Below are 72,089 nucleotides of genomic sequence, written 5' to 3' on the forward strand. Positions count from 1 at the left end.
AGACTAAATTAAAAATTTCACATTGCCAGTGATACAAGTACATTCAATTACATCTGGTAATCTGATGAATCAAATTATGATAATTAAAAGAAGTTACCTGACTTCCTATGTAGTCACAAGGAGACTGTATCTGCTGTGGAAATTTATTTTGATTTGGGGACCCTACCTTTAGGCTGAGATTAGAAAGCCTTAGGCCCTCAGGGTCTCTCCCCCTCCTCCTCAGATTCAGCTGAGGAGAAAAAGCCCTGTGGGCTATACAAGAGGCCAGGTCAGACAGCTGGGGGAAAAAAAAAGCCCCCAGCTCCCTCCGACCTGAGCGGAGCTACCTGAAGGATACCGGATGGCCTGTGCTGAGGCATAAGGCTCGAGAGCACCCCCCCCCACACACACACACCAGCTGCAGCTCTGGCTGGGGGATTAGCTTGGTCTGTGGGGGCGAAGGAAGCCCCGAGATTTGAGTGGAGAGAAGAAAAGGTATATATAGACCTGGGAGTGAGATAGAAAAAGGAAGGAAGGAGACTAGAGGGAGACGGACTAGATAGAGAGACAAGAGGAAGGAGAGAACGGCTGACTAGAGCAAGGGAGGAGACTTGAAGGACTGATTGGACGGACTAGAAAAAAAGAAAAGGAGCAAGGACAGAAGAGAAAGAAGGGGGGCTGACTAGAAGAGGACAGACTAGAGGAGACTCGAGGACGGACTAGAAGAGAGGCTGACTGGAGGGAAGCCCGGACAAGGACAGAGGAGAGTTCGGTTCGGAAAAGGAGAGACCGGGCTGACAAGGTTACAGGCCTTAATACAAACCAGAGAAAGTGTAACGTGCCCTGAGGCCGGAGGCGGCTAAGGCCCTTATTGTATTCAAGAAGTTCAAGGCGCAGCAGGTTCGAAAGAGACCACAGGAAAGCAGTCAGGTTGTACACTTTATTTCCCTGTATTCCTAGTTTGAAATAGTATCTCATAAATAAACTCTGCTTTGATTATTTGATTGAGGGGCTTCTTAATCTTTAGTCTATCAGTTTGGGAGCAGTGTGGTGGAACTTTATAAACGGCCCATATTAAATTAACGAAGTCAGCCAAATTGTCAAAAGTCCCCAGATTAGTCCTCCAGTCAGCTTCAGCCCCCAAAATTAGGCTAGTCATTTAAAAATATTTCAACACTGCAGTCTCTCTCAATCTTTAAACTCTTTCCCATTAACCTGCAAGCATATTCAGGTGCTATACCATCCCAGAAAAGTCTTCCTTCAATCTGGCTGCCTTCCCAAGATGCTATTCTATCTTCCTCTTCTTATTTACTGCCAAATTCCTCTAAAGAATTATCTATACTCATGGCATCCAGAGAAACTCTAGTAGTCTATCTTCTATACCCATTAGTCATTTTTCAGTCATTCCTGACTTTTTATTACCCCATTTGGGGTTTTCTTAACAAAGATACTGGAGAGGTTTGCCATTTCCCTCTCCAGCTCACTTTACAGATGAGGAAGTTGAAGCAAACGGGGTCACTTGCCCAGGATCACATAGTATCTGTGGTCAGATTTGAACTCAGGTCTTCCTGACTCCAGGCCCAACACTCTATCCACTGCACCACCTAGCTACCCCCTACACCCAACACTCTATCGAAATTATGCTTTCTAAGGTCAACTAATACAATTACTAAATCCAATGGCTTTTTTCTGAGTCTCCATCTGCCCTGACTTCTCTTTACCAGTTAGCACTGTTGACCTGCATCATTGACTTCCTAGTTAGGCTTTCTTCACTTTTCTTCTATCAGTCTGATTTTTTTCTTCACCAGTTTTTCTGTATCCTCCCTTGCAGATTATCTCCCTTAAGATCTGTCTCCCTCAAAGTCACTTCTTGACCATGATCCTCCTCTCTTGTTTTTGTTTTGCAGGACAGTGAAGGTTAAGTGACTTGCCCAGTTACACAACTAGTAAGTGTCAAATATCTGAGGCCAGAATTGAATGCAGGTCCTCCCGAATCTAAGGCAGGTGCTTTATCCCCTGCACCACCTAACTGTCTCTCTACCCTCCTCTCTTTATTCTTTACATTCTCTCTCCTGGAGATCTCATTTATACCTGTTTCTTCAACCCAAGTGTCTCAATCCTGTATTTTCAACACCCTGCTAGATGTCTCTACCTGGATGTCCCACTACCACCTCAAACCTCACGCATCCCAAACTAGACTCATCATTTTCCTCTAAATCTATCTCTCACCCAAATTTCTCTATTTTTGTTGATGGCAATTACCATCCTCCCAGTCACCCAAGATAAATACTTGAGAATTGTCTTAAATTCTTCCTTCTTCACTCCAGTCAGTCACTAGGTTTTATTGTTTTTTTTCTTTCCAACATTTCTTGGGTCTATCTGTTCCTTTCTACTCACATCCCTGTCACCCAAATTAAGGCCATTATTGCCACCTACCTAGAGTATACCAATAACCTCATACCCAGGCTCCTGGACTCCAATTTTGCTTCCATTCATCCACATGCTAATCTTCCTAGAGTCTAGTTTTGTTTCCCAGACACTTTAAATGAATCCTCACAAACTATATGATTTTGCCTTTATCTCCATTCAAGTCTCTCCATTACCTACCTCAAAGTTATCTTTCCAAATTAAATCTCTAATACACCCCTCCATATAGTCTATTCCAGGCTAACCACCCTAAGATTCCCCATCTTTTCCTGTCTCTGGACTTTTGCTCATGAAATCTCTTCCTGATTATTCTCTCCCACCATTTCTGCCTATAAAATCCTACCCATTTTTCATGGCTCATCACAGATTCTATTTCCTCTATATTGTCTTACCTGATAATAATAATAATGATAATGCCTTTGTGTATCACTTCAAGGCTTTACATGCTTTCATCATGACAACTCATTGAGACAAATAATAATATAAATACTGTTATCCCCATATTAGAGAGAAATAAACTGAATTCAAGTGACTTGACCATGATCAAGAAGCTGATGTCTGAGCTTAGACCTCCACCCTGATTGAATTGTATCTCCTTACATTGAAACCCCCAAGGACTTTATGTCACCCATATAGTTCTTATCACATTCTACTTCATGTCATAGTTACATGTTTCCTGTACTTGATAATAGCTCACATTTCTATCCTGTTTAACATCTCATAAACCATTTTATTCACAACAATTCTGCGAGGCAGGTTTTGCCAAGGTTAATAATCCTATTTTAATTATTAGCGATCTGAGCCTCAGGGTAGGGAAATGACCTATTCAAGGTCACACAGATAGTAAATATCACTATTCGTATTTGAACCTATGTCTTAGAATACAAGCTCAATGGCTTTTTTTTCCTTTTATATTTTATTCCCAATGTCTAAAGCAATATGAAATGTTTTATTCACCTTATGATCCTATTATCTTTATATTTCTTTCAATGCCTAGTATAGGACCCTCCACCTCATAGGTACCTTGGGAATGTTTGTTGACTGAATGTTGGAGAACAGAATGAATTGGCAGAAAAGATACATTTAGGAAAATATAAGTCATGTGATTACTTTATCATTTATAAAATGCCTTATGTAATTTCCTTTGATTCTTTTGGGGGGGGGCAATAAGGGTTAAGTGACTTTCCCAGGGTCAAACAGCTAGTAAGTATCAAGTGTCTAATGCAGGATTTGAACTCAGGTCCTCCTGAATCCAGGGCAGGTGCTTTATCTACTGCACCACCTAGCTTCCCCCCTTCCTTTGATTCTTAAAAAAATGTAAACAACCCTGTAAAGGAGGTGGTACAGTTATACCTACTTGACAGATGAAAATAATGAAGGAAAGGGGGAAAACTTTATTAAGTGTCTACTTGATACCAGGCACCATAGTTTACAAATATTATCTCACTCGATCCACACAATAATCTTGAGAGGTAGGTGTTATTATTATCATCCCTATTTAATAGTTAAGGAAACTGAGGTAGAATTAAGTACTTTGTCTGAGGTCACATAGCTAGGAAGTGTCTAAGGATTTAAACTCAGGCCTTTCTATCTCTAGACCCCCCCCCCACACACACACACATTATGAGAGGGGGAGAGAGGGGGAGGAGAGGGACAGGAGAGGGACAGGAGAGGGACAGGAGAGGGACAGACAGACAGACTCAGAAATAAGTGACTTGACCAAGGTCACACATCCTAGTAAAGGGCAAAGCTGGGGCTATGGTGCAGGTGGATCTTCTGACTTCAAATCCAGTGTTTGTGCCTGTACATCATGCTGATGTTTGATACTTAGCTGCTTAGTACAACATCTCTACACAAGGTGAAATAAAGAAGTAGTGCAATGATCAAGACCCGGTAGAAACCTTATATCATATGAGGGATATTAGAGCTGCAAATGACCTTAGAGATGATCTATTCCAACCTCTTAATTTTACCAAGAAGGAAACTGAGGATCATAAAAGAAAAGCTGCTTGTTCAGGGTATCATCTTGAGTCAGTGGGAGAGCCATGACTGCAATCCAAGGCAAATCCTCCTGAGTCTTTGTGCCCATGCTTTTGAGCGGGACTACAGTTTTTCCCTGGCTATGGTTGAGATATTCTGCAACTCCAGATGCAGGATCCCAGAATTGATGTCGGCTGAGTGCTTATAAGTCCATTTTCCATTATTTGGAAAATTTAGGCAAAGTATATTAGATTGCCTTGACTGATTTGGATCATTGCTTAAATTCCTTATAACCCTTTGCATGTGATGTAACCTCATGATTTCTAGAAAATCATAGTGGGGATATAGGTGTTCTTACAGCAAGCTGGGCTCAAAATTGAAGAGAAGGGGAAGAATGGACTTCCATGAGGTTGGGGAATTATATGGCACTCTCAAAGATCCCAAGCTTCTCTGTGCCACCAAATCCCATCTTTTCTTTTCTTTTTAAATCTTCACCTTTTAATTTAATAGTATTTTATTTTTTCCAATTCCATGTAAAGACAATTTTCAACATTTATTTTTTGGAAAGATTGTGAGTTCCAATTTTTTTCCCTCCTTCCTCTCCCCCCATCCTCAAGATAGCAAGTAATCTGATATAGATTATACATCAAATCCCATCTTTTCAACATCAATGTTCTCCTAGTGATGGTATATGGCTTCCTATCATGGAATGTCACAATCTCACAAGAATTACCAAGGAACACAAAGGGCAGAAGATGCCACACACAATGGGCAGAAGCAGGTTGTTCTTAATAGTGGCTTGTGGGTGAGAAGCGGCATAAGAGTTGTCATCATAGGGGCAGCTAGGTGGCGCAGTGGATAGAGTGCCGGCCCCGGATTCAGGAGGACCTGAGTTCAAATACGGCCTCAGACACTTAACACTTACTAGCTGTGTGACCCTGGGCAAGTCACTTAACCCCAATTGCCTTTAAAAAAAAAAAGAGTTGTCATGGACATGTAGGATAGGAACAGAAATTGGGCTGGTCACATATCAAGAGTGAGGGATAACAGATGGACAGCAGAGGCTGTAATAGCATCCATAAAGGGGGCAGTATATCAGTCCATAAACAAGCATTTAATAAGTCATCACTGCATAGCTGACACTGAACCAAGCATTGAGGATAGCAAGAAAGGCAAAATTCCAGTCCTTCCTTGCCCTTAAGGAGCTCACATTCTAATGGGAAAGAAAGTCAACAAGCATTTATTAGGCACTTACTATGTGCTGGGCAATAAAGGGGGAGTCATTAGTGAGGGTGTAGAGCAGGGGAAGAAAGAGGAGAGTAGACCTTATTGAAGAATGTGGGGTTTGAGCTGAGTTTGTATTTGGGGGGTGGGGCAGTGAGGGTTAAGTGACTTGCCCAAGGTCACACAGCTAGTAAGTGCCAAGTGTCTGAGGCCGGATTTGAACTCAGGTCCTCCTATATCCAGGACTGGTGCTTTATCCACTGCACCAGCTAGCTGCCCCCTTGAGCTGAGTCTTAAAGAAATCTAGGGAAGCCAGAGTAGAGGTATAATTGAGGAAGGAGAGTGTTCTAGTCATGGGATGGCTCCAGTGAAAAATTGCTGAATTGGGAGATGGAATGCTTTGTGTGAACAATAGCAAAAAAGCAAGTGATGTAGAGTAGATGGAGGGGAATTAAGTATAAGAAAACTGGAAATGTAGGAAGGAACCAGTTTGCAAAGGGTTTTAAGTGCCAGAGGATTTTATATTTTATCTTGGTGTTAATAGGGAGCCACTGGAGTTTATTTAATGGGGGCATGTATGTGGGATATGATCAGACTTGCACATTTGAAACATCATTTTGGCTTTTGGGTGGAAGATGGGTTGGAGTTGGGAGAAACCTGAAGAAGGGAGATTAATCAACAGGCTATTGCAGCAGTCCAGGCTTAAAGTGATGAGGGCCTGCACTAGGATGAATGGAGAGATGGGGGTAAAGATGAGAGATGTTGTACAGGTCAAAACAATAAGACTTGGCAACAGGTTGGATATGTGGGATGTGGGGTGAGGGTAGTAAAGAGTCCAGGATGATATCCAGTGTGTGACTGGGAAGATGGTAGAATCCTTGACAGTAATGAAGAAGTCGGGTGGGTTTAGGGGGAAAGATAATGAGTTTTGTTTTGGACATGTTGAGTTTAAGATGCCTACAGAACATCCAATCACAGATGCCCAAAGAGCAGTTGATGATGAGAGACTGGAGCTCAGGAGAGATTAGGCCTGGATATATACATATGGCAATGGGTAGAGAGATAATTGAATAACTGGAAGCCAATGAGATCAGTTAATGAGATAGTATAGAGGAAGAAGAGAAGAGCATCCATAATAGGGCCTATGGGGACACTGATGGTTAGTGAGTGTGATCTGGATAAAGATCCAACCAAAGAGACTAAGAGTAGTCAGGCAGGTAGGAGGAAAACCTGGACAGAGCATTCAGGAGAAGGGGAGATAGCATCAGTGTTTCTGAAAGGACTAGAATGAGGAGTGAGAACAGGGACATTAGATTTGGTAATTAAGAGATTATTGGGGGGGGGCAGTTAGGTGGAGCAGTGGATAGAGCACCAGCCCTGGAATCAGGAGTACCTGAGTTCAAATCCAGCCTCAGACGCTTGACAATAGCTGTGTGACCCTGGGCAAGTCACTTAACCCCAATTGCCTCACCAAAAATACAACAACAAAAAAGAGACTATTGGGGGGGGGCAGCTAGGTGGTGCAGTGGATAAAGCATCAGCCCTGGATTCAGGAGGACCTGAGTTCAAATTCAATTTAACACTTAACACTTACTAGCTGTGTGACCCTGGGCAAGTCACTTAACCCTCATTGCCCCACCAAAGGAAAAAAAAAAGTGAATGAGAGGAAAAAAGGCAGAGGCAAAGAGTGTAGGCAGCTTCCTTAAGGAGTTTAGCAGAGATAGGGAGGATGCATAGGATGAAAACCAGTCTCTTGAACAAGTTTTCTACAGAAGATCTGTGAGGAAACAGATGAGAATCACACAGAAAAGAGGGGCACAAGATGCAAGGTAGAATAGTAGAAAGTGTACTAGACTTTAATAAGACCTAGGTTCAACCTCCAGACCCTCTCACTTATTAGCTTGACATCTAAGCAAATTTGGCTTAGAGCAAGTGTCAATAGCAATTGCTTCTGTTTTGGTTAGAAACTCTAAAGGTCTGCCTCTTCCAGATTGATCTTTTGTAAAGGCAAATAGGCCATCTTTTGCCTCATTTCTTACCTAGCCTTAAATCATTGAATTAGGGTTACCTCAGATACACTGAAACCTGAGAAAGACTTTAGTTTAAAAAGGCCAAGGTCTCCTACCACATCCTGGGCCATCTTCAGTCGTCCTGATAATATATCTTGCCACTGGACCCAGATGGTTCTAGAGGACAGTGAGGCTGGTGGTTTTGTACTACCCTGCCTCACTTAAATCCAATTCACTTGCAAGTCAACACATCACCCTACAGATGTCATTGGTCCTCTTTGAGAATGAAGAACGAGGGGGTAGCTGGGTAGCACAGTGGATAGAGTACTGGCCCTGGAGTCAGGAGGACCTGAGTTCAAATCCGACCTCAGACACTTAACACTTACTAGCTGTGTGATCCTGGGCAAGTCACTTAACCTCAATTGCCTCATTAAAAAAAAAAAAAATTAAAAAAAAAAGAATCTTTGTGTGAGAATGAAGGACAAACAACAAGGCAAGTTCGCCTCTTCTCTCAGGACCTACATTTCCTCATCTGTAATTCAGAGTATTGCCACTTGTATAACCCACTCCTTGGGCCCGTTGCGAGGAAATTCTGTTTTGGGAAATTGTGGATGAGTAAAGACATGGGAGAGAGTATTGTCTGTCTCAGTGTGAAGTAGAGGATCACATGCATTGAGGACATGAAGGGATCCATCAGAATGAGAAGCACAGGCTGTAACGATTGGAATGACGCCACCTGCTGGAGACTTACTGTAGAAGAGTTCTGCCCATAAAGCGAAGGTCTTTGAGGGCAAGACCGGGCATCAGGAAGTGACGCGGGTTAGTGGGAGGAGGAAGGAAGAGACTGGCGCTCGGTCTCAGGCTCTTGCCTCTGGACTCTGGTGGAGAGTGGAGCTAGAAATGTGCTCTCCCTTTAATAGATAGGAATCTAGGCCTTTCTCTCTCTTTACCAAAATTCTTATTCTCCTTAATAAATGCTTAAAAGTCTAACTCTTGCTAAAGCTTATAATTTATTGGCAACCACTCATTAGATATTTTAGACAGTTTAGCTAGAATTTTAGCCCTTAACAGATGGCGACCACGAAGAGGAAAGCTGAACCTCACTTCTGATCTTCCGGTTGGGTAAGAAATTTCTCCTACCCTTTAAACTGCTAAGTACTGGTGCACTGGCTGTGTTTTCCCTTTAAATTTTTTCGAATGGACCTTTTAAACTCCCTAATTACCCTATTTTTGATTTTAGTCTGTTTAACCAGACAAATGGGAGATAAGATCATGTTAATGCTTTGTTTTTGTGGATTTTCTATTTTTCTTTTTATTTTTGTTAGAAGAGCCAGCAACTTACTCACACAAGGAAATATCTCTCCCTCTCCCAACCATGCTTTTTCAGAGTAACCTGAAAAGATTCCCGCAGCTTTTCCCAGTTCTAACACTAATTGTTGCTCTAATTTTGCATGCCTGGAGGCAATGACCCACCCTCTAGAAGCTTTTAATCCCCTAGCACCTGGAGGCAAAGTGGGGGAAGAGGAATCCAGGCCTGAGTTCAAAATCAAGTCTGATTCAAATTGCGCTGGTCCCTCCCCTCCTCTCCAGACCCCACCCTCTACTCCCCCCATGGCCAAGCCCATAGCTTCCCCTGCCTGGGAAGTCCAGAGATCTGATGCGCATGCTCAACTTTCTCTAACTACATTTGCAGCTTCAGGCTCAGCCCTTCCCCAGCCTGGCTGTGCTTCTGAGACAACCTTAGAAAACCCTTTAAATTCCAGATATACTCGTTTTGTTCATAATTTTGCTAACCTGCTTTTGTCTTTAATTAGTAATATTATAAAGCATTTGTATGGTGAAAAGACTGACAGACAATATAGAGGGGTTAAAGAAGAAAAACTTAAGCTGAATAAGAATGTCAATCATCACCATAGTTCAAGACTCCGCTTCTTTTGCCATGGAAGGGTACATATTTTACAGAAATGTAGAAGTAAGCAGCAAGGTATTGATATGAGTATTGGGGATTTTAGATATAGGAATCAAAAGTGTTCTGAATTCACTCAGAGTAATAGTATCAGTTCAGAGGTTACATAGAATTTCTATGCTATTATATATACATTTTGAAATTAATGGTATCGGTTTATTTTCATAGAGATTTTCATGCTTTTGAGATTGTGTCTTATACTTAGTTTCTAAAACAAGGAGAATATTTGTAAAAGCTTTTGATAGTCATGTAATCAAGTTTATATTTTATAATACTCTTATTAATATTAAGTTCATATTCATTTAGATTTCCTTAGTTTGAATTTCATTGTCTTTTATTGTTCCATGTGTATTTTCTTCTATTCATTTGTCTATCTAATTTTGAAACATTGCAAGATGGTTTTGATTTTATTATACAATGTTAATTCTAGGAGTATTGTGCTCCCATATTCTGAGTTATTTGTTTTTGCTATTTTTTCTCAACTGATTATTTGATCAAACTCTTTAAAGCATTTCCCTGGCAAATTGTTTGCCATGGCAAGTGTAAATTGATTCTAGAAGTATTATTTTTGATAAGCATATTCAAAAAAAAAAGAGAGGAACATTTGTAAAAGTTGTCTTTGAGATTGTGTTGTGCTTTAACTTGTATTCAAATATGTTCTGATTTTTCACAAAAGTAATTGTATACTAAGTAAAAAAAAGGGGTATTATTTGAAATTGTTGCATAATTATATATTGTGTTCTGAGTCAAGATGTATTCACATTTTTTGCAATCATTTATTATCCTCAATTTTTAAATCCATATGAGATTTTAAATTATGGGAATTTATCATTTAAGACATTAATTGCCATTATTCTGAGTTATCAGATGCCAGTTGGCCAAGATGCCATCCAATCACAAGAGGAATACATGCAAGAGCAGACACTGAACTGTCACATGAGGGGAGACATGCATGAAGTCAAGGTATGGCCGAGGGAACGGCTTTTGACAAATGTTGAGGTTGGATTCTCTTGGTTTAATATTTTATTCTCTTTTTCCCCACAATATTGTACAGATGGCTGGAAGTATTCATCCCACCCATCTCACTTCTACACCTGGCTTCTATGCTCCCTCCTATATGCCTGATGCCATGGACATCTCAATCCCATGCATCTGATTAAGTCTGACTCAGTTTCTTCCAATATGTTCGGTGGCATGGACATATATTCCATCCACCTATTTTAAGCCTGGCATACTGTATGGGCAGTACATATTACTCAAGTGTGGGAATGCTCATATCCCATCATTTCTCTGTTCTTTTATGGTAACCCCCATAATTATCTCAGGTGTCATGATAAATAACAGTGTTGAATTTGGCCTTGACACCTGTTACCAATTATATTAGATTTTCTAATTTCTCATAATGGCATGAGGATAATTAGGCAGATGATGCAAAAAGTGATGAAACAAAGATAAAAATTATTTTTAAAAATTAACATCGCAGCAATTGTCTTCTCAATTACTCTCCATAAGGGGGGACTATAATAATAATATAATTTTAAAGAATGGTTCAATTTTTGTTTTATTGTATGTTTCACGTGTTAACAACTAAGATTCTGAATTCCCTTAGACATGTTTTTGAGAACTTTCATTGTTTGATTTGATTATTGACAAAGCTATTTTAAAGTTGTGTTAAGCTCAATTTTGTAGGAAATTTTCCTGGCTGATTACCAGCATCCACACATCAAACCCTGAAAAGACTTCCATTCCATGACTACACCTAGAGGACATCTGAGAAAAGACTTTCAGAGACTTTAAATGAACAGTTTTGTTTTGGTTTTTTTTTCTCTTTCTGTTATAATATACACCATCTGTAATATGTATTCTCTGCAGAGGCCCTCCCTTTGCAAGACCAATGTCAAAGCGTCGGTTCATGAGGACAAAAAATCGCCCCTCTGGACAAAACTTTCCTCTCTTCCTTTTCTATATTGTTGTTCACATATTATTAGTTAGCAATAGTTATTATATTCTTTTTACTGTTCCGTCAAGGAAACATTTTGTTTCTTGAGGAACAACAGGGGGGACTGTAACAATTGGAATGACGCCACCTGCTGGAGACTTACTGTAGAAGAGTTCTGCCCATGAAGCGAAGGTCTTTGAGGGCAAGACCGGGCGTCAGAAAGTGACGCGGGCTAGTGGGAGGAGGAAGGAAGAGACTGGCGCTCGGTCTCAGGCTCTTGCCTCTGGACTCTGGTGGAGAGTGGAGCTAGAAATGTGCTCTCCCTTTAATAGATAGGAATCTAGGCCTTTCTCTCTCTTTACCAAAATTCTTATTCTCCTTAATAAATGCTTAAAAGTCTAACTCTTGCTAAAGCTTATAATTTATTGGCGACCACTCATTAGATATTTTAGACAGTTTAGCTAGAATTTTAGCCCTTAACAAGGCTATACTGTGGTTCCAAGGATAGTGCTTGAATGAGGGTTTGAACAATGAAGAAGGGTCCCCTACACCATCACCATGTCCTGCTCCATTTGCTCCTTTCCCTAAGAGTTTGGCAGGAGGGATTCAAAGTACAGACTCTCCTGCAGGAGTTGTTTCTATGAATACAGCCTTAATTGATGATAGCAAAACAAACATTTGCTTTGGTAATCCATGCTGAGTTAGACACTCAGCATTATTTTAATTAAGTCTTTTGAATGATGAATCTCCGCAAAGCAGATGTTCTTGAGTATTCAGGTATATAAATAAAAATAACATTAGAATTGGATCAGCCTGTGATTTTATCGCTCTCACACACATTAAAAGGAGCAAATTGTTTGGAGTTGGAAGGAAAGGGAAATTTGTAGACCAACTGCTTCCACCTGCTTTGAATTATGGTGATGTTCTCTGCAATAGCACAGCGAGGAAAGGAGCACGCAGCCCCATTGTGGTGCATAATGCCGGCATGGGTATTAGCAGATGTATTTTGCCTGGTCCATTTACAGCTTGTCAGGAGCAGATTACCCCAGCGGTGCTCTGGAGAGGCCTGAATGTTTCACGGATTGACTTCTTTATTTAAATGATCTACACGGTCTCCTGCTACATTTGGCTGGAGAATTTAAGGGGAATAAAAAATGCCGGTTGTGAAGATCAAATGATTTGGAGTCATGGATTATGCCCCTTCCTGCATCCTCCTGGGGAACATTTGCCTCAGAAAGCTAAAACAGGCTGGTGGGCAGTGGCTGCTGAGTTTGCTGCTGCACTCAGAGAACATGAGCATTTGAAAAGGAATGGAGAAAGGACCGGGGAAGTGACCCCACACAAGACTCTGCACACAGTAGGTGCTTAATAAATATTTAAATATTAAAAAATATTTGTTGATTTTGCCTTAACTTGATTCATGTTAACTCAGAGTGCATTCTAATGATGAACAGAGAGAAGAGGCATACTTCACATGTGCATAGTCTTATCTTCCATGTATTCCCCATGGTGCCAACCCCAGTCCCTTTCCGTGGCCTAGAGCACAGCACAGCTCACCTAGCCTTTCTCTCCTGTACATTTTTACTACAGTTTCAGTCAAGGATCGATCAGCCAACAAACAGTTATTGAGCATCTATTATACACCTACTACTGTTAGGTGTTGGGGAAACAGGTAAAAATGAATGAGTTGGCCTACTACCTTCAAAGAGATTACAGTCTTTAAAGAGAGAAAACATGAATGTAGATAAGACTATCACAGGGCTAGAGGCACATATTGGCAGAAACCACAGGGATTGGTGACTCCACAGAAGATTGACCCTTAATCAGTTATCCTAGGCTCCTCACATTCATTGGATCATCAATTCTCCCAAATATCTCCATCACAGTCCAGGCTACTTTGATACAATCTTACTTTTGACTTTAGTCTGAAGATTTCTCCATAAAAGGGAGAAGTGAGTACTATCTATACAGATATGAATTGAATATGACAGATGATGTATCCCTATTTGAAAAAAGCAATATAAGCACAATAGAATTATAGCATACCTTACAGAATCACTTTTAACAGAATCCAGTAGCTTAATATATTACTACTAGTAAAGTCAGCTGGGACATCTAAGCCTGCTTGGAAATACTGTCCCAGTACAAAAGCAAAACAGTTTTCTCAAGTTTGATAATTAGCTATTTCACATATCACCTATGCATTGGGTATTGTCTGATCAAACAACCGTGTCTGATTTTCTTTCTAGTGGTCCCTCTGATGCTGACATTTTCCTTGCCACAATCCTGATCCTTCTGTTACCACAACGGATCTGTTGCTGCCGTTGTGATCAGCTAGCTCATGGCACAGATGAATTGTAGCCCCACTAGGATCATAGGATCATTTATTTAGAGTTGAATCTAGGACAGCTAGATGTCTCAGTGGATAGAGTGCTGGGCCTGGAGTCAGGAAGACACTTTGTGAGTTCAAATCTGGCCTCAGACACTTAACAGCTATGTGACTGTGGGCAAGTCACTTGACCCTGTTTGCCTCAGTTTCTTCATGTGTAAAATGAGCTGGAGAAGGAAATGGAAAACCACTTCTGTATCTTTGAAAAGAAAACCCATACATATAGAGTCAGGAAGAGTTAGACAGGACTGAAAAATGACTGAACAACAACAAAAACTCTAAAGAATCTAGGCTAGGGGGCGGCTAGGTGGCACAGTGGATAAAGCACCGGCCCTGGATTCAGGAGTACCTGAGTTCAAATCCGGCCTCAGACACTTGACACTTACTAGCTGTGTGACCCTGGGCAAGTCACTTAACCCCCATTGCCCCGCAAAAAACAAAACAAAACAAACAAAAAAAGAATCTAGGCTAAGGACTTTGTCCTCTTTGGTATGCCAGCTCCAAAGCTTGCTAGCTGTGGGACCCTGGGCAAGTCATTTAGTTTCATTATATCTCATGTTCATCTGTATAATGGAGATAATAATATTTTGTATTACCTACCTCAAAAGGTTGGGTGGAAATTTCCTTGAAAAATTTTAAGGTGATGTAGAAATATGGATTATTGTCATTATTAATACTAGGGATAGAGATTAGACCTGTGATTTCCATGGTATAGAGAATTCCCAGGTGAGGAAAATCTCACAATGCATGTCACTGACTTAAAGAGTTGCCTCTAAAGCACTGGGAAATTGAGTTACTTGCCAGTGTCACATAGCAAATATGTCAGAAGTAGGATTTGAACCCAGATCTTCATGACCTTGAGATGAGCACTCTATCCACTATAGCCCTCTGTGAAATATAATAATGGTGATGATAATAATAACAACAAAAATAAATTTTATCATCATTATTCTTGCTTGTAATTCTTCCTGGATGAGACAAAACCATAAGATAATATAGTTGGTAAATTCTGCTGAGAATCTCTGTCTCCTAACCCAACCACCAAAATTGTCTACTCTTTTTTCTAATGGGCAAGAAGTGGAAAAAACAATACAAAGGAGAAGACCCTGGACAAATAGTCAGGAGACACAGGTTTTAGGTAGTCCAATAATTTTCAGATGATTTCTCCTAGATCTATTTTCCAGGTCAGCCATTTTTCCAAGGAGATATTTCACATTGCCCTCTAATTTTTTATTCATTTGGATTTGCTTTATTGTGTCTTTATTTCACATAAGGTCATTAACTTCTATTTGCTCAATCCTAATTTTTAAGTAATGATTTTCTTGGAGCTCACTTTTTTTTAAAAAAATTTTTTGCAGGGAAATGAGGGTTAAGTGACTTGCCCGGGGTCACAGAGCTACTAAGTGTCAAGTGTCTGAGATCAGATTTGAACTCAGGTCCTCTTGAATCTATGGCCAGTGCTTTATCCACTGCATCATCTAGCTGCTTCTAAATAATGGTTTTCTTCAGAGAGCTTTCGTACCTCCTTTTCCATTTGTCCAATTTGGCTTTTCAAGCTGTTGACTTTTTTTTTTCACAGCCCTCCTGCATATTCTCACTTTTCTTTCCATTTTTACCTCTACCTCTCTTACTTTATCTTCAAAGTCCTTTTTGAGTGCTTCTATGGCCTGATGCCAATTTATATTTTTCTTGGAAGCTTTGGATGTAGGAACCTTCATGTTGCTATTGTCATCTGCAGATGCACCTTGATCTTCCTTGTCACTAAAGAAACTTTCTATGGTCCACATCTTTCTCTGCCTGCTCCTTTTGCCCCCCTATTTCTTGGTGTTTAGCTCATTCTTTTTTTTTTTTTTTTTTTTTTTTAGTGAGGCAATTGGGGTTAAGTGACTTGCCCAGGGTCACACAGCTAGTAAGTGTAAAGTGTCTGAGGCTGGATTTGAACTCAGGTCCTCCTGACTCCAAGGCCAGTGCTCTATCCACTGCGCCATCTAGCTGCCCCGTGTTTAGCTCATTCTTAAAGTGGGGCTCTGCTTCCAGGATGTACTGTCCCAAGCTTCAGGGGGTCTAAGGTGGTACAATTTAAGGAAGAGCAGGTTCTTCACTCACCTGGCCTGCTCCCTGGTCCATAGATAGCCCCAGGACAACTTGCTAATTAACCAGGCAGCAAAACTTTGTGTGCTGTAGTTGTTAGCTCAGATGAGCCTGCACCCCTCCCCAACTTGGGCCACTACCACTCAAGCCTACCTCCTGGTTCCCAGCAAGGGTGACACACCCAAGTTCCTCCTCAGTGCCAGCAGAGAACCCTGTAATCTTCCCCCAGTCAACTGCTCAGTCCTCTCAACAGACCATGAGCTTAGTTCCAGAAGACGCTGTTGCCGCAGCTGATTCAGAGGCCTTGGGGGTATCTTTCTCTGGTGTGGTATGCTTGGGTCTGGATATGCGTCAATATGACCTCGGGGTTGGGCTCCACTCCCACCCAGGCACAGCAGCCTCCTCCTACTGACCTTCTAAACCTTCTTTGGCTGGAAAATTACCCCAGCCCATTATTTTGTGGGTTCTGCTGCTCCAGAAATTGTCATATGGCATTATTTGGAGGTTTTTTAGAGTGATTGTATTGTGAGTTCTGAGAGCTTACTGCCTTTCCTCCATCATCTTCAGGAGGCACAGGTTTTAATCTAAGTTCTGCTACTGACTGTGTGACCTTGAACAAATTACCTCCCTTTTCTGGGACTCAGTTTCCTCTACAATTAAATTCAACTAATGTTTTTTTAAGCACCTGCTGTATGCAATATCCTATGCTGGTCATTGGAGATGATCACAAATCTGAAAAGTGATACATTCCTTGAGTTCGAGAAGCTGATAGAATCACAGAACTCCAGGGCCAGAAGGGAAACCTGCCTACATTTGCTCTAAGAAAATGATCATTCAGCTGCTCTCATGATGGGAAACTCATTCCTCTTTTAGACAGCTCTGATTCTTAGGAAGATTTTCCTTATAGCCTGAAACACCAGCAATTCCTTCAACCAATCCTTTTATGGTAGCACTCATTCAAAAAATAAGCATTTTTGTACCTGTATCTACAATGCCTGGTACATAGTAGGCACTTAATAAATGCTTATATTTCTATAGGGAGGGACATCAGGTATGAAAAGATGCAGAATATATGCAAGAAGAATAGTTTTTAGAGGAAGGGTACGAGCAGCTGGGGAAGCCATGGGGATCACAAAAAGGCTTCATGGAGAGGATGGTGCTGAAGGTGAGTTGTGAAGGAAGCCTCCAATCCCCTCCCAAATTCCTCTCCCTTCTAAATTAAACAGGTATGGCATAAGGTGGATATACATATAAAAGTGACACAAGGTGAAACAGGATAGGGACAAAGTAGATAGAACAACCATGGAAAATGTAAAGAAGAGAGCAAATTTATGTCGGGAGGAATGAGGGAATGAGGGTGGGGTGGGGCGATGGGGTGGGATTTGGGGGGGGGGGGTGTAGATTGGATGGTGTCTAAAGTTCTTCCAAGAACTGACATTCTCGGGCTCTGTGAGAGCATTCTGAGTCATAACTTAAGACAGCAAACTAATGAGTTGCCCCCCGAGCGTCTTCTTTACATATTATCTTTCATCCCCAGCTCCTTATGTTTGGAGAAAGCACTCTGGAGATTTCCCTGGTGGGTTTTTTCCCTCTACATTAGTGGTATAATTGCGGGCCCTACCAACTCCACCAAAAGCAATATCCCAAAGAGTCATTTATTAAATCTTTATGCCTCTTCACTGTATAAATAATGATTTGAGAAATTGGGCGGAAGTTATATAAAAGAGTCTGGTGGTTAACTCTGACACTATTTATATTTCTTTTCTAAAATAATTAAGCATCTCTTTCATTTAGGAGATCATGTCATGGCTGCCATAATATGTTTAATATTTTTATTGCAAGCCATTTAACTTGGAATTTTGCTAAATTAATTGCCAAGTGTAAACTTTATTTAAGAGACTCCATCAGAACATATAGTTATGCAGCCGTAAAGGATTAATGCCGAGTCCATTAAAAGCCATTACCTTGAAACTATCAGCCTATTCCTCATCATATTCGATAGTGAATCATTATCAGAATGGTAGGTCACCCTCCCTGATGTCAGGACCTTAAAGATTAGAGGTGATATTTACATTCACAACCAAGTGATGGATGGATGGCTGTCTCTGCCTTTTGGAATGGAGAGAAGGGAAGGAGGTGGGGCATTATTCTCAGGATGACAGCTCTGGCTAAGTTCTAACAACCACGCATGTTAGTAGTAGTAGTAGTAGTAGTAGTAGTAGTAGTAGTAGTAGTAGTAGTAGTCATCATCATCATCATCATCATCATCATAATAATAACTACCATTTATATAATGCTTTAAAGTTTGTAGAATACTTCATGGCAAAGGCCTAATCACATATTAGACTGAGACCAGCCCCCTCATTTTAAAGACAAGGAAATAAAGGCTCAAACCAAGGTGACTTACCTAAGTCATACTGCTAGTAAATGTCAGAGGCAGGATTTAAACCCATTCTTTCTGACTTCAAGTGAGTAGCATTCTACCCACTGCACCGTGCTGTCTCTCTCTCCTCACTGTTTTAGATGTGGAAATTGAGGTCAAGGGAATTTAAGTGATTATCCTAAAATCACACAAACCATAAGATACTGAACCAGATTAAAATGAATTCCTCTAACTCCAAAAAGAATGTTCTTTCAAAATGGGCTCTGCTACCTCTTTATAGCATCCTGACAATAGACAATGGTTAAACCTTCTTCCCTTGAAGAGTTCTAGTAATAGAGGCATTCAGTGCTTTCTAAGAAATCCATTACTCTTTCGAATAGCTTCGTTAGGAAGGTTTTGCTTATATCAAGTAGAAATCTACAACATTCACCCATAGTTGCTAGTTCTGCCCCCTTGGGCCAACCAAACAAATCAAATTATTATTCCATGGACAACTATAATGATAAATCTCTCCCCCTTCCCAATATCTAGGCACCCATGCTCCAAGGAACTGCTGTCCCTGATCTCTTCTAGAAGCAGTCCCAGAGATGGTGGCAGAAGGAAGGATAATTGGAGAGAAAGAAGGGTCTATCCCCAAACTCCAAGACCCACCAGAGGCTGCTGAGGCAAGTGGCAGAAGTGCCACATAGATGCTGGGAAAAGAAGAGAAAAGGTAGCAATGACTCACCATGAACCTTCCAGTAATTGAAGATATTTTTTTCTCAATATGCATTTATTAAGCACCTATTAACCTGACAATGTGTTAGGTACTGGGGATATAAGGACAAAACTCATATACACAGAGTTCCTGCTTTAAAAGTTTGTGAAAGGAAATAATATGCACATAGATAAGTAACTATGATATACAGGCAAAGTAAAAATAGAATAATTTTTTGTGAGTGGGGTTTGTTTTTTTGCTAATATCATTTTATCGTTAATGTCAAGCAAAAATATAATCTTATTATGACTATATATCATGAAAAATAAATATATATTTTACTTATATTCATCTTTTTAAGGTTGATATGTTTCAAGGTACAACAATAGCTTAGTAATTCTTTTTTAAAAATGAAATTAAATTTAAATTTTCCCCCAATTACATGTAAATTTTTTTTGAGTTCTAAATTTTTCCCTCCCTCCCCTCCCCTTCCCTCTCCTGAGGCCAGCAAGTGATTTGATATAGGTCATTCATTAAAATCATGTAAAACATATTTCTACATTCATCATGTTGTAAGAGAATCAGAATAAAAGGGGAAAAAACTCAAGAAAGAATAAACAAGAACAATAACAAAAAAGCAACAACAAAAGTGAAAATAGTATGCCTCAATCTGCATTCAGACTTCATAGTTCTTTTTCTGAATGTGGAGAGCATTTTCCACCATAAGTCTTTTGGCATTGTCTTGGATCATTGTATTGCCGAGAAGAGTTACTTCTATCACAGTTGATCATCACAAAATGTTGTTGATACTGTGTACAATGTTCTCTTGGTTCTGCTCATTTTACTCAGCATCAATTTAGGTAAGTCTTTCTAGGTTTTTCTGAAATCCATCTGCTTTGCTTTCCTTACAGCACAATAGTATTCAATTACATGCATATGCCACAACTTGTTTAGCCATTCCCCAATTGATAGGTGTCCCCTCAATTTTCAATTCTTTGCTACCACAAAAAGAGGAGCTATAAATATTTTTGTACACGTGGGTCCTTTTACCTTTTTTATGATCTCTTTGGGATATAGACCTAGTAGTGGTATTGCTGGGTCAAAGGCCATGGTTCCAAATTGCTCTCCAGAATGGTTGTATCAGTTCACAGCTCCACCAACAGTGCATTAATGTTACAATTTTCTCACATCTTCTCCAACATTTATAATTTTCCTTTTTTGTCATATTAGCCAATTGGATAGATGTGAAGTGGTATCTCTGAATAGTTTTAATTTACATTTCTCTAATAAGTAGTGATTGAGAACATTTTTTCACATGGCTGTATATAGCTTTAATTTTGTCATCTGAAAACTGCCTGTTCATATCCTTTGACCATTTCTCAGAATGATTTGTATTCTTATATATTTGATTCAGTTCTCTATATATTTTTGATATGAAGCTTTTATCAGAAACACTGACTGTAAAATTTTTTTCCCAGCTTTATGCTTTCCTTCTAATCTTGTTTGCATTGGTTTTGTTTGTGCAAACGCTTTTTAATTTAATGTAGTCAAAATGATCCATTCTGCATTTCATAATGTTCTCTATCTCTTCTTTGTTCATAAATTCTTCCCCTCACCATAGATCTGACAAGTAAACTACTCCTTTCTTTTCTAATTTACCCATGGTATCAACCTTTATGTCTAGATCTTGTACCCATTTTTACTTTATTTTGGTGTATTGTCTGAGACGTTGGTCTATGCCTAGTTTCTGCTATCCTACTTTTCAGTTTTCCTAGCAGTTTTTGTCACATAGTGAGTTCTTATCCTGGAGGCTAGAGTCTTTAGGTTTATCAAACAGGAGATTGCTATATTCAGTTACTGCTGTGTTTTCTGTGTCTAACTTATTCCATTGATCTTCCTCTCTATTTCTTAGCCAGTACCAAATAGTTTTGATGATTGCTGCTTTATAATATAGTTTTAGATCTGGTACAGCTCGGCCACCTTCCTTTGAATTTTTTCATTAATTCCCTTGGTATTCTTGATGTTTTATTCTTCTATATGAATTTTGTTATTATTTTTTCTAGCTCTATGAAATAACTTTTTGGTAGTTTGATTGAAATGGCACTGAATAAGTAAATTAATTTAGGTAGAATTATGATTTTTATTACATTGGCACAGCCTACCCATGAACAATTTATCTTTTTCCATTTGTTCAGATCAATAGAATAATTTTAAGGGGTAAGACACTAGCAATTTGGGAGATTAGCCAATAACTGAACTGAGCCTTGAAGGAAGCTCAGGATTCTATGATGCAGAAATGAGGCAGTAGTGCTGCATGGTTTAAAAAAGAAGAAGGTGCAACATTTTCTATAGTTCCTGCCCCTCCAGAAGTCTGGGGCTAGGCAGTCATGTATATAAAAAGGATTAAGGAAAATGTGCTTAGTTCAAATTCTGCATGAGGGCCACTCTAAGAGAGTAGTATAGCAGAGTGATAGCTGGGCAGTTGAATGTAGGGGCTGCAAAGGATGATGGTAGTAAACTGACCTTCTGAGAGCTAGAGAAAGTGCGAGTGGAGAGGTAGAAGAGAGAGGATGCCACCAATGGGGAGTGGCAACCAATAACTCCTACTGAGAGTAGCACTGGCTGAGTGTTGTAGAAGGCAAATAGCGTAGGCTCAGAGGACCTGTGAAAGGCAGCACCAATTTGTGGGGACAGGCCTCATTTGCCCCCTAATTAGAGCCCTCCTAAACTTACTCAGGTAAATACTAAGTCACTTAAACTGTATAGTTTTCTGTGAAGGGTACTTTACTGTGGATCTACTTTACCTTCTACTGGCTCATATGTGAGTCCTATCTATTTGAAAAAAAAATTGTTCTTGTCTTGAAACTTGGAGCCCAGGTGCTTGTAAGAGGAGCTGGCGACTATCCTTGAAGAATGTTAGGTATTAAAGTTCAACAATTCAGTAGAGTTTCTAGAGTATACCTAGTCTCTTTGTGTCAAGAGAGAGCCTCTGACACAAAGATTCCATGTATGACAACCCTTCAGATACTAAAAGTCCCCTTTCAACATGATTCTCATATGGTGTGGCCTTCAGTATCATTAATAACCTGTATGCCCTCAAAGTTATCAAAATTCTTCCTAAAATGATGTATTGTAGAATTTAATAAAATACTACAGATTGGGAGAAGGAGTCCCAGCAGGACAGTGAATCTCAAATGAATCTTCCTCATGCTAGACATGATGGCTCAATTTAAGGCATCTCTATGTCCCTTTAGCTTCTATAGTTGTTATAATCTACTGTTGACTCATATTGGACTGGTAGTACACTAAAACCCCTAGATATTCATTATGTGAACTATTGACAAACCATTATTTCCCCATCCTATACTAGTGAAGTTGATTTTTTTTAAACCAACCTCTCTACTGGATTTCATTCTATTAAATTAATCCCACAATTCTGAATTCTTTCATCCAATATGTTTCAAATTCGGACCATTCGTATATTTTATAAGCAAAGCTCACAGGGTGTCAGTACCATTGCTGCTTGATTTAGATCTGGGAAGGATCTTAGAATTCATCACTCTAACACCCTTTATTTTACAGATGACAAAAGTGAAGACTATAGTTGTTGTTATGCTCAAGGTTACCCAGGTAGTGCTAGAGGCAGGATTTTAACTTAGGTCTTCTGACAGGACCTGAGTCCCAATGTTTCTTCCTTACACTACAACCTATACATAGCTTTACATGCCTTCATCCAAGTCCCTAATAAAAATATAGGTCTAAAATGAAGGAATGGGCAAATTGTTTCTCAAACACACACACACACACACACACACACAGCCCTCAACCTAGTTAAATTAGCCAAACCAGTAGTTCTGTATAAAGACAATCTTAGATGATCCTCTAAGTTAGTTCAAAAAGCAGCCTGACCACACAAGTATCTTTTGCTTTTATTATATGGACTGTTTCTGGAAACGTCCCCATAAGATGAACTGTGCCAATAAGCTGGTATCCTTGTGACTATCGTGTCATGTATGGGCAATGTGTTTAGCAGAAACTTCCAGATGAAGGAGTAAAGGAAATAAGGAGCATGTGGGCTCATTAAGCCCTGCCGGATTGAAGACTGGTGGAAAGCGGGACTTGTTGAGAACAGCTCCACATTCCATCCTGACTAGCCAGAGGGACTCACGAGCTACACATGTGAGTGGAGGAGGAAGACTTTCAATATTTGGTAACAGGGACCAGTGGCTGGTGACGAGGGCTGGGTGGGATGAGTGTCTGCTAATCCAGATGATGACTTCATTTTGCCAACCAGACTTTTGGGGCTTTTCCCCAAGGCTGGAGCTAAAGAATCTTTGTAAACAATAAATAGTGAGAATGAAGGCATGACTTCCAGAGTCCTTGAAGATTTACGGAGCAATTTCTTCACAACAAAGTGACATCCAAACCTCTGATCTTATATTTGTAAGTGGCTCTAAAGGTTGCAAAATAATCTCCTGTATGTTACTTTTATTGAATTGCTATAGCAACCCTTGAAAGTTGTCATTGAGTCATTTTTCAGTTGTGTCCAACTCTTCATGACCCTATCCAGGATTTTCTTGGTGAAGATCCTGGAGTGGTTTATCTTTTCCTTCTCCAGCTCATTTTACAGATGAGGAACTAAGGCAAACAGGGTGAAGTGACTTGCCCAGGGTCACACAGCTGGTAAGTGTCTGAGGCTGGATTTTAATTCAAGAATATAAGTCTTCCTTACTCCAGGCCAAGAACTCTAGTCACTGAACCATCTAGCAACTGCTGAAAGCAGGCACCATAAATTTTATGATGCCCATTTTATACTTGAATTAGTAGACTTAGATTAAGTGTCTTGCCCAATGACCCCCAGCTAGTGTAAATGTGAGCTTTTACTATGTGGTGAGCTTACTAGAGGGGAAGAATAGAATAAGCTTTTGTTAAACACCAACTATGTGCCAAGAATCGTGCTAAGCACTTTCAAAATATTATCCCATTTGATCCTCAAAACAACCCTGAGAAGTAGGTGCTATTATTATCCCCATTTCACAGGTAAGGAAATTGAGGCAGATAGAGGTTCTATGACTCATTCAGTGTCATACAGCTAGTAATGAAACTGGATTTAAACTCAGGTCTTCCTGACTCCAGAACCAACTCTCCACCTACTGGGCCATCTAGTTTCCCCTAGCTGGAAGTGGCCTTAGATTCATAGAACATAGAATGTCAGAGCTGAGAGGGGCTTTAGAACAATAGGACACCAAACATCAGAGCTAAAAGGGAGGGAAGAGAATAGACATTTATTAAGCACCTATTGTGCCAGGTATTGTGCTAGATCCTTTAACAAAAATCATCCTATTTGATCCTCATAACAACCTGGCAAGGTATGTGCTATTATTAATCCCACTTCACAGTTGAGGAAACTGAGGCAGACAGAGGTTATATGACTTGCCCAGCATCACACAGTAAATGTCTGAGGCTGAATTTGAACTCAGGTCTTCCTGACTCCAGGCCCAGAGTTCCATCTACTGGGCCACTGAACTACCTCTAGTACATAAATGCCATTTCCCAGAATATAAACTGAATTTAGAGGACCAAAGTCTCAATCTCAGCATTGCTTCTTCCTACCTGTATCACTTTGACCAATCTACTTCATATCCCTAAACTTTAGGTTCCTCATCTATAAAATGAGGAGGTTGAGGGGCAGCTAGGTGGCACAGTGGATAGAGCACTGGCCCTGGAGTCAGGAGTACCTGAGTTCAAATCCAGCCTCAGACACTTAACACTTACTTAGCTGCGTGACCCTGGGCAAGTCACTTAACCCCAATTGCCTCACTAAAAAAACAAACAAACAAAAATAAAATGAGGAGGTTGAGCTTACGTGATTTCTCATTTCCTACATGCTGTGACTTTTCCAACCCGCTAATTCTAATTCCCCAGCACAGTGTCCCAGTGGATAGGGACACTGGGCTTGGAATCAGGAAGACTCATCATCCCGAGTTAAAATCTGATCTCAGACATTAACTAGCTGTGTGACCCTGGGCAAGTCACTTAACCCTACTTGCCTCAGTTTCCTCATGTCTAAAATGAGCTGGAGAAGGAAGTGGCAAACCACTCCATTATCTGTCCCAAGAAAACCCCAAATGGAGTTGGACAGGACTGCAATGACACAACAACAAAATTAATTTGTGTGATAAGAACAAACAAACAAAGCCCCTCCTCCAATTTGGTGCCTGCCTCTGAAGTTTAGATTCACAAACAGTGCTCTGACTATGGAGAGAGATTCCCAAAGAATTCAGTATCTTGTGAAGCCTTCTTTTGTTCAGTCAGTGAAGGAGCTTAATGTAGGCTTACAGTTAAAGTCTAAGGCAATTTGTCTCAGGTTCCCTTTTGACCTTCCCTCTCTTGTGTTATTTACTCCTTTACGGCATGTTCTCACTCACGGTGTCACACAAACCAACTTATTTTTACCTGGAGACAAAACCCTTTATAAAAAGCATGGGCATAGAAGAAACAAGGTTTAAAAAAGAGAGCCAGAAATTCCTGAGGGTAGGGAGACCAGTTGGTTAGGCAGGGATGAATCAGGGCAGAGTGGAGAAGGGATGAAAACTGCACCATGTCCCATAGTGAAGCAAGAAGGTTCATTCAAGGAAACAGCAAATTCTGAACAGGCAAATCTCTCCTTAAGTGGGTAAGTGAGGTTAACAAGACTACAATCACTCATTCAGTTTAGGGTAGCAGTGATGTCTGCCCTGAACATGTGAAGACTTCCCCTGGTGGTGTGGGACTATGAGAACAATTTGTTCCAAGGCCATAAAGGTAGATGAAACAGGTGATATGAAGTGCTTAGAGCTTGGCCAGACATCAGTGACTCCAAGGTCATTCAGTGCATCCCAGGCTATTGCCAGTCATAGTCACCTTGACTTTAGTCTTGTCACTGGACTCTGATGACTTAGGAGGAGAGAGTGACCCAGATGATTCTGCATAGCTCTGCCTCCTTAAATCCAATTCACTTGCAAGTCAAGATATCACCCTCCTCATGTCATTGGTACTCTTCAAAAATGAAGGACTGGGGTAGCTAGGTGGTACAGTGGATAGAGCACCGGCCCTGGATACAGGAGGACCTGAGTTCAAATTCGGTCTCAGACACTTGACACTTACTAGCCGTGTGACCCTGGGCAAGTCACTTAACCCCAATTGCCTCACAAAAAAAAAGAAAGAAGAAAATGAAGGACCAACAATAGCAGTACCCTTCCTTGCCATCAGATCACCTAGAGCAAAGCTTCTTAAACTGTGGGTTGCTACCCCATATGGGGCCACATAAGTGGTTTTTTGGGGGTTTTTTGCGTGTGGTTTTTTTTTTAGTGAGGCAATTGGGGTTAAGTGACTTGCCCAGGGTCACACAGCTTGTAAGTGTTAAGTGTCTGAGGCCGGATTTGAACTCAGGTACTCCTGACTCCAGGGCCGGTGCTCTATCCACTGCGCCACCTAGCTGCCCGGGGCCACATAAGTGGATGTGGGAGTCATTAAAAACTGGGCAACAGTAAAAGCTTATGTATACCTATTTTATATACCTATATACCTGGGGTCATGCAAACATTTCTTGGGCAAAAAGGGGTCACGAATGGAAAGTGTTTAAGACTCCCTGATGTAGAGTAAACATCTGACCTGAATTCTTCCCCTCCACAGAGAACAAAAGTTCCTGGGCTTTCCCCGTCCTTCTTGTGATCTTTCAGTCTTTCATTCCACCTGGGAAAAGCTACACTTATCATCAGACCACTTGCCAATAAGGAAGGGCTGCTCTGTTCAGTGGTGAATAATCGGCAGCATTTCAGAAGAAAACGGGTGGTTCTCCTTTGTGTAGTTCTCCCTCATGTAATTCTCCCTCATGTGGTTCTTCCAAGTTAGCCAGGACCTGGGAGGGGTAGGGGATTTGATTCCCAGGACATCTTGCACCAAGATCAAGATAAAATGGAGGTCTTGTCCGCCTTGCCCTCTCTGGAGGAGCAAGGGGACTCTAGGTATGAAATATTGCATCTTTGGTTACATGCCATTACTGTGCTGATTGGTTCTTCTTTTATCTTTCTCTTTAAATTTTTGTCACAAGGGATGGCTCAAGGGTTTGGGGAGGGGTTAAGGTATGTAATTAGAAATGAAAGTGACATAAAAAAATCAATACAAATAAGATGTTGAAAAATAAACCCAACTAATGTCTTTTTTTTTTTAATGTTCCCAATACATTCTCTACCAATTTCCAGCACTCTCAGTAACAGAACTGCAATTTTAAAATGTTAGTATCAGGAACTTAGAGGACAATCTCTTCATTTTTACAGAAAGGGAAACCAAGGCTCAGAGAAGGGGATTGGCTTGCCTAAGGTCACAAAGCTAGTGGAATGAAGAGCTGCCTAGTCTTCATTCTCAGTCCCCTGCTCATTCTCACACACCATGCTGCCTTAGCACACAATGGTTTTTTTTTTTTTTTTGGTTTTTTTTTTTACTAAGTAAGTGTTTTACTAAGTATTTTACTGAGCTTTCTTCCCAGAGCCTGGGATTCCTGCTAATTAGTAATGAAATATTATTGTGGAAACCAGCAAGCTTGCAAACAACATTTGCCAAGGCTCGCTTTGCAGGAGGAGAGGTTAGCTGGAGGATAGCAGAGGATAAAGCATGATTAGCTGGGTAATCACGTCTTTATTACATTAATAGCTTTGTTTGTCGTGTTATCAACCAGAGATTAAGCAAATCCCAGAGCAAGAGCAGAGAGGTGAAACTATTTGCTGGCAAAGGTGCCTAAACCCAGCATCTATTTTTCACAAGCGGGTTAGAAAGCAATTAGGAAACTGAGAGCAGGCTTGCAAAGACTGAATACACAGAAGGTTTGTCAGAATCCAAGAATGGGATAGCTATCCTAGGAGCCTGTTCTCTCATGCAAAGGAACACTCTGGATTTGAAAACAAAGGACCTGGGTATCAATTCTGGTTCAGTCACTCCCTTTGGTTCATTCTCTCAAGCTCTAAGGTGTCTGTTAGCTTTAAGTCCCAAGATCCTATATGGTGAGATTCAGGTCTCTACCTTCCCGTGAATTACAAAGATTAAATCAGTCTCGGAAACAGATGTGGGACTGATTACCTGGGTGTTCAGTTTAACCACATTGTCTTAGTTTATAAAACTATAAAACAAGGGGGTTAAATTCAATTATCTCTAATGTCTCTTCCTGTTTTGACATTCCAAGATTCTATGAAGGTCAAGTGACTTGCCCTGGGTCACACAGCTAGTAAGTGTCAAGTGTCTGAGGGCGGATTTGAACTCAGGTCCTCCTGAATCCAGGGCTGGTGCTTTATCCACTGCGATACCTAAATGCCCCTGATTTCTTTCACAGAAGAAAATATCAAGACTGGAAATGGTCCTAGAATTAGTATCTAGTTCAATTCCCTTCATTTTTCAGGAGGGAGAAAAAGACTCAGAAGGGGAAAGCACTTGCCCAATGTCACTCCATCAGTTAGTGTTAAATCTCCAGCTAAGGACCCAAGTGTCCTGATTCTCCCTATCCAATAGAACTAAAATAATGAGGACTGAAGCCCATCCAAGGACTTGTTGAAGGAACTGGAGATATTAGTTTGATGAGGAAAATGTAAAGCAGATATATTATATGTCTTAAGTATTTGGTGGATGGTCACATCAAAAAGGTGGCTTTGGGGAGCAGCTAGGTGGCGCAGTGGATAAAGCACCAGCCCTGGATTCAGGAGGACCTGAGTTCAAATCCAGCCTCAGACACTTGACACCCGCTGTGTGACCTTAGGCAAATCACTTAACCCTCATTGCCCCACCAAAAAAAAAAAAAAAGGTGGCTTGGCCCAAGAGAGGAGAATCAGGATCCAAGGTGGGTGGAGTGAGCAGGATTACCTTAGAACAGGAGATCTGGTCTCCATCTAAGGGAGAACTTGCTTATAATCAGAGCTTCCCAGTCATGGAATCAGATGCCTCAGACGCGTTGGCTCTCTGTTATTGGAGAGCAGAGAATTCAATGGAGCCCAATTCAACGGAGGTGGGAGATACTTTGGAGATGATCCTGGCCAACTTCAGACTGTGGCCTAGAGGAAGGGAAGAGACTGTTTAAATAAAAGATGTTTGATGCCCAGTTGGAGATGCTGCCAAGGTGGAAAGGTGACTAGAAACCATGCCACATAAAGCTCAGTCAAAGGAAATAGGGATGGATGGCCTAGTGGAGAGAAGACTTGCATGGGGCAAAGTGGATATCTTTAAGTATTTGAGGGGTTGTTGTTATATGGAGGAGAGGTTAGGGGCAATATGTGCATATGTAGGGGAGATTATAGAATGGTAAATTCAGAGCTGGGAGAGATCTCAAAGATCATCTCATCTTGCTCTTATATTTTACAGATAAAGAAACTGTAAATCAGAGATATTAAGTGACTCACAGAGGGTCACAAAAAACGTAAGTCAAAGAGCCAAGATCCACATCCGGGTCCTTTGATGACAAGGGTGGGACTCTCTCTACTGTGTATAGCACATGGGAGGAATGGACGAAATGATCTCTGAGCTCCCTGCCGACTCACTGTGATGTGGCACTTATGTTTGTGCAGCATTCCCTTTATTTAATAATCCAATAAAGAAAGGAAACAAAGTTAGTTTGCCATGAAGTGTTTTTGATGAAACCATGAATATTTTTAATGATCACTGCTTTTCTTCATAACTATTCACAAACCACTGAATTTCGTGGTGTTTTACACTTTCTTGTGGCAGATTTCTTGTTATTTTCTTGTTGTTGTTTAGTCTGTTCAGTCATGTCTGACTCCCCATTTAAGGTTTTCTTGGCAAAGATACTGGAGCAGTTTGCCATGTCCTTCTCCGACTCATCAGATGAGGAAATTGAGGCAAATAGGGTTAAGTGACTTGCCCAGGGTCACACAGGTAGTGAGCGTCTGAAACTGGATTTGAGTTTAGGTTTTCCTGATTCTAGCCCTGGCATTCTACCCTCTGTGCCACCTAGCTGCCCCTTGTTATTGTATTAGTAGTAGTATTTTTAATTAGGCATCAAAATCTGGCTCTCTGGCCTTTGGTTTAACTATTGCACCCTTTCTCTATTCTTGAAAATGGGACAGCATTTCCTCATTTCCATGCTTCTCAGTTTTTCAGAATGTTTCAAAGATTTAAACTCAGCCTTCATTTACAGCAGTGTACTTAATGTGCCAGAAGATAACTTGTTCAGGCATGGTGATTTAAAATCACTGAGGCATCATAGGACTATAAATTTATATTTCAAAGAGTTGTTGGAGTCATCTGCTCTAATCCCTTCATTTTATAGGTAAAGAAACTGAGTCTCAGAGAGGTTAAGAGAGTTCTCCAAGAGCTAATAAGCTGTAGAATCAGGATCTGAACCTGCTCCTCTGACTCCAAACCCAGCACTATTTCCATTGAACTATACTCATTTTCTTATCATACCCTAAATTATCATGGGGCAGTAGTGATCCCAACACTTGAATTGTGATTGTGTCTACATAGAACCCAAACAGCCAGGTGTTTTGCCCAGGCATAGGGATTTTGTTGTTGTTCAGTCAGTCAGTCGTGTCCAACTCTTTGTGACCCCATGGACCATAATATGCCAGGTCCTATCTTCCACTATTGCCCAAAGTCTTTCCAAGTCCATGCTTGTTGTTTCCATGACACTATCCTTTTCATCTTCTGTTGTTGACTGCCGACATATAACTTATATTCTTATTCTATTCTTAAGGGAGGGGGGAAGGAGGGAGGAAGAAAATTTGGAACACAAAGTTTTAAAAATCTATGTGAAAATTTGTTTTTACATGTAACTTGGGGAATACCCCCATAAATGAATGAATAAACAAATAAATGAATGAATAAATAAAATAGATGATAGATAGATAGATAGATAGATGATAGATAGATGATAGATACATAGATAAGTCATCCTCTGTTGTACCCTTTTCCTTTTGCCTTCAATCTTTCCCAACATCAGAGCCCTTTCCAATGAGTCCCATCTTCCCATTATGTGGCCAAAATATTTAAGTTTCAGCTTTAGTATTGGATGTTCAGCAAATAATACTAATTAATTTCTTTAAGTATTGACTGATTTAATCTCTTTTCTGTCCAAGGGACACTCAAAAGTCTTCTCCAGTACCTAGGCATGGAGGGGGATCAGGCAAAGTAGTAATTAAGTGTCATGGAGCCCAATTGTGTTAAGAACATTTTCACTCTCAGTTTATTGATTTGCCTTCTGATCCATTCAGCCAAGGAGGTTCTGTCAAGCATTCAGTGATCATGCCTCTGCTGAGTTCCTATTCATTGAAAAATAGCAACAAATGGGCCAAGGAAAATGGGAGAATAACAAAAAGATGGAGGGAAGGAAAGAAATGCTTCTGAGGAAAAGCTACTTGAAGCAAAGATTAAGCTCCCAAAAGAGAAGCCCAATGAAATGAATCAATATTGATTAAACAAAGATTGGAGACGTTTCCATAAAAAACAACACCCTCCCCAACAACCATAGCAAGACTTCTAGAAGTGAAACTATATATCACAAGTACCTTTAGAGGAGTTAATAAGAGACATGATGACATCTGTAGAGATGGAATTAAAATTAGTGAAGGAAGAATAACAACATATGAACGTAAGACTTCACAGGTTGGGATAGGGAGTGCAAAATCTTACTAAATCTATTGCTTTGAAAAGTAACATGTTCCACTTGAAAGATTATGATACAAAGGTGGCAGAATAAAATTCCAAACTCTAGTGACTGTAATCTTATCAATGTGGATAGTCCCACCAGAAAGGAAGATTGTAAGCATACCTACCCATTCTGTGTGACTTTTGTCTTTATGGTCCTATGATTTCACCACAGGGGGTCCACTCAGCACGCTGTGGGCTGTCCTTACATTTTTTCACATTTCAAGGATGCCAACAGAGCCTGCAGACTGTCTGCTGGCTATCCTCACTTTTGCAATATGGCCAGCTCTAGTTCTTTTTCAGTCATACATGTCTTTAATAACATTTTTTACACCACTTTTCCTATACCTCCTTTCCACTCCTGAGTCCCCATCATCTGCCAGAAGCACCATTGCATGCAGGGCCATACTTTGCAAGGTCTTCTGTCTCAGCTATATTCCTGATTCCCTGGAATTTTCCACTTTGCCCCCTTGTGGTTGTCCTTCCTTCTCTTCAACCCCTTTTTATGAGTTGTCTTCCTCCATTATAATATTATAAATATAAACATAAGTTCCTTGGGAATAGGAGCTTTTTCTTTTCTTTTCTTTCTTTATTTCTTCCTTTCTTCTTGGTTTGTATATGTATCTCCAACTCTTAGAACAATGCCTGGCCATAAGAAATGTTTCTCTATCTATATCTGTCTGTCTGTCTGTCTCCTTATCTGCATATTCTCTTGTCTGTGAAATGTTGCAGCCTCTCACCATGCTCCTCTCCATGGACCTTTGAATGATCCTCTGCTTGCATGCTGAAGTCTCAAAATGTAAGCTCCTTGAGATAATGGATGGCTTTTTCATGTTGTCTTTCCTTCTCCAGTGCTTAGCAGAGAGCCTTGCACATAGTAGGTATTTATCAAAGCCAGTAGGACACGTTACAGGGACAGAAACAAAGGGAAAGGCTAACTCTGTGGGCATTAGAAGTTAAAACCCTGGAGGGCAGCCAGTAGCTGTGGGGATAGGGATAGAAAGTCAAAGAAGAACTTAGCACATGTCTTTGAACATCAATATTGTGCTATGAGGCCAATGGGAACCCTTAGGAGTCGAGGGGTATGCTGGTAGGGGGGAGATGCTGTTGCTAACAAGAATGTCAGCCTTTATTATAGGTTTTCTGCACTTCAGTCTGGTGCTTGTCACAGAACCTGCTGGGAACACATTCATATTGAAAGTTATTCACATATTCTGAAAATTGGTGATAGAAGCAAAATGTAACCGTGTTATCCCAGATCTCATCAGCACTGAAAATTTGGCAATGGAATCATTCAGCTATTCAGAGCCAGAGATCCTAAGCTATGAACAGTTACCACTGGGTATGTGAGTATGTGTTTGGGAAGGGGGAGTTAGGAAGTACCACCTATCTGTGAAGAAACAACCAGTAAAATGAAGCACTGGGGAATGTGGAGAGTCTTTTCACCAATGGTCATCTTCTCTAAGGTATCTAGGGCCTCTTCTGGGAACGTTGTCTCTAGTACATGTGCCAGTTGAGTGGAGCAGAATGGTTTGTGTATAGGTTTTCTATACTAGTTTAATCATCCCCTTCTAGGAGCTATGGGCAATTCTCTTCTATATCACCTTGAAGTATTGAGTTCATATGCTCTGCCAGGGTCTGAGGATGAGCCATCACTGGCCCAGCATGGGATTGTCTCATTTGTTTCCCTGGGGGAGTATTCCATTGCAAAATTCTTCCAGTATGTCTGTGTTGTCAAGGTAGATACTCAGCCTGCTAATATCTGAAGGTCAAGGTCCTTGAACTCTAAATGTATGCCCACCCAAGAGAAAAGATAAAATAATAATCCTGATATTTTAAAATATATAGTTCTCAAAAGACTTTATCCCAAAGAATCTTTTGGTGTAAATTGTGCCCAAGACCTCAGACAGTTTCCAGCACATAGATGACTTCCCTTAAGGTTGGAAAAACCATAATGGAACACAAAATACTCACAAAAAAACTACCCAAACCCCTCCCCTCCCCTCTCATTGGTAGAATTTGGATTCATTTCTATGTGCTTGAATGAGAAGAAGAGTTGATATGAGCTCTTTGAAGAGAAGAGATATTCTTCATCTTTCCTGATTCAAGAGATGGCACATGATTTTAAATGAGAGAGTGAGCAAGTGAGTGAGTGAGAGAGAGAGAGAGAGAGAGACAGAGACAGAGACAGAGAGACAGAGAGGCAAAGAGAGGACCTTGGAAATCAGACATGCAGGGGAAATATGGCTCCTCAACATATCCTTGATTTCCACCTTGCCTCCCTAGACATTTGGGAAATTTTCCCTTTGGATGAGATCAGGGCTCCTCTCTCATGGTTGAATTGAGACATATTTTCTGTAGGAGAGTTCATTCACTTTATGTGTTTTATGGTATAGTCTAATACAAAGCTTCTTAAACTGTGGGTTATAGCCCCATATAGGGTCATGTAACTGAATGTGGGGGGTCACAAAAAATTTGGCAGTAAATGTTTGATTTGTATACCTGTTTGACATACCTATATACCTGGGGTAACATAAAAATTTCTTGGGCAAAAAGGGGTTGTGAGTGGAAAAAGTTTAAGAAGCTCTGGTCTAATATGCAACACTTCCTTGAACTTTGCTTAGATAAATGGGTTTACCTCCTATTCATTATTTGTGATGATCATTTAGGTAACCAGTATTTGGTGAGGGGTCAAGCCTGTGGATATAAGCTTGGGGTACCTCTTCCCCTTTAAGGGATAATGACTGGGAAAAATTCTTAAACCTAAAAAAATCATTCCTCATAGTTAGTAATATTTAGGGGGCAGATGGTTATAATTCCTGTCTGCTCCTTCCTCTCTGAGGAGAACAAAACCACCAGACTAAGGATTCTTTTTTCCTGATTCCCCCCAACCCAAGTCGGGGGAGAGAGAATCAAGGGGAATTTCTTATTTGAATAGAGGTAGACAAGATTCCAGAGATAGCTACTCATGCTTCCCCTTGCACCACCTGAAAACAAGCCATGTGGATCTATACATCTCTCATGGATAATATGCATTCTCCAACATAATCACTCCCTCTTTCCAAAACAAGCAATTCTGTAGAACAGCAGCATGGCTTGATTTAACAGAAATGTAGACGTGAAGTTCTGCTTTTCATTGCTTTTATCTGTAGTCTGCCTAAAGGCAGCATCAGAATCCTGGAAAATATGGCGGCCTCCTTAAAGCTACTGCCTATAGTTGTTAATTCCCCTCCCCCATAGATCAGCGATCCTTACTTCCTGCCTTAAAGATCAGCATAACATAGTATCCTACCTCAGATGGAAGATGGAAAGCACCCAGGATAGTGCTTTGCACACAGAACCAAAAAATATTTATTGATTTGATGTCAAAAGACCATATACAACCTGTGACAACGAATAATCCTGATAATCAGTACTATGAGAGCACAGATAGAGATCACTGTGGACCTGGGTTATCTGGGAAGACTTCATTAAGAAGAGGGTACTTGATCTGGGCCTTGAAGGATAGTTAGAATTTGATAGAAGGTAGATAGAAGAGGAAAAGCAAAGGCATTTAAGGGTGATTACATGGAAGACATAAGATTAAAAAAAAATTATCCCATTCGATTGAAATGAAGGAATCCATTAGATTGTGAGCACCTTGAGGAAAGGGTCTCTTTTTGTCTTTCTTTTTATCCCCAGTAATTAGCACAATGCCTGACACATTGGAGGTGCATAATAATTGCTTTTTTATTTTTTAATTTTTTTATTAAATTTTTAAGTGAGGCATTTGGGGTTAAGTGACTTGCCCAGGGTCACACAGCTAGTAAGTGTTAAGTGTCTGGAGGCCAGATTTGAACTCAGGTCCTCCTGACTCCAGGGCCAGTGCTCTATCCACTGCACCACCTAGCTGCCCCTTATAATAATTGCTTTTTGACTTGTTGACAGGAGGTTTCCCATAGAGAAGCAGTATGAAATAAGATTAGAGAGTTATTTTGAGGCCATATTGTTGGAAGGCCTTCAAAGCCAAACAGGTTATAGACAGTAAAAAGCCACGGGTGAATTTTTGAGAAAGAGAGTGTCACGACAAATTCTAAAACTAGTTTGGTGTGTGGAGTTAGCTAGGTATTGTAGAGGCTGGATAAAAAAAAAGGATATAGAGTGAGGAAGACCTTAGTTCAAATCGTGATTCTGACACTACCTAGCTGTATGACTCCAGAAAAGTCAATTGGCCTCTCTCAGCTAAAGGTTCCTCACCCATAAAATGGGGGTGTTAATCATTACACCAGCTTCACAGGGTTGTGTGCTTGGGCAATTTCCTCATTTGTAAAACAAATGACATATAAGGTCCCTTCTAGCTCTGAATCAGTGATCCTAGGATAAGGTAAAAAACATGCTGAAGTAAATTATTAGGAAGCCATCAGTAATTTCAGATAGGACAGTTTCAGTAGAATGGTAGTGACTGAAGTCAGATTTTAAGGAGTTGAGGAGTGAGTGAATGCTGAAGAAATAGAGATATAGACCACTCGGAAAATTTTTTATGAAAAAGGATAGAGATATAGGATGGCATCTAAAATATTTAGTTGGGGCTAGGGAAAGCTTTTCAAATAATGAATAGATGAACACTTTTACAGAAGAGGAGAGGGGGAGAGTGAGAGAGAAAGAGAGACTGAGAGAGACTGAGATTTTGAGGCAAGAATAGTTGAAGCCAATTCCAGCCTTCCTAGTAATGTAGAATACAAGTTTAGATTGACTAGACACCCTTAAGAGAGATACAGTCTCAAAATTCTTCTTCCTTTTTGGCCACCCTGAGGTTGATTCCTTGGGGGAATTAATGAGGTTTAGATAGTCCGTTTGACCCCATTATCCTACTATTCTTCTCCTGCCTTACACACTCTCTTGGTCATTCTTTGTTCTGTCTATGTCACATCCACTGTAATAAATGAGGTGACCTGAATAGGCCATAAATTTTGGCTCTATTGACTTGTTCCAGGGTACAGTGAGTATCTGTTGCCTTTGGTAGGCAAATATGAATTCCCCTGCCTTTGTTCCTTTATTCTGAGAGAGCATTTGTCAGGGAGATTTATTAACACATACTGGCCAGGACATAATGCATTTTGTTATATATATTTATCTCTCTAGGGCATCAACCCTCACCTCAAGTGGCTCCCGGGGAGAACCTAGCATGGTGGAGAAAGCTCAGGATTTGCTTGAACCAAGATAAAGTTTTTCTCTCACCAAGAATCTGTCTCCTATGCCATCTTAGGAGAATACTAGCTCTGACCCTTAGAATCAATCTCAGAATGTCAGAGCTGGAAGCAACCACAAAGGATATGCTGCCCAACCCATCTCTTTTATAGATAAAGAAACTGAGACCGAGAGTCTAAGTGAATTGTTCAAGGTCACACAGGTGGTGTGAGGGAAGATTTAAACTGAGGCCTTCTGACTACACAGCCACTCTGCATATTGCCATCTCAATCCCCTTATTACTCTCTTTTTTTTTTTTTTGCAGGGCAATGGGGGTTAAGTGACTTGCCCAAGGTCACACAGCTAGTAAGTGTCAAGTGTCTGAGACCAGATTTGAACTCAGGTCCTCCAAATTCCAAGGCCAGTGCACCACCTAGCTGCGCCCCCCCTTATTACTCTCATAAGTGATTATCCAACTACTTACTGAAGAGCTCCACCAAAAGGTGCTGACTGTCTCCTGAGGCTTCCCATTCTACTTTGGAATGGTTCAAATTGTCAGAAGGTAGTAGAGTCTTGGAAACATCTTTGAGTTTTGCTTCTATATGCAACAGGCCCTAGCCATGATCCCACTTGCTACATGTTCCTTCTTACTATAATATGGGCAGCTAAGTGGCACAGTGGGTCGAGAGTCAGGTGTAGAGTCAGGAAGACTCATCTTCCTGACTTCAAATCTGGCCTCATTTGGAGGAGTCCTCCTCAGCCCCAGCATTCACATGCTATCAACACACTCCATGATTAAGTCATTTTAGCCTAAACCTTTTTCAAACATTCATCATTACAGAAGATGTGTTGCAATGAATAAAAATTCAGATTTGCTGTCATTATATTTCCTTCTCACAACAGTATATAAAATGGACAATACATTAAATAAACATTTTGCTATTAACGGAAACATTAACATAAAAATCGCACATAGATTAGGAAATAAATGTACAAACTATTTTCCAAAGTGGTTCTTTAAATATATATACAACATTCAAAAAAATCTTAATGTAAGACCTTTAAGAATAGAACAGTAATGACAATGTGTTTTTTAAAAGACCCTTTCTCTCAAAAGTATGGGGGCAGTAGGTAGCGCAGCAGAGAAAGCACCATCCCTGGATTCAGGAGGATCTGAGTTCAAATCGAGCCTCGGACACTTGACACTTACTAGCTGTGTGACCCTGGGCAAGTCACTTCACCCTAATTGCCCTGCAAAACAAACAAAAAAAGATTATAAGAAACATATTTCCATGCTGTCCAGAAGCAAAATTAATTGAATTCTCCTGGTTGTCTAAAATCTTTCATATTTTCAATGGGAATTATAAATTCTTCAATTATTTTTCAGTCAATTATATGAAAACTATTATAATTCTCTGCTCAAAGTTTATTATCATAAGATTCTCCTCACTAGTGGAAGTTGATTGCTTCATGCCTGTAAGAGGGACAGAACTGGCAAGAAATTGAGAGAAGAGAAATCTTGGTGCTCTATTTTCCAGCTTCAGGGGAGAAGACATGGGCTTTCAGATTTTCTTTAGGTTCCTGAAGGGAGAAAAGGACTCTGAGAAGAACCCAATATGTAGAGGAAGTAGCACCTTGATTATTTCCTTATCTTCAGCTTACCATCCTAGAGACTGATTGAACTGAAATATCTCACTTCCAATGGAAGAATTCCCTCAGTGTATTTTCTGCTATATCCCCATCTATATACCTCCTCTTCTTTATGTTTGCTATGGCTTAGATGAATAGGGTTTTGTTGTTTTTTTTTTATTCTCTATTTGTGGTTTTTGTGGAACTGGCTCTTAGTTTGAACTAACTCAAGCCCTGGACACGTAGCTTGAGGCACTCCTTCCCCACTAAGGGATAATGATAAGGAGCTCAGCTCGAACCTAAAGATTTCCCCTGGGCTAACAATAAAGGGAGACAGATACATACAATTCTTGCTTGGTATTCTCTCTCCTTAAAGAGAGCAGAGTGACCAGCCTCTGGCACCAATTTCTTCCTTCCTCTCCTGCCAGGAATCTCTCCTTTGGAGAAAGGTGGTTGGAGGAGATGAGAGATACCTCTTCATGTTTTCCTATAGGCCACGTCTCTATAGGCCCATGTAGACACACATAACTTACAGGGCAACCCAGCACACACACATTATGATGAAATGTCTTCAATTACATCCTGTGGCCTTCCTTTAAACATGTCAAATGACAGGGCCTATTGCTTTCATCATTGACTAGCCCTTCTAATTCTTCTTTGAAGTCTCTTTTAGTCTCAGCAATAGACCCCAACAGGAGATTCCTCCTTGTAGCCAATCTAATCTGCCTCTGTCTTTCTAATTTTTACCCATTGCTCCTATCTCTGCTTTTTTTTAAGGGAAGGAGTAGGAGGGGGAGATGAGGCACAATAAATCTAATTCTGCTTCTTTCTAGCCCTTTAGATCCTTGAAGAGGGTGATCATCTTTTCCCCAGAATCTTCTGTTTTCCAAGCTAACCATCACACAGGGTCCAAATGAAGCTGACTTTAAACCTTTGTATGAAAGGAAGTTTTCTTAAGGAAAATCACAAAGATTATTGAAGGGTCCAACTCAATTTAATTCAACAAAAACTAGTTAAGCACGTATTCTTGGAGAGCCCTAGCTAGACGCCAGGAAAAGATGCCAAGTATAGATGAGGCAAGAGCTTCATGGAGTCTTCTGGGAATCTTCAGGGAGCTCACATTCTACTATAGGCATCAGACATAAAAACAAATAATTTTTTAATACTTTGAAAGATCTGTGATTTTATTGATATGGGTGCTTTCTCCCTACACACAGATTTCAATCCCTCTACAACTTGGTACATGATCTTTATGAGTTTCTGTGAGTCCCCCCCTATCTCTCATCCCTCTCCCCCTGATAATAACTTAGTGGTCAGTCCCCTGGTGAAAAATCTCTATGCACTTAGGTAGACAACACTGTGGTTAGAGAGCTGGGTGTAGAATCTGGAAGAGCTGTTTTCAAATCTGACCTCAGAGACTTACCAACTTTTGTGAGCCTGGGCAAGTGACTTAACTTGCCTCAGCTTCCTGAAATGAAAAAATGGGAATAATAGCACATATCTCCTAGGATTGTTGTGAAGATCAAATGAGATAAAAGATATAAAGCATTTTGAAAACTTAAAATGATATGTAAATGCTATTATTATTATTATTATTATTGTATATGACAAGTAGACAGTTCATCACTAGGCCCATAATAAAAGATCTTTTTTACTTGATCAGTATCTGTCAGAATCTGTATTCTATGAATTTAGCTTCTGAGAGCCCATGGTCTCCTTTTAGTTCTTTCCTCTTTTCTCTATCCTTGCCTATGTCCTAATGAGGCACTGGAGGCACTATTATAGTGCAAAGTAATCCAAGATAGTTCATAAGGGATTTGTGAGAACAAAGTCCTGTTTTGATGAGGTCTGGAGGATGGGGGAATGGGGGATGGGAAGATGTTCGGAAAAGTCTACTCTTGTCCAATCCATTGAAGAGGATAAAACATTTCCTGGATTTTGCCCAGATTCATTGTATGCAAACAATTGATAAGATAATTGTAATGCATTTTTATCTGTTCAGAGCACTGGATTTGGAGTTAAAGGATCTGAGTTTGAATTCTGAGTTTCCTATTTATTTACCTGTATTACCTTAAGCAAGTTATTTTCCACTTCTGCCCTGTTGTTCTGTACCAGTGATTCTTTATTTTTTCTTTTTTTTCGGGACAATGGGGGTTAAGTGACTTGCCTGGGGTCACACAGCTAGTAAGTGTCAAGTGTCTGAGGCCAGATTTGAACTCAGGTCCTCCTGAATCCAGGTCTGGTGCTTTATCCACTGCACCACCTAGCTGCCCCTGTACCAGTGATTCTTAACACCCCTTTGGTCATCCTGTGAAACCTCTGGACCCTTTCTTCGAAGAATACTTTTAAATGCATAAAATAAAATACATAGGATTATAAAATTATATTGAAATACAGTTTGTTATTATTATTATTAATCTTCTCTGACCTCTGGTTAACAACTCGGGAGCTATGTGCTGCCTCAGGTCCTGATCTGACATTCCATGTCCTAAAGACCTCTGGTCTAAGATTTCTTCCAGCTCTGAGATTCTGTGTTCTACATTCTAAAAACTACTACTATTATACGTTTTGATCTAAGCTTCTTTCCTGCTCTGAATCCTTAAGGCCCAATGACTTTATAAAGCAAATCCTATGTTAGAACGGGAGCAAATCCTTCCTTAGCTCAGTTGTAGTGAACATGTGCAGATTGGAATTAGTGAAATAACATTTCTTTCCATTTCTTCCAGCTAGGCACTAATACATACCTATCATCCTCACAATTATTCTGACTCCATGAGGTCCAGCTAACAATTTCAACTGCATTCACATGGCAAATTTATAGTCAAAATGGTAGAACCATCTGGGTTATAGGTGGAAATTATTCTAAAAGTTAACATTTCTAAAACATCTTGGAGCCAGTAACCACCCCAAAGAGATCCCAGAGGTACAGGGCACTAGAGCATCTGCAGCTCCAAAGCACTTTACAAACATTATCTCACTGACTTTTCAAAATAACCTTATGAAGTAGGTAGTACAGGTATTATTATCTCCACTGAACTGAAGAGAAAACAGAGACCCAGAAAGCTAAAGTGATTTGCCCATGGTCTTACAGGTAATAAATAGAAGAGAACCCAGTTCTCCAAATCCATTGCTTTTACTCTGTTACCACAGATGTCTGCATCTGCAAAGTAGGTGGAGATCACATGGCCTAAGATTTGAAATGGGAATTCAGCTGCCCAGTAAGCATGGGAAGTCTTCAAAAATTAATTTCTGCATATGTAAACATAATTCTGATGAGGCAACAACAAACAAAAACAAAATCTAAGGGGATTTCTTCAAAGAGATATTCATCAAAGTATAGGAAACTTATTAACACTCCCCCTCCCCCAGATTTGAAAAATATATTGGGAGAAAGTAGGATCAGAGATTTTTAATGGAGGAAGAATATAATCAATCATTAAGAATTTATTAAAAACCTACTATGTTCCAGGAATTAGGGATTCAAAGACAAAACTAAAACACTTTTCTCTCAAAGAGTTTACATCTAGCTTAAAGAGAACATGCATATACAGATATAGTGAAAAGAAATATAAAGCAAATACTGGATCCATGAGTCAATATACATTTATTAAGCATCTACGGTGTGCTAGTCACTGGCATAAGTGCTAGGGATACAAAGAAAGGCAAAAGGTATTCTGTGTTCTCAAGGAACTTACAATCATTACAGAAGGGAGGAGGGCAGAATTTGCTTTTACGTAAAAGATGACATTTGAGCTAAGTCTTGAAGGAAGCCAGAAACTCCAAGGCGGAGATGCCTAGGGAAGGCATTCTAGGTATGGGGACTGTCATCGTAAGGCATGGAGAAGGGAGATGGACTGTCATGAGCATAATGACAAGGACAGCTTATCTGGACTATAGAAGGAATGGAATGGAGTGATGTATGAAAAGGTTAGAAAAGTAGACTGGACCTGGTTGGGAAGTATTTTTAATTCCTTTCTTTCTTTTTTTGTGGGGCAATGAGGGTTAAATGATTTGCCCAGGGCCACACAGCCAGTAAGTATAAAATGTCTGAGGTCGAATTTGAACTCAGTTTCTCCTGAATCCAGGGCCAGTGCTTTATACCTAGCTGCCGCCTAGTATTTTTAATTCCAAATAGGAATTTATAATTGACCCTAGAACCAGAGTTCTGAATATTGTGTGTCACATGGATCCTTTGAAGCCTATCAACCCCTTCTTAGATTAATGTTTTTTTTTAAAAAGCATAAAATAAAATATTTAAGTTCAAAAAGGAAACCAGTTATATTATATTATAGAAGTATTTTGTAAATGAATACATGAACTGCAGGCTACAAAGCCCTGTCCTAAGGCGGAGCTATTAGCATTTATTCATAGGCAGGATGACATGGTCAGACCTGAACTTCAAGAGAATCTCCTACAAAAAGAAGAAGAAGAAGAAGAAGAAGAAGAAGAAGAAGAAGAAGAAGAAGAAGAAGAAGAAGAAGAAGAAGAAGAAGAAGAAGAAGAAGAATCTATTTGGCTACTATGTGAAGAAAGGATTGGACCTGGAATTGGTAAGGCTGGAAGGTCAGTTGAGAGATTATCACAATAATCTAGGTGACAGTGATAAGGGCCTGAATTAGGGTGAGAGTTGTGAGGGTGGAGAAAAGAGGACAAATTTGGGTGATATTAGGAACTTTCCAAGTTTGGAGGAGGAGAGCAAATAGGTACCATTGCCTGAAATCAGAAAGGCAGGTGTCCCACTCCCTCCAAGAGTCTATAAACAATCAGAGGAACATGGAAATGATAACTGATTGATTGGTGTGGGTCCAGTTTTCAGATAAGATATATGGGTTTCTTGAAATATAGAATTATGAGAAAAATCCTTACATCAATTTTGGAGTATGAGTTTCTAGTCAGCATAACTGGGTCCTTAATTAAGGGTTTCGAAGTAGCAGGTAGGGTTGTTCTAGCTTCCTAGCCATGCAGGGCTAGGTTCAAAAATGCGATAAAGTTTCCTCTCAATTCCAATAATTGGATAATTTTTTTTCACAAGACAGACATTGAACTAGATCCATAATTTAATAGAAGGGAAACTGAGCTATCTCTAGAATTGAGTAACAAGATGGAGTCAGTGTGGTTCACTAAATTCTTACAATTAACCACTTGCTGTTCCAATCCCCTCAATTCCTCAATAGTATATAAAGATCTCATTGAAACACTTGCCAGATTCTGTAATTTTATCCTTATAGAGAAGATGGAGAAATGTGAATAAAGGAGAGCTTGGTTAGAGGAATATGGAACTAGGTGAATAATTGGACTAAGTGAATAGTCATTAATGGGTTAATGTTCATTTGCCAGTAGGGCATTCCAGGGAAATATTATGAGCCCTGTGCTTAACATTTTTAGTAATGACTTGAATGAAGATAGAGATAACATTCATATCAGATTTGCAGATGGCATAAACCTGAGGGAGAGACCATTACATATTGGATGACAGAACTGAGGTTTAAGTAAATCATGATAGGCTAGAATGATGGGTCAAATAACAACTAAATTTAGTAATAATAAAAGTGTTCTATGCTTGGATTTTAAAAAGGCAACTTCTAAAGTACAAGATTGAGAAAGTATGGCTAGACAACAGATTATATGAGAAAGTGCTTGAGATTTTAGTGAACTTCAAGTATAAGATGAGTTACTAGTGTGGCACAGTACCACAGTATCCCCCCTCCAAAAAAACACCCCAATGTTATCTTAAGTCACATTTATGAGAGGGAAAACCTTAGGTAAATCAAAGGTAAACCAAAGATCACAAGGCACCAGCAGAAGGACTCTCTGTTTAATAAGAAGTTCTTAGAAAACTGAAAAGTAGTTTAGCAGAAATTTGGTTTTGATTAATATCACATGCCATATTAAGTTACAAAGGGCTACATGGTTTACATATAAATGATCACACCACAAAAAAAAATTAGGAAGTAATAAAAAGGAGATACCTTGCACAACTGTGGCTAAAAGGGAAATTCTAATCCAAATGATAGAAGTGATCATAAAAGGCATGATAGACCATTTTGAAGACTTAAAATTAAACAACTTTTGCATGAATAAAATCAGCTAGAAGAGAAGCCAATGATTAGAAAAAATATTTTAGCAATTATCTCTGATTAAAAAATCTCCCGGGGGCAGCTAGGTGGCGCAGTGGATAAGCACCGGCCCTGGAGTCAGGAGGATCTGAGTTCAAATCCGGCCTCAGACGGTTAACACTTACTAGCTGTGTGACCCTCGGCAAGTCACTTAACCCAATTGCCTCACTAAAAAAAATCTCCCAACAGATAAATAAATGTTTAAAAGATATATATAGATTGGGGGCAGCTAGGTGCTACAATGGGTAAAGCATTGGTCCTGGATTCAGGAGGACCTGAGTTCATATTCAGCCTCAGACACTTGACACTAATTAGCTGTGTGATTCTGGGCAAATCTCTTAACCCTCATTGCCCTACCAAAAAAAAGATATGTATAGGTAGTCTTCAACAGAGAAAACATTTTCAATACATGATCCATGGATAATCATATGAGAGAGTTCTCTAAATCTCCTCAATGAAAGTTGACAGCCTTTTTGTTTCACTCCACACTCATCATAATGGTAAAGAAGACAAAAGATGAAAATGGTAACTGTTTGAGTGGCTATAGACATTAGTAGTTTGTTGCTAGACCTGTTAATTAGGCTAAGAATTCAGGAAAAGAATTGGGCATCATACAAGTAGAATCACCAAATTGTAGATATCCTTTGACATAGTGGTACCATTATACTATTACTACTACAACTGTCATATTTAAATGAGGTCAAAGACAGAAAGTCCCACATATACAAAAATAGTTGTATCAGCATGGATTGTGGTAGCAAAGACTGGGAAACAAAGCAGATACCCATCAATTGGGGAATGAATGAACAAATTGGAGTATATAAAAGGAATATTATCTTTATTGAATATTATTATGTAATGAACTGTTTGGGTAGATGCTTCATCCCCTCAGTGGAAATGTAGTAGACTAGGTGCAGAATAAACAGGGGTATAATGGAGTACCTTTGAGAGCCAATTGATAAATTTTAATGTGAGCATTTATACCCCAGATGTTGGCAAATGCTACAATTGAGAGTTTGATTTGTAGTTTTGTTGATTATCTAAACTTAAGAAAGTAATAGAGATAATGTTAATAATATAGATTAAACTTAAAAGTGAATTATGGGAATTTTTTTTTGAAAGCCGTTTGAACATTTTCCAGCATATCCCTAAGAAAGAGGCACACACTGTCAAACACAGCCAGTGTACTGATTTTTTTTTTTTTTAGCTTATTGGTACCTTTTCATGGTGAGGGAAAGTTCTTTTGAGGTCTATGTTGGTTGGGGTCTTTGGGGAGCCATTGGAAAATGACAGCTATGTAAAAAATATAGCATCAATAAAATATTTATTCAGTGTGGTTTTGGTTTTAAAGAAAAAGAGTCACAGAACATAAGGAATGATCATTTCATTATATTCTGACCTGATCAGATCATATCTAGAATGTTGTGTTCATTTCTGGTCACCAAGTTTTAGGAAAGATGTTGACAGGTAGAAAACACCCAGAGGAGGGTGAGGGGAGGATTCTAGAGGGCTTTGAAACCATTCCTAACAAGGACAAACTGAAAGGGCAGGGGGTGTCTAGCCTGGAGAGAAGTTATAGGGAAATGGTTTATCCTGTAGAATTGATATTAGGCTTGTTACAGTTGGTCTCAGAATTAGGAACTAAGGGCAGGCAGCAGCTTTAGGGAGGCAAATTTGAACTTGATGTAAGGAAAGAAAAAACAAAAACTTCCTAACTATTAGAGTTGTACAAAAGTCAAGTGAACTGCCTTGGGAGGCAAAGGGTTTTTTCTCACTTGAGGTTTCAGAGGAAAGCTAAGTCACCAAATCTCTCTCTCTCTCTCTCTCTCTCTCTCTCTCTCTCTCTCTCTCTCTCTCTCTCTCTCTCTCTCTCTGTGTTTGTATTATTGTAGAGGAATTTTTGTTCAGGTATAGGTTGGAAAACAAGACCCTAAAGACCCTTCCAACTCCTGTTATCATTTAGATTCTGTAATTATACACAGAGACATTTTTTCCCTCTATAAAATCTTATTTTTAGTCTTATATTTACCAATACATTTTGTTTTGGCATTATTTTCATTTCTGAATATATCCTTCCCTGCCTCTCTATCCAGCAAGATAGCCCTTAAAACAAAGATTTTGAAAAAGAAAGAGGAAAAAGTAGCATTTCAGCAAAGTGAACTAGTACATCAGCTGTGTCTGACAACACAGGCAATGTGAAATACACGTCTCTCAACAGCTACAAAGGGAAAAAAAAATTTTTCTCAGTTCTTCTCTGGGGCCAAGCTTGTTTATTATAATTATTCCGAATACAGGGTTTGTTGGTTCTTTCTGTTTACATTTTTGTAGTCACTGTGAATATTGTTTTCCTGGTTTTGCTTACTTTACTCTGCCACAGTTCATAGAAGTCTTCCCCTGTGTCTCTGAATTCTTCATAGTCATTGTTTCTTACAGCACAGTAATATTCCTTTACCTTCACATACTACAATTCATTTTGCCATTTCCCAACTGATGGACCATTATTTGTTCCAGTTCTTTGTTACTGCAAAAAAGTGCTGCTATGAATATTTTTATGTCTATGAGCTCTTTCTGTCTTTGATCTTTTCAGAGGATGTGCCTAGCTGTGGAATCTCAGGTCAAAGGGTATTGTCATCTGAGTCCCTTTTTTTTAGCATGATTCTTAATTGCTTTCCAGGACTGGACCAGTGAATAGCTCTACCAACAGTTTATTAATGTGCCTGCTTTCCCATAGTCCCTCTGGCATTGAGTATTTCTTTTTTTTTGTGGAAGTGAAAACAGAGGTGGTTTTTTTTAATTTGCCTTTTTCTTATTATGAATGATTTGGAACAATTTTTCATAATGGACAGATTTCCTTAACTACACTTCTATGATACCACCTCTCTGGCCTTTGAATGGGAGGAGTCAGTGCTGTGTATAACAATGGTAATTAATGTTCACATCAGTTCAATCTATTTTAGATTATTTTGGGGTTTTTTCCATTCTATGACATTCTATCCTATCCTATTTCATCCCATTTCTATCTACTTCACTCCATTCCTGTCTACTCCATCAAATTCCACAAGCATTTACTGACTACCTGCTATGTGCCCTGAGAGAGGTCCATGTTTACCCCTGGAATAACCCCAACACCATCCTTAAATCTCCATTTGTCTTTGGCAGGGAAGAGGCAGCCAATGAGGATGGAAATTTAGGAAAAGGAAAGAAAGAAAGCTGTCCAGAAGATCTGTAAGGTAAAACACTCTTTTTTGTTTCTGACAGACATCTTCTTGGTGTCATAGGAACCAAACATTGATTTATTCACCTATAAAGTTCAACCTATGCTTGACTAGCGGGAGCTGAAATGTTCTTCACTAAGGACTATGTTTGTTGGAGTCTTTCAATTTCTTTCCAAATGAACCTTCTTCCTAAAGTCCATATGAGTGATAGAAATGTTGCTTTCCTGAATTACCAGGCAGGTGGCCCACCTACCCCTTCTGACTTCCTGTACCCTATGATTATGCACACTGAGTTTTCTGACTTGGGTGATTATAGACTTGATTCCAATTACTGTCAAATAGAAAATGCCCTTCCTGCATTTCTACTTGTGAGTTGCTGAATAATCACTTTCTGATCCAACCAGAGGCTATACTGATTTTAGGGAGGTTTGAGGGACATCCAACTGCCAGAGAACTCTGGAAATCCTGGTAGGTTTCTTTTACCAAGTCAAAGGGTAGAAAAAGCCTAATCTGCTTTTCCAAGTCTGTTCTATTCCTACCATGGACCAGCCTACTATGGACTAGAATGGGCTAAGCACCATAGGGCTGAGTAAGTCTTCAGGAACTCTGGAAGGAAGCTGTTATGCTGAAGAAAACAGAGGTGTGGAAACAGTGCTGGAGTACCACACCAAACTAAATCAATGGTGGTTGGAGGAAGTCAAAGGGAGACAGATTTTGGCTCAATATAAATGGAAGCTTCCAAAGGCAGAGCAGGTTGCCTCAGAAGGAAAGGATTGGGGCAGCTAGGTGGCGCAGAGGATAGAGCACCAGCCCTGGATTCAAGAGGACCTGAGTTCAAATCCGGCCTCAGACACTTTACACTTACTAGCTGTGTGACCCTAGGCAAGTCACTTAACCCCAATTGCCTCACAAAAAAAAAAGAAAAAAAAAGAAGGAAAGGATTTTTCCATTACCAGAGATCCTTATAGAGAACCTGGATAGTCACTTGATAGAGACACAGTAGAGGAATTACAGAATCACATAATTTGACAGTAAATAGCAAGTGACTTCAGGGTCCACACCAGAAAGAAGAGCTACTGTAAAACCCTGGGCAAGTGGTATTCCCATCTTGGTTTGGAGTCCCCTAAAGAGGGAGAATCTGCTACCCCTCTATAAATCCCGTGCCACTTTTAGACAACTCTAATTGCCAGGAAGTTGTTGTTGTTTTTTTTTCTGACATCAAGCTTAGGTTGTGTCTCCCTCCTACCCACTGACTATCTCTGCTTTTCTGTTCCACTCTCTATCTATGCCCCTCCTCTCATATCTACGTGCCTCTTTCACCCACACAAATACATATCCTAAGCTCATTAGCAAAATGGCCATCCACAAGCCTATGCTGATGAACTCCTACCGATAAAACTGCAGAGAGTAATTTGTCGTTTTTCAAAGCTGACTTCCCCGGAGCATCTAGGCATGGGGCAACTTCTTCTGCATGAAATATCCAGATAATGGAGTCAGAATTGCCAGTGGCTTCTTTGCTTGGCTTATCCAGATAATTGCCTTGATCTTCCATTTGGCTCTGCTTGTGTGGCCACAAGGAGAACAGAGTCAGGCGTGGGGCTCTGGCTGAACATGTATACATGTATAGAGATTCCCAGACAATTCCACATGGGCTTAGCCCATCATGAGCAGTAGATGCAGATGAACTGTGGAAGTCAATGGTCATCAAGTCACAAAATCTTTGTTACCCAACATGTCAAACAAAATCCTGTCATTACCAAAAACCATTCAGCCACATTAATTAGATGTTAGAGGATTTGGAACAATGCAGCCACCTGGCTGACATAAAACAGCTATTGACTCAAACAGGGAGATTTGGGCTCTAGTCACAGAATCATACACTCTTAGAGCCATAAGGAACTTCAGAGGTCATCTGGTATAACAATACCCATGAAAGCTCCTGCTTAATGGCCTCTAGTGATAGAGAGCTCTCTACTAGATAAGGCAGTTTATTCCATCTTTTGACATCTATGATTGTTAGAAAGTTCTCCTTGACAATGAATCAATTTACCAATCGACCAATGGATATTCATTAAGTACTAAGTATGAGTCACTTCTCTGAGTTCTGGAAATTCAGAGGCAAAAAGGAAACTGTCCCTGTCTTTAAGGAGATATTGAAGGAGATAACATGTACACATAGAAGGCAATAAAAATGAATATACAAAAAGAATAGAAGATAATTTTAGAGGGGGATCTTCTTCTCTACCATGTCTTCTTCCAAATGACATCCTTCATGTATTTGAAGACAGCTTGATGTCTCTCCTAAGACTTTGCTTTGGGGGGATTCTCACATGGCATAGTTTCCAGTTTCTTCCCCATTCTGTCCAATATCACTATAGGTACTCCAAATTTCTGTAATCCTTTCTATAACATGGCACCCAGGACTAAATTCAATCTGCTAGATGTGTTCTGAGCAAGGCATCACCCAATCATTTTGTATACTATGTCTCTCCTAGGCTTCTTAGGAACACACTACCTTCTTTTGGTTAATAGCTCATTCTCTTATGGAATTTATAGTTTATTAAAATCTTGAGATATTTTCCCATGACCTGTTGTGTAGGTAGAGCTCCTTCATCCTGTACATGTGGAGTAGATTTCTTTTAAGTTCACACATAGGAATTTGTTATTTCTTCCCATTAAATTTAATTTTACTAGACTTGAGGGCTCTGAGAATAGACATCAGCAGCTTGGAGGAGATGGCTAAGGACCACAACTGATGGAGTTCAGTACTCAGTAGTATCCTGCACGCAGCTGAGATGGGCCTTCAAGCTCGGGAGGAAGAAAAAGGAATGAGCTGCAGGAACCGATGGGCAATAGAGAGTGCAGTTTTCCGATGTCCTTGTTGTGGCCGGAGCTGCGGCTCCCGTATCAGACTGCACAGCCACACTGTGGCCTATGGCTCTTCAAGGCCCTGATCCATGGTCATCCGCGACTGGTGGAAGCCTACTATTACTACAACTACTACTACTACTACTATAGATTCAGTCTTTAGTTATGACTTGTTGAGATCTTTTGAGATTCAACCACTATGTTTCTGCCCCTCACAAAGTTACGCCACCCATAATGATTATATGTGCATATATATAAGCTGTTTATTCATCTTAGTTATTGATAAGAAGTGTCAAACCACATAATACCAAAGATAGACGCATTGGGCATTCCACCAGAGACCTTCCTCCAGGTTAGCATCAAAACATGAATCATTATTCTCTGGGTGTGGATATTCAACCAGTTCCAAATCTATATAACTATGCTATTATGTAGCTCAAATTCCTTTCTCTAGAAAAATTTGAGTGCCCAATAAGTCAAAGATCAATAGAAAATATGTGGCTGGCATAAATACTCATTGGCTGATACCAAAGGTGATTTGTGTTCAAGAAATAATATAAAAATATTTTACATGACTTCACATGCATAATGGGTATTGTATTGCTTGCCTTTTCAATGGGTAGGGGAGGGACTAGAAGGATGGAAAGAATTTGGAATTTAATTTTTTTTTGGTGAGGCAATTGGGGTTAAGTGACTTGCCCAGGGTCACATAGCTAGTAAATGTTAAGTGTCTGAGGCCGGATTTGAACTCAGGTCCTCCTGAATCCAGGGCCGGTGCTCTATCAACTGTGCCACCTAGCTGCCCAGGAATTAAAATATTTTTAAATGAATGTTAAAAATAAATTATTTTAAAAGAGGGAATATAAAAGACACATTTAAGAATATGTATGAGTAGAAAAGAGGACGGACTAATAATAAAATAAGAATAGTTCACATTCCTACAGTGCCTTCAGGATGATAAAGTACTTCCCTTTCAACAACTTCAACCCCCACCCCATCTTAATAGTATTTCTTTTCAAGTTACATGTAAAGATAGTTTTCAACATTCATTTTTGGTTTTTATTGTTGCTGTTGTTGTTGTTGCTGTTTTTGCGGGGCAATGAGGGTTAAGTGACTTGCCCAAAGTCATACAGCTAGTAAGTGTCAAGTGTCTGAGGCCTGATTTAAACTCAGGTCCTCCTGAATCCAGGGCCAGTGCTTTATCCACTGTGCCACCTAGCTGTCAACATTCATTTTTTTTTTTTTAGTGAGGCAATTGGGGTTAAGTGACTTGCCCAGGGTCACACAGCTAGTAAGTGTTAAGTGTCTGAGGCCGGATTTGAACCCAGGTACTCCTGACTCCAGGGCCGGTGCTCTATCCACTTCACCACCTAGCTGCCCCTGTCAACATTCATTTTTGCAAGATTTTGAGTTCCGAACTTTTTTCCATCTCTCTCATCTCTCCCCCCTCCCAAAGCCAGCAATCTGATATAGGTTATATGTTAGAATCACATTAAACATATTTCCACACTAATCATATTGTGAAGAATCAGAACAAATGGGAAAAAAAAAACAAGAAAGAAGAAACAACAAAATCCCCAAAACAAAATGAAAATAGTATGCTCCAATCTGCATTCAGATTCAGTAGTTCTTTTTCTGGATGCAGGGAACATTTTCCACCCTAAGTCTTTTGGCATTGTCTTGAATTGCTGTGAAGAGCTAAGTCTATCACAGTTGATCATCACACAATGTTGTTACTGTGTACAATATTCTCTTGGTCCTGCTCATTTCACTCAATATCAGTTCATGTAAGTCTTTCCAGGTTTTTTTTAAATCTGCCTACTCATCATTTCTTTTTTTTTTCTAATTAAAATATTTTATTATTTTCCAGTTACATGTAAGGATAGTTTTCAACATTTGTTTTCATAGGATTTTTTGTTCCAAATTTTTCACCTCCCCTCCCTTCCCCCCTTCTCCCTAAGACGGAAACCAATCTGATATAGTTCATATATGTACAATCACATTAAACATATTTCTGCATTAGTTATATTGTGGAAGAAGAATCAGCTGCTCATCATTTCTTACAGCAAATAGTATTCCATTACATTTATATACCACAATTTGTTTAGCCATTCCCTAGTTGATGGGCATCCCCTCAATTTCCAATTTTTTACCACCACAAAAAGAGTAGCTACAAACATTTTTTAATATGTGGGTCTTTCCCCCTTTTCCATTATCTCTTTGGGATATAGACCTAGTAGCGGTATCGTGGGGTCGAAAGATATGCACAGTTTTATAGCCTTTGGAGCATGGTTCCAAATTGCTCTCCAGGAGGATAGTGCTGTTATCTACCCATATTACTCTCTCACTCTGTCTGACCCTCTCAAGAGGCAAGGCTTTGGCTACTGGCTTCCCTCTGTGTGTATTGCTCCTCTTCTAATTTCTTACCAGGCACACTCCCAACCTCTCTCTTATGGTCAAGAAACCTCGTCTTCCTGGGAGATCACTTGGGCCCTACAATTCACACTTCAGATGTACCCTCTGCCCCTTCAACCCTTCCCTCAGATTGAATGGTCCTCCCAGAACCTCCACTTAAAGAGGGTGCCCAGTTTGGCCATCTCTTCATTTCTCTCCAGACTTTATTCCCCTGGAATTCTCTATCATTCTTCCCCTGTTGCCCATGGTCCCTCCTTCCCCTCTCCCTCCTTTCATCTTCTTCAGGTGTCTTTCTCCATTAGAATGTAAGGTCCTTGAGGACAGGGACTATCTTTTTGCTTTTATTTGGATTATCAGCACTTGGTACAGTGCCTGGCTTATAGTAAGTCCTTAACAAATGCTTGTTGACTGACTGATGGGGAACGAGAGAAGAAGTGTACAAGTAGAAGTGACCAAAACGTGACAGCAAGGGAGAGATAATATGGACATAGTCACTGAGACAAAGAAGACATGATAGACTTCCTACCACCAGAAAGGGGAACTGGTGGAGTGAATAGAGCACTGGATTTTAGGTCATGAAGAGGAATTCAAGTCCCACTCCAGATACTTATTAGCTGTGTGATCCTGGTCAAATCACTTCACCTCTCTATGACTCGTTTTCCTTATTAATAAAATGAGGAGAGTTTGATTTGATGGTCTCTAAGGTCCCCTATAGCTCTGAATTTATTATCCTATGACTTTCTAAGTTCTCAAAGTCAGAGAGATGGCAAGGTTTGCTTTCTGGATTCAGTTGCTGAGTATATACCACCTGCTTCACATCAACTAGGTGGCATAATTGGATAGAACTCTAGGATGGGAGTCTGGAAGACTTGAGTTTGAACACATAATCAGATACATAGCAGCTGTGTTACCCTGTGCAAGTCACTTAATCTCCTTCAGTTTCCTCAACTGTAAAATGAGCATTATAAATTGCACCTACCTTCCCATGATTGTTGTGGGATCAAAAAATATTTGTAAAGCTATTAGCACACAACCTGGCACATATTAGGTACTTAATACATGCTTGTTTTCATCCATACCCTGCCTCCAGGTGATGATGAGATAAGTGGAGTGAAGCAGAGCTAGAGCACCTTCCCAGGGATAGCATATTGAATGGATCCCAAGTTCAAACCCTAGATTATGAGGAGGAGCTAAGTCCTGGTTGTAGACTTCTCCAATATTCACTTGATGACTGGCCCTATTGCCTGGCACAAATGGAATATCAGCTGGGAATTGTGCCATGTTATCTACATTCCTTTGCTTAGGAGAGCAGACAATTATATTTTTTTCATATTTAGTGTCTCTAGCACTTAGCATAATACCTGGCACAGTAGGCACTTAACAATTCTTATTTGCTATTGTAGGAATAGTGGTAGAGGGGATAGGGAGAAGGTGTCAAATACACTTAGATCTCCTAGTTTGGGAACAGTATAGACACTTTCAGAAGGCTACCTGGGTCTAGAAGAAGTTGAAGGCACACAGCCATGAGGCAAATATTTTGTTATGTATTATGTCTTTCTTTTATCATTCCTATACTGAGAGTAAAACACTATACCATTGATCATATCCTATCTGTTCCTGTAGGAAGTTACTTTCAAGATCACCTGACTAAGGCAAGAGAGTACCATTGTCATTTCTAAGAGAGTTCAGCTGACCAGGAAAAGAACCACCTGGGAAATAGATTATCATCAATTTTAACCACTAGGTGGCACTGCTGGGCACTAAACTGATCCTGTTTAACAGCAGGTTCAAAATTTGGAGCAAAGGCCACACGCATTCTGGTTGTTGGGACAACTTCCAATTGAGCTAGTAAGTAGACATACCAGGGATATGCTAAGTTCTCTGTGGTTCTCAGAAAATGAATTGTGTTTTATTTTCCAGATCTATCTCTGTCTGGGTAGCCTTGCTGAAGTCTAGTGGTTGTGGCTCATGTAGAATGATCCAAAAATTAGAGGCTGCTCCGGGTTTATTTCTAATGCTATAAGTACTTCTCCTACCAGCGGGCAAAGAAATAGAGAGATTTTTCAGATTATATTCTACTCACACCACATGACAAGTCTGCCATTAGGAATTTTAAATCTAGGACTTAACTTTTCCTCCTCCTAGTATTCACCATTACTGTGCATCTGTTGCATTTCTCTTCAGGGTCCTGTTCTTTTTTTTTTTTCTTTTTTTTTTTAGTGAGGCAATTGGGGTTAAGTGACTTGCCCAGGGTCACACAGCTAGTAAGTATTAAGTGTCTGAGGCCGGATTTGAACTCAGGTACTCCTGACTCCAGGGCCCATGCTCTATCCACTGCACCACCTAGCCACCCCCAGGATCCTGTTCTTGACAGTGAATCCTGTCTCTGTCTTGATATAGCTAGCTCATTGCCTGTGAAGCAGAAGAAATGGACTCCACAGTAGGTACTATTTGTAAGAAGAAGTATGTGTGGGGGAGAAGCCAAGATGGCAGAGGAAAGGCAGTGAGTTCTCAATCTCATGACACTATTACTTCAAAAAACATCCAAATAATGCCATAAGACAATGCCTGGAGCAGCAAAACCCACAGAAGAATGTGCTGAAATCATCTTCTAACCAACAACAGCTTTGGAAGGTTGGAAGGAGGGGTCTGCTGTGCTGAGACAGGAGTGGAGCCCAACCCCACAGTCACCCTGACACAGATCCAGTCCCAGGAAGGCCTCAGCAGAGAAGGAGACCCCCAGAGCCTCTGAATCAGCTGAAGCACTGGTGTCATCTGGAACCAAGCTCACAGTCTGGTGAGAGGGTTGAGCCCTTGGCATGGGGGAGACTACAGGGTCTATGCTGGTGCTGAGGCAGAACTTGGGTTTTTCACCCTTGCTGAGAACCAGGAGGTAGGCTCGAGTAGCAGTGGCCCAGGTGGGGTAGGGGCACAGGCTTGTCAGAGCTGACAACTACAACACACAAAGCTGGTTGATTAGCAAGTTGGTCTGGGGTCATCTATAGAGCACGGAACAGGCCAGGTGAGTAAAGAACCTGATCCTCCTTAAATCATACCACCTGGGACCTTCTGAAGCTTGGGATAATGCAGCCTGGAAACAGTGCCCCACTTTAAGGAGCTAAAAGTCAAGTAAAAGAAAGGCAAGATGAACAGAAAGAGAAAGGTGAGGACCATAGAAAGTTTCTTCAGTGACAAGGAAGACTGAGGTGCACCCTCAGAGGAAGATGTCAATGTCAGGGCTCCTATATCTAAAGCTTCTAAGAAAAATATTAATTGGTCTCAGGCCATAGAGGTGCTCAAAAAGGACTTTGAAGATAAAGTTAGAGAGGTAGAGGAAAAAATGAAAAGAGAAATGAGGGTGATGCAAGAAAGACATGAGAAAAAAGTCAACAGCTTGAAAAGTCAAATTGGCCAAATGGAAAAGGAGGTACAAAAGCTCTCTGATGAAAATAATTGCCAAAGAATTGGGATTGAACAAATGGAAGCTAGTGACTTTATGAGAAACCAAGACACACTAAAGCAAATCCAAATGAATAAAAAATAGAGGGCAATGTGAAATATCTCCTTGGAGAAACACCTGACCTGGAAAATAGATCCAGGAGAGATAATTTGAAAATTATTGGTCTACCTGAAAACCATGATCAAGGAAAGAGCTTAGACATCATCTTCCAAGATATTCTCAGGGAAAATTGCCCTGATATTCTAGAAGCAGAAGAGAAAATAGAAATTGAAAGAATCCACCAATCACCTCCAGAAAGAGATCCCAAAAGGAAAACTCCTAGGAATATTATAGCCAAATTCCAGAGCTCTCAGGTCAAGAAGAAAATATTGCAAGCTGCCAAAAAGAAAGAATTCAAGTACTGTGGAGCCCCAGGCAGGATAGCAAAAGATCTAGTATCTTCTACATTAAAGGACCGGAGGGCATGGAATATGATATTCCAGAGGGCAAAGGAATTGGCATTACAACCAAGAATCACCTACCCAGCAAAACTGAGTATAATCTTTCAGAGGAAAAAGTGGGACTTTAATGAAAAAGAGGACTCTCAGGTATTCATGATGAAAAGACCTGAACTGAATGGCAAATTTGACTTTCAAATACAAGACCCTAGAGAACCATAAAAAATTGGATTTGGGGGACATACCTGGGGTCATGCAGTAGGTGACTGTCTTGTGTCTGAGGCTGGGTTTTTGCTGGGATCCCCCTGGGTCCAGGGTGGATGTTTTGTCCACTCTGACACCTAGCTGCCCCATGATGATATCTTTAGGGTTAACTTGAGTGGTGAGGGGAATGCACTAGGGGAGGGAGAAGGGCAGAGGTGAAATCCTACATGAAAGAAACAGGAAAAGGCTTATGGAGTGGGGGAAGAGATGAGGAAGGAGCAGGGCAGTAAATAAATTTTACACTCATCAGAATTGGCTCAAAGACCTCAATCTCATCAGAATTGGCTCAAGGAGGGAATAACATAAACAGTCAATTGTGTGGAGTAATCTCTAACCCTGCAGGAAAATATGAGGGGAAGGAGATAATGAGAGAGGGGCAAAAGAAGGAAGGACAGGTTGGGGGAGGGGACAGACAGAAGCAAATCCCTTTTGAAGAGGGATAGGATGAAAGAAGATGGATAATAGAGTAAATATCATGGAGAAGGGAACAGGATGGAAGGGAAAAAGTTAACAATAGTAATCATGAAAAAGAGAAAAGGGGGAAAAATTGTACAAAAAATATTTATAGCAACTCTTTGTGGTGGCTAAGAATTGAGAACCAAGGGAATGTCCATCAATTGAGGAATGATGGAAGAAGTTGTGGTATATGATTGTGGTGGAATGGTCTTGTGCAATAGGAAATGGCAAAAAGGATGATCCCAGAAAATCCTGGAAAGACTCATGAACTGATGTATAGTGAAGTGAGCAGAGCTGGGAGGACATTGTGCATAGTGACAGCAGTATTGTTCAATGAGCAGTTGTTAATGACTTAACTACTTTCAGCAATGCAATGATCCAAGACAATCCCAAGGGACTAATGACAAAGCATACTATCCACCCCCATAGAAAGAACTGATAAAAAGAGCACTTGTGGATTGTACATATATAACCTGGTTGCTGTCTTTTGGAGGCAGGGAGGAAAGGGAGGGAGGGAGAAAAATTTGGAACTCTAAATCTTATGAAAATGAATGTTGAAAACTACCCTTACATGTAACTGGAAAAAATAAAATAAATATTTATTGCTAAAAAAAAAAAGAAGAAGAAGTGCCCCATACTAGGGTCTCTTTGACCTTGAGATCTTCAGTTCCTCTTTCTGGAGGTTAAGAGGTAGGTCACGTTCCCACTCTTTCTAAATCCAGTAACCTTGTTCAAGACATTTCATCCTTGCTGCTGACATATATCATCACTTCCACTTACATATTCCCCCTTTTGCAGTCAAATTCCTAGTACTGTGCATCAGAGAAGAGGCGGACCTAATCTTCACAGGTGTCTAAATTCTTTACACGCTCCCTAATTCTCCAGGGTCTCCCTTTCTCAGATATCTACCTTAAAAGCAATATGGTACAATGAACAGAACTTTGTACTGGCCCCACAGAGAAATCTAGAACTCAGGAGGAGCAATCTGCCCTTGGGACCTACCCTGCAAATCCGTGTCAAGTTGGGGAAATGGCCCAGGAAGGGTGCTATGACACAAGAAACTGGATTCTAGTCCTGGTTCTTCTACCACCTGCCTCTGTTGCCTTGTCTACTGCCATATATTTCACCAATTATTTTGGTTTCCATTTGGGAGAAAAAGAGTTGTAGCATGTCAGAGCTAGAAAGGGCTTTAGAGATTACTTACTCTGACCCCATACCACTGACTGGTTGCCTAGAATGGCTGCTCTCCTGACCGTACCTGACTTCCCAGTGTCTAGCTCTGTAACTCTCTAGCTCACTGCATCTTCTATACCTCTTATCATCAGGAGCTGGTTTCCACTTTTTTCCCAATTCCTTTTGGACTAACTTTCAAAGGTCACAGGGATGTAGCCCATAGACTTTCTTGAGCAAGTCCCTCTCTTCTCTGAGCATTTATTTCTTCCTCTGTAAAATGAGAAGATTGAATGAATTATCTCTAATGTCCTTTCCAGTTCTAAAATGCTATGACTTTTTCTCTCCCAAATGGAAATCAAAATATTGTGTGTAACATATGGCAGTAGACATGGCTTTTGATTTGTATTGAAAGTACTTATGTGGTAGTGGTGGGGAGGTAGAGTGAGTAGGGTTGTTCAACAACTCCCATCTGTTACCTGGATACCACTAATTTAAATAGGTTTCCTGATATAAACACTCCTCTGCTCTTGGAAGTTGTATCAAAGGATTGTAATTAATCCTTTTATTCTATCTTTTTTAAGCTCTGAGCCCCTAGTCAGAGATAGTGTTCTGGTGAAACATCTCAGTCATAGAGCTCTCTTCCTCCTGAGTACATTCCTTCCTCTCCAGTTGTAGCTATATTGCCTGCAGCAAGCACTATGTATAAAGACAAAACAAAGAAAGATAAATTGTCTTTCCATATACCTAGAGTGAAAAGTTTTAGATTCCCATAAAAAACCCCAAGGAGAAAAGACGAGATATAGCATTACCACCTTGAGGTTTGTAATTTGGGGTGGGCGTGGCTGGTCTCAGCCACATAGTATCTGTCCCCACCTACTTTCTCATGGAATCGCCCAAGTAGTCTTTATCTCAGAGTCCTGTACTCTTTCTTGTTGGTGGCTTCCTTCAGTTCTCCCAATTCTACCTGACTTCCCAGTTCTCCGACTTGCATTTTCTTTACCTCTCACCATTAGGATCTGGATTCCTTTTTTTCCTAATTCTTCTTGAACTGACTTTTTTTTTTTTAGTAAGGCAATTGGGGTTAAGTGACTTGCCCAAGGTCACACAGCTAGTAAGTGTTAAGTGTCTAAGGCCGGATTTGAACTCAGGTACTCCTGATTCCAGGACCATTGCTCTATCCACTGTGCCACCTAACTGCCCCTTGAACTGACTTTTAAAGGTCCCAGGGATGTGGCTTGTAGAGTTGTTCTCTTTCTAATTCATTCAAGGGATTTGTTTTCCCCTCATAAAGAGATTACCTTCTGTAGCCCAATTTTTATAGGGAACATTATTGACCTCCTTTCTGTGATTAGGTTTTGGGCTTTTAAGAACCAACTCCCTTTCACTTATCGTGTTATCTTTTCTATTGTAATTATCTGTGTGCAGATATGAGCTTTCTGAGGACAGGGAATGTGCCATATTATCTTTTAATTCTGTTACCCTGCCCCCTCTCAGCCCTTTCCATCAGTGATGATGTTTTAAGAGCTTCAGTGCACCAGGCAGAAGGTATCATCGAATGGTAACTGAGAATTCAGGAACCCTGGATTGAAACTTTCCAAAGTCAGTGCTATTTGTGGGGCCAGATCCAATGCTAAAACTGGGATTATCTCAGTCTGTGGTAGAAATAGGAGCCAAAGTTAGGGGTCATTCCAGTTAAAAGATCAGCCTGTGATCATGGTTAGGGCTCAGACTAGAAACAGCTTGGGAACTAAAGCAAAAGCTTAACCTACATCTAAAATCATCACTTCATCTAAGCCAGTGGCAGGACTCATTCAGAGGCCAACTTAGTCTATGGTTCAGAGTCAAAACTCAGGCTCAGGCTGGGAAAAGGCTGGAGATGGAGTCAAACCTGGGACAGGACTTGGGTCTAGGGTTCAGTCTAGAACCAAACTGGCCTTAGTCCCGAGCTGATGTAAGCTGAGCATGGGGATCAGGGCTCAACATAGAATGAGTATTGAGAATAATCCTGAATCCACAGGCAGGATTCAGTCTGTGACTGAGGTCAGAGCTCAAAGGTCAAAAGATCAATCTCAGGCTTTGGTCAGGGTCAGGGCTAGAGCCCAGTGTCATGGTTCAATCTGTATTTAAAGTCAGGACTCAATTTGGGCCTAGAATCCAGGCTCCATCTACGTCCCTTTGGAGCAGATGTTCTGTGAGGATTTAAGTAGTCGTGGGGCAATCAAATGGTGATGTTGGGGAATATATCATCCCCGTGGACTAACCCTCTGAGCTTTGTAGAAACCCAAGCCAACCCAACCTAATGAATTACCATGAATTACAAATGTGGCACAGCAAAGGTTTCTCTGCAGTCAATCTCCATTATCAGGATCTTCAGCGAATGATCACTCATTGGCCCTTATGCACCAGATTGTCCCTGCTGGGCTCAGCCATGCGCGAGGACTTTGGGTCTCAGCCTGCACCTGAGAACAATGGGCCTGGTCCATGCCTGGCACACTCTCAAGAGCTCACTAGCTCTGTTCCTGCCACATATGATGATCACTGTGGACAATATTGTGAGGCAGACTCCAGGATAATAATAGGCAGCATTTATATAGCGCTTTAGAACTTGCAAAGTTCTTCACAATTATTTTTTCATTTGATCCTCATAATGAACCTGGGAGGTAGATCCTTAATTAATCCTATCTAACAGGTGAGGAAACTGTGGCAAGCAGAAGTTAAGTGACTTGACCAGGGCTACAGTTAGAAAGTATTAAAGGGGGGCAGCTAGGTGGCACAGTGGATAGAGCACTGGCCCTGGATTCAGGAGTCCCTGAGTTCAAATCCAGCCTCAGACACTGGACACTTACTAGCTGTGTGACCCTGGGCAAGTCACTTAACCCCAATTGCCTCACAAAAAAAAAAAACAAAACAAAACCAGAAAGTATTAAAGGTAAGATTTAAACTCAAATCTTCATGACTCCAGGTCCAGCAATCTATCCATTTCACCACCTAGGTTTCAACAATTTACTTGTCTATAGCACTTTGTTCTTTAAAAAGCCCACAATAGCCCAGTGAAAGGTATAGTACAATTATCCGTTCTCCATTTGACAGATGAGGAGACAGAAGTTCAGAGACGGGCAGTAACTTCCTCACGATCACACGACTAGTAAATGAGAGAGCCAGGACTAGACCCTGTCTCTCTGTTCCCTCCTCGTGACTGCCAATGATTATCCCCCAGGACTCTGGGTATTGTCATCACTTTGTATCTTGTTTCCCCAGAAGGTCATCTTATAGATGTGGTAGGTACTTAATGTTTGTTAAATTGATTTGAACTGAATTTGAACCTAGCAGGAGTGAAGATGGATTTCTCTTTTCCTAGTTCTTATCTCCGGGTTTGTTGTGAGGATGGAGTGAGATAACATTAAAGCACCAGATGGAAGAATTATGGTTATCATCATTGTCATTCTCTAGATTTTTGTCACCTCTGTATGTAGAGTGTCCAACTGGGTTAGGAAAAGAGATTTACAAAGTTTAGCTAAGATGAAGTGCCTGCCCTCACAAAGCTCACAATCTAAGATGGGGATATAAGAATACATCATAAGCCCATTAAAGATATGCAAAAATAAAATGTTACATGAGATCTGAGAGGGAAAAGTCGATACTCATGGAGACAAATCAGGGAGGACTTCCTGGAGAAGGTGGCATTTGTGTTGGTAAATATAATCTGTTTTCAAATATGTGGAAGGGATGTCTTGTAGAAGAAGGCAGCACGAAGTTCCACATTCTGAACCTGGAAGCAGAAAGACCTGAATTTAAATCCAGCCTCAGATACTTACCAGCTGCATGAGCCTGTGCACATCACTTAACCTCATGGTACCTTGGTTTCCTCATCTGTAATAAGGGAATGATAATAGCACCTAACTCTCAGGGTTGTTGTGAGGATCTAGTGGAATCATATTCGTCAAGCACTTTTCACACCTTAAAATGCCATTATAAATGCTAGCTGCTATTGTTATTGTAATTAGGCTCATTCTGTTTGACCCTCAGAGGGCAGGACTAACAAGAATTACAGCAAGTTATAGGGAAATCAGGTTAGTCTTATAAAGAAAAGCTTCCTAATAACTAGAGCTGTCCAACAAAGAAGGTAGTGATCTCCTCAGCACTGGAGGTATTCAGACAAAAGCCAGAGCACAGTGCTCTACCATATATATCAAATGAATGACAAATGAATGAATGACCAAATGAAGGAAAGCCAGAAAACCTCTCCCTACTTTGTCACTGCCCTCAGAAAATGTCAGATAAATCTCTTGTCCAGGAAAATGAAGCACAATTGCTTTAGAAAAGATGACTTCTCTGGCACCTCCAATGTCACCTCCACATTCATCACTCTCTAGTGATCCAGCTGAATTACTTGCCAGTCCTACCATAGAGCTGTCTTTGCCCCTTCCACTCATCTCCCAGCCCTGGCGTGTGTTAATTCACTACCATTGTTAAAATGCTGTTAGCAAAGGTGCCCTTCTGGTCTTTTCCAAACACTCACTAAATGGTTTGAATTTATTCATTGGACTGAGCTCATCCTGGGTCATGGGTCCCCCTTCCCACTTCTTTTTCTTCATCTCATTGAATTTTAAATTTCTATTAGAGCTTACCAGCTCCTTTTGTCCTGATAGGGAAGCTGGCTGAGATTAGAGCCCCATCAGAACCACTGCTCAAGAAACCTCCCGGGGTCAGCTTAGCCATTCCCCAGCCGGAGGTCTGGACCAGACAGATGCTATGTGACCCTGGGAAAGTTACTTAATATCCATGTGACTCAGTTTCCTCTTCTATAAAATGAAGCAGTTGGACTAAATAGCCCTTAGGGTCCCTTCGATTTCTATAGTTATGACACTATATATAAACCTCTAATAGGGAGATGCTACATTTTTCCTTCCCATTCTAATAACTAAAAACTGGCCCGGTTAAATAAGCTGTCATAATATCTAACCTAAATCTCTGACATTTTAAATTACACCTACAGCTGAAATATCCCCCAAATGTACCTTCTGTTATGTTGTAACAATCTTGTTGTTGTTCCTCCTTCATTTTCAAAGAGGACCAGTGACATCATGGGTGATGTCTTGATTTGCAAGTGAATTGGATGGAAGTGAAGCAGTGTTACACAAGGTCATCACTCTCACTCTTTTTTCCAGAGTCACTGAAGCCCAGTGGCAAGACAAAAGTCAGGATGACTGGCAATGGCCCACAGTGCAGTATATATAACCTTGGTAGTAGGTCTCCACCAGTTGCTGACGACCATGGATGTGTGTTGTATCTACCCCATGAGGAGTAGCTGGAGTGTCTTCTCCAGGGCCCTGGCCTGGGCATTAGTTGTCCCATAAGTAGTAAGTACAGACTTGAACACAAGTCTTTTGAGTTTCAATCTTGGGATATCTCTACTGTCTCAATCTAGAAAAGTGATGATTAAATAGAGACCTCATGGCAAACTTCTAGGTCATGTGAGCAACAAGATAGAGGACTAGACATTTTTTTTTCTGATTCCCACAACCTCTCAAATCTCTCCAAAATAGAAATCATACACCAAAGATTAAGCAATTTTAGCTGCTTCCATGGTCTAGGACACCTGAAATCTAAAAGAAGGTTTGTTTGTTTGTTGTTGTTGTTGTTGTTGTTTTTCAGGGCAATGAGGGTTAAATGACTTGCCCAGGGTCACACGGCTAGTAAGTTTCAAGTGTCTGAGGCCAGATTTGAGCTCAGTTCCTCCTGAATCCAGGGCTGGAGCTTTATCCACTGTGCCATCTAGCTGCCCTAAAAGAAGGTTTTTTTAAAAAACAACCAGGAACTGATGCTCATTGACCCTGAGCTCACTCAGCACCCTTCCCCTACCTCCCATGCTGCTGGGAGGGAGACTTGCATTAGCAGAACCAAGGACATGACACAGGCTTGCATTATAACCCACCCCTGTTCCGTGGTCCCTGGTCCCTCCTCTTTCCAGAGCTGTGTACATCCTGGCTCCAGACTGTGGAAGTTTGATTGAGCCTCAATAGCTAGCTTGGTCACAACCCTTCAGGAACAAAAACCTGTTGGGGGGTGAAACCCAGAATCACCAATGCTAGTGCTAGGGAAAGCAGTCTCTGCCAGCACCAAGAAAAAGAGACTCTAACCTGTTGGTGCCAACAGGCTCTTAACTGCCTAGGGCTAGGCTACAGAACTAAAGAACAAAGGGAGTGGGACAGGTCACCAGGACAGGATACTGTGCAAGTTGGGAGCTGTGCAGCTCTCTACCAAGCTGAGACAAGAACACAGCACCCAACTGGGGCCAGTTTTGACCACACAAACATCAGTTGGGGCAGAGACCTAGGCTGGTAAACCATGAATTGTTCCGTGTAAGAGGAGACTGAAATACCTCAAAGGAAACCACAATCAGAGGGAAGGGAGTCAGTAAATGAATGATGAGGAAAATAAAGAGGAGGAAGTAGAGACTGAAAGTACCAAAGATTCCAAGGAGAAGACATCTCAAAGATTTTTAACATAAACAGATAAATCAATGTGCAAAAAGTAACATCAGAGACATCGTGGCTTTAATCATGAACAGGTCCTTCCAGGCTAACCTTATTTCCATTTTTGACAGGATTACTAAACTATTATATTGGGAAATGTTGTAGATATAGATTATATTTCAGCTAATCAATTGACAAAGTTTCTCATATTATTATTGTACTTAACTCCTTTGTATTTATTCGCATTATACTTATTCTGTATGTTTTTATATATGTATGTTTATTCCATTAGAACGTAAACTGTTTCTGAATAGAGATTGTTTCATTAGTTGTACTTGTATATAATGTCAGTGCCAGTGCCTGCAGGGTACATGGTAGGTGCCTGATAAACAACTGTAGATTTATTGATTAGACAATTAGATAGATTTGAAACTGTGAGTGTCTGGACTCAAAGAGTAGTCATCAATAGCTTAATGTCAACTTGGCAGGAGATCTACAGTGGAGTGTCTTGGGAGTCTGTCACTTGGTCCTGTGCTAATTTCAATAACTTGGACAAAGCCACAAATTGCATGCTTTTCAAATTTACAGATAACACAAAGCTGGGAGGAATGGACTCCACATTGGATGGCAGATCCAGGAACCAGAAAAAGATCTTGATAGTCTAGAGCACTGGCTGGATCTAATAAGGTGAAAACCAGTAGGTATAAATGTAAAATCTTACATCTAAGTTTTTAAAAATTCACCAATATAAGATGGGGAAGGTGTGGTCAGATAACAGATTGAATGAAAGAGCTCCAGAGGACTTAGTGGACTATCAGCTCAATATGAACCAGCCATGTCCTTGGCAGTCAAAACTGCAAGAGGGTTTGTGTTAGAGGGTGAAGGGTATGCCAACTGTGTTCAAATATTGAAGAGTTGTCATAAGAAACTGGCTCTAACTGTCCCTAGTTGGCATAATTAGGAACAAAGGGTCAATCAGTCAACACATATTTATTATGTTCTAATTGCTGGGGATACAAATACAAGCAAAAATAAAACCCATCCCTGTCTTCAAGGAGCTTATATTCTAATAGCGGAAGACAGCACATAAAAGGACGTTGAAAAGCTGAGTGGAGGGACATGATGAAAAAGTCCACAGAGCAGAAGCAAAGCCAGGAGAGGAATCAAGGATGGCCAGGTAGGCTCTCTCCCCAAAATGGAAGTGGGCGAGGAGGTACCTCAAGGGCAGATGGACATTCCAGGATGAGAAAGCATCTGAGGCATGGAGGCAAGATCAGAAGTGGAACCAGGAGAGGAGTGAAGACTAGTTGGTGGAAGTTGCAATGAAGAAAATGTCGACTTGATGTCAGGAAAAAACAACAACAAAACTTCCTAGCAATTACCGCAGCCCCAAAGTGCAATGGCTGCCTCAGGAAGAAAAGGATTCCCTTTCATCTGGAGGTCTTCAAGCAGAGGCTGCATGACTATATGTTGAGGATGATTTCAGGTTAGGGTTAGGGGCTTTACTACATGACTGCTCTTCCAGCTAAAACAGCAATCCTGTGAACATACACAATGATTACAATGATGCCAACAAAAGCAACACTGAAAAGCAGCCAAACTCTGCTTAATGATAATGACTAACTTTAAGAGAATAAATGACAAAATAGAAAATGACACAGTATACTTCCCTATTGGCAGAAAGGTGGAAGATCATGAATGCAGAATGTTGAAATCCTGGTCATTGTATCACTTGATTTTGCTTAACAGTTTCGTTTTTGTTTTTTTTTTTTAATGTTACTAGGCTTCAATGAGGAAGGTAGCGGGGAGCTAGGTAGCACCAGCCCTGGATTCAGGAGGACCTGAGTTAAAGTCTGGCCTCAGACACTTGACACTTGTTAGCTGTGTGACCCTGGGCACATCACTTAACCCTCATTGCCCTGCCCCTCCCCCCCAAAAAAATTTTAAATGGGGAAGGTAGAGGTATTAATACCAGGAAGTGACTATAATGTTAAAAACAAAAGGGATCAAAAAGCAAACACCCAAAAGCAAATATTATCTTCTTTTATTTATCCCCTATCTCTAGTGATCTTCCTTCTCATAAATCACACAGCAAATTTTTTTCAGACCTTTAAGACAGTAGAGGCAGATTCAGGAGAACCTGAGTTCAAATCTAGCCTCAGACACTTGACACTTACTAGCTGTGTGACCCTGGGCAACTCACTTAACCCTCATTGCCCTGCCCCCTCCCCATAAAGAATACACTGGTCATATATTGCTGAACATTGTAGTTATTTGGGTTTGGGTTCCTTCTAATTTGGGGTCATTATTCTGAGTTCCTTTTCACAGGTACCATGGATTTCTTCCTGGGGTCCAGCAGGTCTAATAGGTGAGCTTTTGACTCATTGTCTCCCCCCAACCCCATGCCACTTCCCAGGTTTTTCCTTGCCATCTTTGATTGCTAAAATCCCATCCAGCATTCAAGGCTTCTCTTAAATGCTACCTCCTCCAAGATCTCTGATAATCCTATAGCCAGAAGTGATCTCACGGGACCTAAAGATTTAAAGATTAAAGTATCCCTTAAAATCATCTTGTATCAACACTTCATTTCACAAAGGAGTAAATTAAGATTCAGCTAAAGTTCTACCTTCTTCAAGAAGCTTTTCCAAATCCTTAATCTTAGGGTTTTTCCCCTCTGAGACAGTCCCCAATTTATCCTATCTGTCTGTCTGTCTGTCTTTCTGTCTCTCTCACTCTCTTTTTTTTTTTTTTTAGTGAGGCAATTGGGGTTAAGTGACTTGACCACGGTCACACAGCTAGTAAGTATTAAGTGTCTGAGGCCGGACTTGAACTCAGGTACTCCTGAATCCAGGGCCGGTGCGCTATCCATTGCACCACCTAGCTGCCCCTCTCACTCTCTTTTTTGTGGGGAAATGAGGGTTAAGTGACTTGCCTAGGGTCACACAGCTAGTAGGTGTCAAGTGTCTGAGTCCAGATTTGAACTCAGGTCCTCCTGGATCCAGGTCTGGTGCTCTATCCACTGTGCCACCCAGCTGTTCCCTATCCTGTCTATATCTTGATAAAGGACAGCAAAGTGACACAGTAGATTGGGTGCTGGGCCTGAAGTTAGAAAGCCTCTTCTTCATGAGTTCAAATCTAGCCTCAGATATTTGCTAGTTATGTGACCCTGGGCAAGCCACTTAATCCTATCTGCCCCAGTTTCCTCATCAGTAAAATGAGTTAGAAATGTTAATAGCAAAACATTCCAGGATCATTTCCAAGACCCATATGAGGTCACAGAGTCAGACATGACTGGAAAAAAAAAACCCACTGAACAACAAATATCTTGATTGCACATAGTTATTTGCCAGTTATCTCTCATATTAAATTTTCTCTGACATTAAACCGTAAAATCCTAGGGACATGGATTATATTTGCCTTTCTCTTTATCACTAGCACTTAGTACAGTGCCTAGCACATAGTGAGTGCTTAATAAATTCTTATTGACTTGACTTAATGACTAGAGGTGATTTTTCCTAAATCACTAGGTTAGTAACAGAACCAGGATAGGAACCCACATTCTCTGACTCCAAATCTTGCGCTTTTTCCACTTTAACATGATACCTCCTCCTCTGAAAATTCATATAATTCTGTGCTATTAAGCTCCTGAGGTTGTGAAGGTGATGCTTAATGTTCCTGAAAGAAAGCACATTCTTCACTCCATGAGTCAGCCTGATGTGGTAGAAAGATCTCTGGTCTTGAAGTCAGGTGACCGGGCTTGAGACCTGCCTCTAACTCTTACTAGCTGTGTGACCAAGGGAAAGTCCCTCCTCTTTCTGAGCACTTGTTTCTTTATTTGTAAAATGGGGAGAGTTAACAGTTGCATTAACCTACTTACCTGTCTGATATCCTACATTTCCCTCTCATCTCTCATATCCAATAAGTTGCTAAACTCTGCCATTTCCCTCTACACTTTCTCCCAAAGCCATCCATCCACCCCTCAGTTAGAGTAATCTCTTCCTCCAGTTTCTATCACTCCATCATTCATCACTCATCACTCCATCATTGTGCTGGAGCCAGCTCTAACCTGCTTGTAAGAGCCAAATGTTCAATGTTCACAAGAAATGTTTGCACCTCACATATCATCAATGGTTACAAATCAGGGATTGATTTGTTGTTTTGTTGATTTCTAGATTTGATCGTTTTAATAATGCAAATTAAACTTAAAGGTGTGTGCATGCATGTTTTTGAGCCTGGTTGTTAAACATCTACCAGCACACCCCTGTATTGCTTTATAAACATTGAGTTTGACCTCAGCAGGAGTGCAAGGAATGAAGTCATCACCAGCCTGGAGATCTAGTAGAGAAGCAGCAGCAGCAACAACAACAACAACAACAAGTATTTATATAGCACTTTGAGATTTGCAAAGTGCTTTGCATCTATTATTTCATTTGAGCCTCACAGAACCCTGAATCTATCCTTCATAAGCTGCACACCAATCTTTACCTCGTTGGTATACTTATTATCTGGAAGTTAATAAGATTTCACTATTATCCATTAGCTAGACCATAAGCCCCATGAGAGCAGAATTTCTCATCTCTCCTTTGTAGTTCCTTCAGTGTTCAGCAGAGAATTGAATTAAATACACACACACACACACACACACACACACACACACACACATATATATATATATATATATTCTTCTGTTACAAACTAGAGAGATAATGGTCAGAAATCTGGCCTCAGACACTAGCTGTGTGACCCTGGGTAAGTCACTTAACCTCTCTCTGCCTTAATTTCCTCAAATATAAATTGTGGATTATAATCACACATACCTCTCTGGGTTGTTGTGAGAATCACATGAAATCATATTTGTAAAAGTGCTTTGCAAGTTTTAAAGTGTTATATAAATGCTAGCTATTATTACAAATTGCTTTCTACCAGATAGATAGATAGATTGATTGACTGATTAAGCATTTATTATGTGACAGCATTTCTGCTAAACCCTAGGAATATAAATACAAATAAGCTAGACTATAAGCCCTGTCCTCAAGAAGCACACAATCTCAAGGGGGGAGGCAATGCTTAAAGGGAAACTACAAGGGAGGGGGCAGAGAGATCCAGATTGGAGAAGTCACTGAAAAATGAAGGGGAGGCCTGAATCTAGGCAGAATAAGGCATGGGATGGAAGTGGTGACCAGTAAAGGATGTACGAAAGAGAAGTAACCAACATCGCCTAGCTAGGAAGTAGCAGAGGCAGGCTGGAGATCTGAACCCCAATTCATTGAATCTGATTTCAGCATTTTTTCCAGTATACCATATTGTTGCAGAAGAATTTACTGAATACCTACTCAGGCCTATACTGTGAGAGAAACAAAAGAATTCAAATAAATTGAATATAAATTTATTCTGGCCTATTATGTGTACTGTGTTAGATGCTAGGGACAATAAAAGGGTCAGTTAAAACACTCACGGTCTAGTAGAAAGGCAGAAAGAACATCCAGACTCAGGATGCTAAATACTCTATCTATATCTATCTATCTATCTATCTATCTATCTATCTATCTATCATCTATCTATCTATCTATCTATCTATCTATCATCTATCTCTCTATTTATCTCTATCATCCATCCATCTATCTATCATCTAATATATGTATGTAAATAAACACACATATATTCACAGTTATAGTATGTATATAAAATATATATGTGCATGTATATGTGTATATATACATATAATATACTATGCATACATAGATATACATACATATACACAAGTAAATAATATATAATATGTCTGTATATACACATACATGTATTTCTATGTATGTATCTGACCATGGCCAAAGCAGGAATTTGTTTTGCTTGATTTTGCATATTTGTTACAATTGTTTTCTTTTTCTTTTCTTTTTTCTTTTTTTTTCCAGTGGAGTGAAGGTAGGGGAGAGGGAGAGAAAATACACTTTTTGTAAAACAATATATTTTAAAAAGAAGACATCCAGAGAGAAGTATAACACAAATTACAACATGGACATGAGTAGTCATACAGAATGGCTGAAGAGGCTCCTGGATGGAGAGAAAAATATATTTCCTACAGGTGTTTGTAATAACAGAATTACAAGATATTAGAAAGTGAGAAAGGCACTTATTCAGAGGATTTTAAGATCTGAGCTCTGGAGCTGCAGGAGACCTCAGAGGTCATCTGGTCCAACCCTCTCACTTTACAGATGAGGAAACTGAGTTAAATCCAACCAACTAATTTTATAGGTGAGGAAATAGAGACCCCATAGAGGGGAAGTGATATGTCCAAGGTCATGAAACCAATCAATAGCAAAGCTGGGCCTGGAAGTCCAGTCCAAGATATATATATTCCACCACACAGAGCCATCTCCCCTTAAAAAGGACCAGTTTTTCTTTGTCATGTGATCTTCTTCTCCTCTAGGTAATTCCTATTCCTCTAGTAAGACTACAATGTGTTTTATAAGGTCAGACTTTATCATTCAGAACCCCAGCTCTCTATAAAAAGAAGAAGAGATGAACTAGTTATTGGCAGCCACATGCATAGTGTGATATGATGGGATTCATAAACTTCTCCTTCATGTTCTTCCCCGTATGTTGCTCTACCCTTCTGCCAGAGGCCTGCCAAAGTGCCTGAAATTTT

Source organism: Dromiciops gliroides, chromosome 2 (genome assembly GCF_019393635.1).
Source record: "Dromiciops gliroides isolate mDroGli1 chromosome 2, mDroGli1.pri, whole genome shotgun sequence".
NCBI classification, from domain to species: Eukaryota; Metazoa; Chordata; class Mammalia; order Microbiotheria; family Microbiotheriidae; genus Dromiciops; species Dromiciops gliroides.